The 72,089-nt window shown below is 36.2% G+C and overlaps 3 protein-coding genes across 3 annotated transcripts; all 3 read left to right on the forward strand.

Moving 5' to 3' along the window:
* The first annotated feature begins 15,599 nt into the window (after positions 1-15,599).
* Positions 15,600-16,327, forward strand: LOC127092281 (zinc finger protein ZAT11-like). Its single transcript, XM_051031126.1, has one exon. The coding sequence runs from the start codon at positions 15,687-15,689 to the stop codon at positions 16,215-16,217; it is 531 nt and encodes a 176-aa protein (XP_050887083.1). The 5' UTR covers positions 15,600-15,686; the 3' UTR covers positions 16,218-16,327.
* An 11,717-nt stretch (positions 16,328-28,044) lies between these two features.
* On the forward strand, positions 28,045-31,882 carry LOC127097443 (zinc finger protein ZAT18). The gene is made up of 2 exons (XM_051035937.1): positions 28,045-28,550; positions 31,708-31,882. The coding sequence occupies exons 1-2, from the start codon at positions 28,091-28,093 to the stop codon at positions 31,773-31,775; spliced, it is 528 nt and encodes a 175-aa protein (XP_050891894.1). The 5' UTR covers positions 28,045-28,090; the 3' UTR covers positions 31,776-31,882.
* Positions 31,883-55,196: 23,314 nt separating this feature from the next.
* Positions 55,197-56,057, forward strand: LOC127093226 (zinc finger protein ZAT11). The gene has a single exon (XM_051032131.1). It carries the CDS (start codon positions 55,420-55,422, stop codon positions 55,924-55,926), a length of 507 nt encoding a protein of 168 aa, XP_050888088.1. The 5' UTR covers positions 55,197-55,419; the 3' UTR covers positions 55,927-56,057.
* Positions 56,058-72,089: the final 16,032 nt, after the last annotated feature.

The raw sequence follows: 72,089 nt of genomic DNA on the forward strand, positions 1-72,089 counted from the left end.
AACATCATTGTGCATCTGTTTCAGCTCAACACGGCCAGAAAACCACGATTTCACCACTGCTCTTCAAATCAGGTACCATTAGTTGCTATTAGTTCTTTGAGAACTTGCATTGCTTTGCTTGATAGCATTTGCATTGAGGTAGAATCTCTTGTCTTCATGTAGTCTGGAAGACCTGGCCTGTTACTTGGTCAGGCAACTGTCTGAAGTCCTCCTTAAGAGGCGATGTTTGTGCTTGTTTACTTTTGTCCCAAGCAGGAAAAGTCCTTTGAATAAGGCAATTGGTAGACAAAAGAGATATGTAGCCTATCTCCTACAATTCTGTGTGTCACTCACCTTGCTCACACCACATGTGTTGATGCATAGTGAGTAAAAACCCAAGATCAATCGAGTCAATAATCTGTGGAGAGAGTTCCTACTTTCTAAACTCCCACACCTTCTATCATTTGAAGCTCTCCCTGACCAGGGATAAGAGCATGAGGCACACCCCTCATATCCTTTCATCTGCTTCACCTTGGCTCTCAATGTCAAGGTTAAGAGCATCATTAACACTATTCCAGTTGGCTTCAATGCCTAACCCTTTGTATGAGCCTAATTGTTTGGTTATAGTGTGTGCTGAATGACTTTGGTTGATTGATTACTTAGTTCATTTGTACATGTCTGCTTGCATGCTTTGTGCATTTATCATCATTAATTGCTCATTAGTGCATGATCATTTCATTTGAGTTTGTGACATGTCTTTGTTGTTTGCCCATTGAGGACAATTGTAAGACCATTCATTGGCCTTTGTTCCTATGATATGGAAGTGAGTATAAGACCATTTAATTGGCCACTCATCTTCTCTTTGCTTGATGCATTTGTTTGTTGTATGTGAGGATGCAATTGTAAGTCCATGTAATTTGGCATTTGTTTTCCTATGATCATATGTTGGAGGTTAGAGTAAGCCCAGATAGATTGGCATCTGACATCCAAGTGTTTGCTTTTTGTTGGAGATTGGTATAAGCCCAGATAGATTGGCATCCGGTATCCATCTTTTATTTCTTTGTTGAGGAGATTGGTATAAGTCCATAGAGTGGCCTCTGATATCCAGTTCTGTTTTAGGAGATTGGTATAAGTCCAATGATTGGCATCCGGTATCCGCTTTTGTTGACTTTCTTCTTTTGCTTTGCTTGTTTGTTATTGCTCATTGCCTATTCCAAAGGACACACTTGAGTCATCTTCTATATGATTTCAAGAGGTGAACCTTCTAGGAAGTTTTACACTCCATCTTCATCCATTCATCCCTCTTTGTCCTAAACCTTTTCACACATTACTTTCAAAACTTGAGATAAATATTGTGCAAACATCTTCATGCTTTCAAATTAGAAACCTGGACCCTAAGTCCTTGACTTTTCAAACTCCATTTCATAATACTTCTTTTGAATCAATCTTAATCATACTTTGACCCTCCTTTTGTAAATACTCATAATCAATTAACTTCACCCATTCAATTGTTTTGTGGCTTTGTCCATTCTTGTTAAGTTTTCATACATTAGCCATAGGTTTGATTTATCCTAGTTGGTTGATGTTAATCTCACCTATTTGTCCTTAGTTGATTGAATTGTAAGTCTTCCTTGCTTATTATAGGGTTAACCCCTCACTAGCAAGTTGAAGCTTTTCTCACATGGTGGACTCGTTGTTTGTATAAGGTTGAGTTTTCTCCTGTGGATAACGTAAGACCTTAAGGCTTGTGTTTAAAATTGAATCCACTAACTTTTGGAAATCTTTTAGCCGAACTACGGCGTTTTGATCCTTACCTTTGATGGAAGGTACGTAGGCAACGGGTTCATCCGTTCAAACACAAAAATAAAATTGTATATTCTTTTCTCATCATCCCATTCATGTTTGCACAATAAATATTTCAAAACAAATAACATTTTAGTACAACAAGTGTGAAAAGGGCTCCCTAGGAGTACCTAGGACGTAGTGGGTGCCTAACACCTTCCCATTGCGTAATTTACCCCTTACCCAGACTCTCTGATCTTTTCATTAGTTTTCTATGTGTAAAACTTCTTAGGCTTTTGTTCGCTTTTTAGCCAGTCCTTTGGATAAATAAAAGTGCGGTGGCGACTCGATTCATTGTATGCTTTGCTTTTGATTTAATCAATAAATCATATAGCGACGAATACACTGCTACAACTTGTTATAACAATTAATATAAATATGATTGAACTCCAACCAGTTTATCCCTAAGATAACATCAATATTCTCCAATGGCAAGTAAATAAGATCAATGCTAAAATCTTTATCAAAGATTAACAGAGGACAATTCAAACCAACTGAAGTAGTAGTTGTAACACCCTGAATATTGTTAGATTAATTTAAATATTATTTTAATATGATTATTTGAAGGTAAAATGAATTATTAAATAATATTGGGAATTATTATTATTATTATAGATGTTATTTATTTTAATAATAATTAAATAAATAAAATAAATGGAATATGAAGAGTGGAAGGGTAAAAGTGGAAATGGATAAAAGAGGCCAAGGTGAGAACTCAGAGTGTTTTCACGTATTTTTGCCTCAGAGTCAGAGAAAGGGAGAAACGCTGAAGAGAAAGAGAAGGAAGAGGAAAAGGCCAAAGATTGCTCAGAACTTCCTTCAATCCAAAGAGGTAAGGGGTCTGAACCTTATTAAACGATAATATGCGAGCAAATTCATGATATATGTTGGATTGTTGATGGATTTTGGGGATTTTAGGGAGATTGGGAAAGTTTGGGGTTTTGATGGAAATTCTCCGATCTGTGAGTTTTGTTGAGTTATATGCTTAGAAGCCCGCGCGTCCACTGTTTCCGCACTTAAAATCTTATTTATGCACATAACAGCCAAATGACGTTCGCCATTATGCCTTTGGCGCTCGCCATTTGGGCTTTTTTCCAGAATAAGAGCGTTTAACGCTAATGGCGTTCGCCATTAGTCTAATGGCGTTCGCCATATCAGTTTGACGGACAGTTTTTCCAGAATAAGAGCGTTTAACGCTAATGGCGTTCGCCATTAGCCTAATGGCGTTCGCCATATCAGTTTGACGGACAGCTTTCGCGTTTTAAACTCCCAGATGTGATATCGTTGTAATGTTGTTGTTGTTTTGTTGAATTGTATGTCATGCTATTAATGATGATGATAACATGACTATATGATGCTGTTGTTGCTATGTTGATTATGATGCATGTTTGGTGTGCATGCATTCATGAAAGGCCGATGCCTAGTGATGAACGGACTGAGTTCCAATGATGTTGTTGACTCCGGGCTTGTGGAGAGGCTTGGTTCCTTGCGGGGAACTCGGATTCTATGGTGATGAATCTGGGAGTGGTGATCCTGTAGTTGGTCACAAAATGGGTATACCGAGTCGTGTTGAGTCATGCATGGGTGTGTGCATTGCATTTGATATGTTGTTTTGTTGATGTTCATGAGTATGTTGATTATGATGATTATGATGAGCTGTGTTGGCATATGTGAAATATATTTATGTTTATATTTCTGTCGTTATATTATTATTTAATAATGTAATTCTCACCCCTTCTGCATGTGTTTATGTTCATCTATGATGAGCAATGTGCAGATAAAGAGGAGTAGCTATTGTTGAGGTTTGAAGAATAAGTGTAGAGTTATTCTACAGAGTCGAGTCAAATGCTCTGGTCATGTGACACCGGGGTTATGGGATTCGATAGATAATTGGTTATTATTTACGTTGTTTATGATGACTAATATGTTGAGATGCTTTGTTGAGATAATGTTGAAACATTATTATGAATTGTTATATGATGAATGATAATATTTGTGTTGTTGTCCGCTGCGAAGTTTTAATAAAATAAATAATATGTTTTATGTTGTGATGCGATAAGTGTTATGTTGTAAGAAATGTAAACTCTTCTACATGTTGTACTCTGATAATTTATTTAAATATGTCGTTTGGGTAGAAGGGTGTTACATTAGTGGTATCAGAGCATAGTCAGTCCAGTCGAGTCATAATGTGATGTTTTCCCTGTTGGTCGATTAGTGTAAATGACACTGTCGATATTTAACGGTGGTGGTTGTGTTGTGCAGAGTATGGCTGGAGAAAATGACCGTGCGATTGCTGAGGCTTTGGCTGCTATGGCGCAGGCTATGCAGGCGCAGCAGAATCCGTCGGTCGACGAGTTTAAGAATTTGGGAAGGTTTCTGAAGAATAACCCTCCTACATTCAAAGGGCGCTATGATCCAGATGGTGCTCAGATTTGGCTGAGGGAAATTGAGAAGATTTTCCGGGTGATGACGTGTACTGAAGCACAGAAGGTGCAGTTTGGTACGCATATGTTATCTGAAGAGGCTGAAAACTGGTGGGATAACACTCGCCAGAGAATTGAAGTACCAGGTGCTGAGATGACTTGGGAAAGGTTCAAGACGGTCTTTCTGGAGAAATATTTTCCTGCTGATGTGCGATGTAAGAAGGAGATGGAATTTCTTGAACTGAAGCAGGGTAACATGTCTGTTGCTGATTACGCTTCGAAGTTTGAGGAGCTGGTGCAGTATTGTCCTCATTATAATGATGCTGATGCTGAGGAATCCAAGTGTGTCAAGTTTGAGAACGGGTTGCGTCCCGAGATCAAACAAGGCATTGGTTACCAGGAGATTCGTAGGTTTCCTACACTGGTTAATAAGTGCAGGATATTTGATGAAGATAGCAAGGCTAGGACTGCTCATTACAAGAGTCTTAGTGAGAAGAAGAATAAGGATCGTGGTAGTCCTTATGCATCTCCGAATGGTAAAGGTAAGCAGAAAGTAGTAGATGAGAAGAAGCCAAGTGGGGGAGGATCTCCCATAGCTGGTAAATGTTTCAAGTGTGGCGAGCCAGGCCACCGTGCTGATAGCTGTACCAAGAAAGTGCTGAGATGTTTCCGATGCGGTCAGGCTGGTCATAGAGTTACTGAATGTAAGGATGCTGGTCCGACATGTTTTAATTGTGGCGAGAAAGGCCATATCAGTTCGCAGTGCTCGAAACCGAAGAAGGCGGCTACTGCAGCTCATACTACTGGTAGGGTGTTTGCCCTGAGTGGGGCTGAAGCTCCTAAAGAAGATAATCTGATTAAAGGTACTTGCTTGATTAATAATGTTGAATTGCTTGCTATTGTTGACACTGGTGCTACTCATTCGTTTATTTCGTATGAGTGTGCGACCAGGATTGGTGTGATTATGTCGTCCCTAGGCGGAAGTATGGTGATAGATACTCCTGCTAATGGTTCTGTGAAGACTTCTGTTGTCTGTCGAGGTTGTCATTTGACGATCTTTGAGAGAGAGTTCGTGATTGATTTAGTGTGCTTACCCTTGCACCAAATTGATATTATTCTGGGAATGAATTGGCTAGAATTCTATGGCGTGTTTATCAACTGCTATAGGAAGACGGTGCGGTTTTCTGAAGTTGGTGAGAATGATGAGGCAAGATTTCTATCTGCTAGGCAGGTGGGGGATTTTGTGAAAGATGAAGCTCAGATATTCGCTTTATTTGCGTCTCTGCAAGCGGATAAGAAAGTGGTGAGTGTAGATTTGCCTGTTGTCTGTGAATTTCAGGATGTGTTTCCGGAGGATGTAAGTGATTTACCTCCAGAACGTGAAGTCGAATTTGCCATTGACTTAGTACCAGGTACGAGTCCAGTGTCGATGTCTCCTTATAGAATGTCGGCAACTGAATTAGTTGAATTGAAGAAGCAACTTGAAGAATTGCTTGAGAAGAAGTTTGTGCGTCCAAGTGTTTCTCCTTGGGGTGCACCAGTATTGTTAGTGAAGAAGAAAGAAGGTACGATGAGGTTGTGTGTCGATTATCGGCAGTTGAATAAGGTGACTATCAAGAATCGATATCCATTGCCGAGGATTGATGATTTGATGGACCAGTTGGTTGGAGCTCATGTTTTCAGTAAGATTGATTTGCGGTCGGGTTATCATCAGATCCGAGTGAAGTCAGATGATATTGCGAAAACTGCTTTCCGTACGAGGTATGGTCATTATGAATACACTGTGATGCCGTTCGGTGTGTCTAATGCTCCAGGTGTGTTTATGGAATATATGAATCGTATATTTCATCCGTACCTTGATAATTTTGTTGTGGTGTTCATAGATGATATATTGATATATTCTAAGACGGAAGAAGAGCATGCAGGACATCTGAGAATTGTTTTGCAGGTGTTAAGAGAAAAGAAATTATATGCAAAGTTATCTAAATGTGAGTTCTGGTTGAAGGAAGTGAGTTTCCTTGGCCATGTGATTTCGAGTGGTGGGATTTCTGTTGATCCTGCTAAAGTTGATGCTGTATTACAGTGGGAGACTCCGAAGTCTGCTACTGAGATACGCAGTTTTCTGGGGTTAGCTGGTTATTATCGCAGATTTATTGAGGGCTTCTCTAAGTTGGCATTGCCGTTGACGCAGTTGACTAAGAAGGGTCAAGTGTATGTGTGGGATGCAGCTTGTGAAGCGAGTTTTGTTGAGTTGAAGAGGCGGTTGACCAGTGCTCCAGTGTTGATCTTGCCTAATCCTGGTGAGTCCTTCGTTGTTTATTGTGATGCTTCTTTGATGGGTCTTGGTGGTGTTTTGATGCAGAATGGTAAAGTTGTAGCTTATGCTTCTAGACAGTTGAAAGTTCATGAGAGGAATTATCCTACGCATGATCTAGAACTTGCAGCTGTTGTATTTGTGTTGAAAATGTGGAGGCATTATCTGTATGGTTCCAGATTCGAAGTGTTCAGTGATCACAAGAGTCTGAAGTATCTGTTTGATCAGAAAGAGTTAAATATGAGGCAGAGAAGGTGGTTAGAATTACTGAAGGATTTTGACTTTGAATTGAGTTATCATCCCGGTAAGGCTAATGTAGTTGCAGATGCGCTGAGTAGAAAGTCTCTACATATGTCTATGATGATGGTTCGGGAGCTTGAGTTAATTGAACAGTTCCGTGATATGAGTTTGGGTTGTGAAGTTTCCGCTGATAGTGTAAAGTTGGGTATGCTGAAGTTGACTAGTGAAATTCTGGGAGATATTCGGAATGGTCAGCAAGTTGATGTCGCTCTAGTTGATCATATTACTATGGTTAACCAGGGTAATGGTGGTAAATTTGAGATTGATGAGAATGGCATCCTGCGATTTAAAGGTAGAGTTTGTGTTCCTGAGGTGTCTGAATTGAAAAAGAGTATTCTTGAAGAGGGCCATAGGAGTGGATTGAGTATCCATCCAGGTGCAACTAAAATGTATCAAGATTTGAAGAAGTTGTTTTGGTGGGCTGGTATGAAAAGAGATGTTGCTAAGTTTGTGTATGCCTGTTTGACTTGTCAGAAGTCAAAGATTGAACATCAGAAACCGGCAGGTATGATGCAACCTTTGAAGATTCCTGAATGGAAGTGGGATAGCATTTCCATGGATTTTGTGACGGGATTGCCGAGGACGGTGAAAGGTAATGATTCTATTTGGGTGATTGTGGATCGATTGACTAAGTCGGCGCATTTCTTGTCGATGAAGATTAATCACTCTTTAGAGAAGTTGGCAGAGTTGTATATTGAGGAGATAGTGAGGCTGCATGGTATTCCATCCAGTATTGTGTCTGATAGAGATCCCAGATTTACTTCTAGATTTTGGGAAAGTTTGCAGAAAGCGTTGGGGACTAAGTTGAGGTTGAGTTCAGCTTATCATCCTCAGACTGATGGTCAGACTGAAAGAACTATCCAATCCTTGGAGGATTTGTTGAGAGCTTGTGTGTTGGAGCAGAGTGGTTCTTGGGATAGTTATTTGCCGTTGGTGGAGTTTACTTATAATAATAGTTTTCATGCTAGTATCGGTATGGCTCCATATGAAGCATTGTATGGTAGGAGGTGTAGAACTCCATTGTGTTGGTATGAACCAGGTGAGAGTGTTGTACTCGGACCTGAGATTGTGCAGCAGACGACTGAAAGGGTTAAGATGATTCAGGAGAAAATGAAGATTTCTCAGAGTCGTCAGAAGAGTTATCATGATAAGAGAAGGAAGGCACTTGAGTTCCAAGAGGGAGATCATGTGTTCTTGAGAGTTACTCCGACGACAGGTGTGGGTAGAGCTTTAAAGTCTAAAAAGCTTACTCCGAGGTTTGTGGGTCCGTATCAGGTTTTGAAGAGGGTTGGGGAAGTGGCGTATCGGATAGCTTTACCGCCATCGCTTTCTAATCTGCATGATGTGTTTCATGTATCTCAGTTGAGAAAATATATTGCGGATCCTTCGCATGTTGTTCAGTTGGATGATATCCAGGTGAGGGATAATTTGACCGTTGAGGTGTTGCCAATTCGGATAGATGACCGAGAAGAGAAGACCCTGAGAGGTAAGAAGATTGCTCTAGTGAAAGTTGTTTGGGGAGGTCCAGCTGGTGAGAGCTTGACTTGGGAGCGTGAAGATCAGATGAAGGAGTCGTATCCGGCTCTATTTGCTTGAGGTATGTTTTCGAGGACGAAAACTTCTAAAGTGGGGGAGAGTTGTAACACCCTGAATATTGTTAGATTAATTTAAATATTATTTTAATATGATTATTTGAAGGTAAAATGAATTATTAAATAATATTGGGAATTATTATTATTATTATAGATGTTATTTATTTTAATAATAATTAAATAAATAAAATAAGTGGAATATGAAGAGTGGAAGGGTAAAAGTGGAAATGGATAAAAGAGGCCAAGGTGAGAACTCAGAGTGTTTTCACGTATTTTTGCCTCAGAGTCAGAGAAAGGAAGAAACGCTGAAGAGAAAGAGAAGGAAGAGGAAAAGGCCAAAGATTGCTCAGAACTTCCTTCAATCCAAAGAGGTAAGGGGTCTGAACCTTATTAAACGATAATATGCAAGCAAATTCATGATATATGTTGGATTGTTGATGGATTTTGGGGATTTTAGGGAGATTGGGAAAGTTTGGGGTTTTGATGGAAATTCTCCGATCTGTGAGTTTTGTTGAGTTATATGCTTAGAAGCCCGCGCGTCCACTGTTTCCGCACTTAAAATCTTATTTATGCACATAACAGCCAAATGACGTTCGCCATTATGCCTTTGGCGCTCGCCATTTGGGCTTTTTTCCAGAATAAGAGCGTTTAACGCTAATGGCGTTCGCCATTAGTCTAATGGCGTTCGCCATATCAGTTTGACGGACAGTTTTTCCAGAATAAGAGCGTTTAACGCTAATGGCGTTCGCCATTAGCCTAATGGCGTTCGCCATATCAGTTTGACGGACAGCTTTCGCGTTTTAAACTCCCAGATGTGATATCGTTGTAATGTTGTTGTTGTTTTGTTGAGTTGTATGTCATGCTATTAATGATGATGATAACATGACTATATGATGCTGTTGTTGCTATGTTGATTATGATGCATGTTTGGTGTGCATGCATTCATGAAAGGCCGATGCCTAGTGATGAACGGACTGAGTTCCAATGATGTTGTTGACTCCGGGCTTGTGGAGAGGCTTGGTTCCTTGCGGGGAACTCGGATTCTATGGTGATGAATCTGGGAGTGGTGATCCTGTAGTTGGTCACAAAATGGGTATACCGAGTCGTGTTGAGTCATGCATGGGTGTGTGCATTGCATTTGATATGTTGTTTTGTTGATGTTCATGAGTATGTTGATTATGATGATTATGATGAGCTGTGTTGGCATATGTGAAATATATTTATGTTTATATTTCTGTCGTTATATTATTATTTAATAATGTAATTCTCACCCCTTCTGCATGTGTTTATGTTCATCTATGATGAGCAATGTGCAGATAAAGAGGAGTAACTATTGTTGAGGTTTGAAGAATAAGTGTAGAGTTATTCTACAGAGTCGAGTCAAATGCTCTGGTCATGTGACACCGGGGTTATGGGATTCGATAGATAATTGGTTATTATTTACGTTGTTTATGATGACTAATATGTTGAGATGCTTTGTTGAGATAATGTTGAAACATTATTATGAATTGTTATATGATGAATGATAATATTTGTGTTGTTGTCCGCTGCGAAGTTTTAATAAAATAAATAATATGTTTTATGTTGTGATGCGATAAGTGTTATGTTGTAAGAAATGTAAACTCTTCTACATGTTGTACTATGATAATTTATTTAAATATGTCGTTTGGGTAGAAGGGTGTTACAGTAGTCACCGAACCCTTGGCAGGAGTTTCGATAACCATTTCTCCACTCATAGAAGATAAACAAGGCCTAACCTTTTCACACAGTCAATAACAATAAAAGAATGAGTAGCACCAGTATGATAATAGCAATCAAAGGCGTATTTTTAATATAACATATACCTCTGATCAACCTGTCATCACTGGAAGTCTGAGTCCCCGTCAGAGTGAACACCTTTCCTCCAATTGAAGCTTGCTTAGGCTTTGAGCAACAAGTGCTAATATGTCCTGGTTCACCATAGTTGTAGCAAGTCACCATATTCTCTTTGCAATCAGCAACCAGATGTCCTGACTTCACACACTTGTAACACTTCTTCACATCACTCTTTCATTCATTAACACGATGACCCCACTCACCACACCTATAACACTTAAGAGGAGTAGGATCACCTCCCCCACTTGGCCTCTTACCATCAACAACTTTCTGTTTACCTTTATCAGCTAGAGCACTATATGGCTTCCCACGGTTCAAATTCTGCTTTCCTCTTCTGTCACTCAGTTGGAGCACTATATGAGCCTTACTATCATCCTCATAAATTCGACAATTGTTCACCAACTCTAGAAGCCTCCTGATCTGTTGGTATCCAATCACCTGCTTAATTTTAGGAATCAAACCATTCTTGAGTTTGATACACTGAGAATTCGACAGCCGCCTCTCTATAATGAGGGTAAAACTTAGCAAGTTCCATAAATCTGAAAGCATACTCAGTAACCGACAAGTTACCCTGTTTCAGCTCCAGAAACTCAATCTCCTTCTTCCCACGAACATCCTCAGGAAAGTACTTTCTCAGAAATTCCTTGCGGAACACATCCCATGTTACAACTTCATCTGCAGCATCCAACACCTGACGAGTGTTGATCCACCAATCATCAACTTCCTCAGCTAACATATGCGTACCGAACCGCACCTTCTGTGCTTCAGAGAAATCCATCACTCTGAAAATCCTCTCAATCTCCCTGAGCCAAGTCTGCACTCCATCAGGATCGTACCTACCCTTAAAAGTGGGCGATTGTTCCTCTAGAACTTCCCCAAATGTCGGAACTCGTCGTTCCCACCAACATTAGGTTGATTATGCACAGCCTGAGCAATAGCTTGCAAAGCAGCAACAATGACAACATCGTTTCTTCTAGCCATTTTCTATTTCACACCACCATCAACAATAGTGGTTAAAGAAACAAGACCGACAATATTCAAATGTCACACCACACCAAATCAACAACTTGGCCGGACATACCAACCTGCTCTGATACCACTATGTAACACCCTAAATTTTCCTCCGCGTAAATTTAAAACATTTATCAGAGTAAAACACATCAACATGCAATTTAGGATGTTGCACTACAACATACAATCAACCTGCTCAATCACATAGACATGTAACACTTGACAATTATAAAAATAGTAGTAATAACCACCTATCTGAATGTTAACTTTTATTAAATAGCAGTGGAACAACAATAACAAACATTTAACTCAACATATCCAACATCAACATAACATGTCATAATAAGAAATATTAAAACATAACGAAATACACAACATTCCAAATTCCCCAGTGTTACACATCAGAGCAGACGCCAACACTAAAATAAAATGGAAGACTTCATCTTCCAGTCACATCTGAGCTCCTACTGTGGATTATTCGCATGTTACCCACGTGGAGACAACATTCAAACAGAAAAGGTGATATATCATAATTATATAAGGGAAAACATGATAATAAGTAAGCATCAGATGATCACATGCACACCACCCATTCCATAACACAATTCTATATAATCCATACAATAGCTATCCACACATAATAACAACATAACAATCATCCAACAAGATAACAACGTATACAATCATCCACACAATTACAAATGCAACCACTATATAATACAACTCAACTCAACAACTAGACTCAATGCATGTGGTACGAATACGTGAACACTCAAGTTCACCACTTCGATCCTCACCTCCTAGGATCATAGTCATCAATTTGATACCATCACCTCCGATAATGTCTCACTGATTCCATGACCTTCGAAATCAGCTACCGACCTAATATACACAATGGGATTTGAGGCTCACCAACAACGAACCATTTGTCCAACAATATGAATGCATGCAACATATTATACATGCAACCACAATATCATGCACAATGACCCACCATCATAGTCAATGTACACTACCAATACTGACCATCATGCATCAAACACAAGTTATGTAGCTCAACAACATCAACATACAACATAACAAGCAACAACAATGCATTTAAGGTTATGTCACACCACCACATAAACATTTCAATGCCTATCAACACCATCAAACAGAAAAATATTCATTTTCAGGTACTGAAACCAATTTTTAATGACAATACACGCTCTCAGCTTTCTGACGCTTCGAACAACCCTCGAATCAGACACTCGGAACAAAATTTATGAATTCTTAAAGTTTTTAAGAAATTGCTCCCATTGTAATCGGTTACCCCTAATCCAGTAACCGGTTACACTACATCCAATAGCACAACCTACTGCCAACACATATATGCTAACCGGTTACCCAAAAACAGGTAACTGTTTACACCCCCCTTTCCAGCCCTTGCATGGTCTCTGTTACACGGGGTAATCAGTTACACAAAAACCAATAATCGGTTACACCCCTCAAATTTTGCCTAGAAACATGTTTTTAGGTAGTGTAACCGGTTATTCCAATTCTGGTAACCGATTACACTATCGCAGAAGTACTTTTCTGCAACTTTTTCAAAACGTAAATCACATAAAATTCATCCCGAAACCCCATTTTTCTCATAAATCATTTATACCATATTTTAACCTGAAATTCACTTTTCCAAAGTTCAAAACCCCAACTTATTTACACCAAAAACCTTCATAACTCAGTTTTGACTCTGACCCGAAACCACATCAATTCACATAACATCAACAACAAACAATCAAATCAAATCTCATGATTCTAACAACAATAATTCATCATTCACATAATTCAATAATTAACAATATCACCATGATCATGAACATAGAGAAGAAAAACACAAAACCTACATGGCATAATCTACCTACCATCATCATGTTAACCCTTAGATAATCAGAACCCACCCTTACCTTAGAGTTCTTAGCAATAAATTCTTTAACCTTCAACAATGGTGATTCTCCCCTTGAGCCCCTAGCCTCTTCTTCTCCCTTTCCTAGTTTCTTCTCTTTTCTCCCAAATGTTACGTTCTCTAAGTTTCTATCCCACAATCCCCTTTTCTATTTTTATTATAATTCTTATTATTTTATTAACTTATTATATTATCACCAATTTCTTAATAATAATAATAATAATAATAATAATAATAATAATAATAATCCACTTAATTAACTAATTAAATTAAATAATAACTAAATTAGATAATTGGTTTTACTCACCACACCACCCTTTCTACACTTTTGATCACGCGGCCAATAGCTTAATTTATATGATTCTAAGACAACTGCCCCACACCAAGGGTAACACAACACATCAAAACAACAATCGACACAACACAACCACAACTATCACATAATTAAATTACGAAAAATAATTTAAATAAAATCGGGGCGTTACACATGCATTCTAATTTCCAAAGGATAATAGCATACACCCTAATGTTAATACTAAATCTTTTTCAGAAATGACTCTATAAAAGACACAACGACATAAGTGTTTTTTCACAATCGGTCGTCTACAATATTCACTTCACATAATTCTAGTTATCATCTTTCAAAATGACTTTTTTTTATGGATGGAAGAATCGCATCGTGGAACACCGACAAACATCGAAGCATACATATGATTCTTATATACTCAAGTTAAGTTTTTTTGCTGAACATCATATTAATTTTTTTTTATATTTGTCATAGAAAGACACTAGGTTCAGACTTCATTCTCATAGTAATTCTGAGCCAAATGTGAAAATAATACCATATTTAGAACGAGCCGGTTTTGTAAATGTTGCAAAAATATGTAGTTTAAAAGTTGATTCAAAGCTAGTTGTTACTCTATTAGAAAGATGGAGAGTGAAAACACATAATTTTCATTTACCAACCGGTGAATATACCATAATGTTGGAGGATGTGAGTATGTTGTTAGATTTCCGTATAAATGGTAAAATAGTTAATGGTCCTACTCAAGTAATCAATGATGTATATATTAAGAATTTAGGAACAAAGCTTCCCAATGAAGGAAACAATGGGTTTTTTGTAAAAATTGTTTGACTAAAACCTCTATTAGCAAAAAAAAAAATCTCATCATCTATCGAAGAGGATAACATTCTGCATGCTTAAATATATATTCCACTCCTCATTGCTAAACTCTTAATGCCAGACAAAAGTCGCAATTTGTTGCATTCATATTGGTTACTTTTAATAGAATACCTAGATAAATGCAATACATATAATTGGAGTTCTTGTTGTCTTACTACATTGTATAGACACATCAAAATCAAGATATCTCTTTCGACTCTACTTCATCTCCTCCAATAAAGAGAATCGAAGAGTTGGAAAAAAATACAAAAAAAAAAACCAAATATGGAACTTAAAAATAATGTGTATATCATCTTTTCATCGTGTTAATTAAATTTAATAAATAATTCATATTTAAAAAAATATTATAACTAAATCAAAATATTATTAAAGTTTTTCTTTAAAAAATATATAGAAAAAATTTAAACAAATATTACGTTAGTAAAATATTATATTATTTGTAATATTAAATAAAAAAACTAACATAAATCAATTTTATACAATAAAACAAAAAAATTAAAAATAATAGCCCTGGACCAATGAATGACTGAGGGTCCTCTAAATAAAACGTCATTCACACCCTCAACCAGGTTCATTAACAAGGACAATTTATAAAGAAAAATCAAACTAGAATATATTTCAAATATAGGGCATTGTAGTGAAAAAAGAAAAACTTAGATTTTTTCATTTTCAACATCTACTAGAAAACAAGGAAAAACATTTATTTGGCACCCATTTGATAAGTACCGTTGTCTCTGTTGAATAGAGACTGAAAATTCCTCCACCCAGATGCACATGAATGTACTAACTATTAATCAGAAGTTGCTATGCCTTTTCAACATAAATATTAATTTGTTTTATACTAGAAGAAATTGTAAAAGAATATTCTTACATTAAATGGTGGAAGTTTCATGGATCGTTGTTCTTGTACAACAAGCAGCTTATTGCTCAAGACTCAATCATGGAGTCTGTTTGTGTTCAGCAATTACGCAAGCATAGAGCGTATTCACGTCATTTACAATAAGTCAAAAACTCCAACTTATTAAATGTTATTATTATATATACTAATTCATACACGGTTGAACTAAATAGACTATGCTAAGTTTCTAAGTTGAACAATAAAACCCATTGTCCACGTTTTCATTTTTTGACTTTATTCACAAGTCTATATATACGATACGTTAAGTGTTCATCATTAATACCAAACCATTTCATACAATACTAAACATTCACAATCATAGTTATGATGAAGAGACAGAGAGAAAATGTAGTAGAAAAAGAGAGCATGGATTTAGCAACAAATCTAATGTTACTCTCATCTCATCGTACCCATCAACAAGAAAACAACAAGACATATTCTCAAATGGAGTTTGAGTGCAAAACATGTAACCGCAAATTCTCATCTTTTCAAGCACTTGGTGGTCACAGGACAAGTCACAAGAAACTCAAACTTGAAGGAGATGAAACACTCAAAGGGAATATTCATATGACTAAGGAACCAAAAGTGCACAAGTGTTCAATTTGTGGACAAGAGTTCAAATTGGGTCAAGCTTTGGGTGGACATATGAGAAGACATAGAATTAATAATGAAGAGGTTTCTTCATCTTCTATGAATTATCATCAAGTGATAGCAAAATCTTCTCCTGTTTTGAAAAGATCGAATAGTAAAAGGGTTATGTGTTTGGAGCTGGACTTGAATTTGACACCTTTAGAAAATGATTTGAAGTTCTTGTTTGGAAGTAAAGCACCACAAGTAGATCTCTCTTTGTTTTGATTTTAGTATCTCATCAGATTTTTGGACATATTATGATCATCATCTTTGTATTTTTCAATTTTTGTATGTAACAACATTTATAGATTAATTTATTGAGTTTCATTGGTTAATCCTTAGTTGTAGTAGAAGATTAAGGGTCTGTTTGAAATGCATCTTAAAAATTCTTTTTTAGTTTTTGAAAATTCAAAATTTAAAAACTTGTTTGAATATAATGTTTTGCAAAAGTGTTTTTAAAAACTCTTTTTTATTTTTTAGTTTTTAAAAGCAAAAAAGTGAAACAGTTTAGTTGTGTTTTGCTTTTTACTTTTTAATTTTTAGTATTATAAAACTTGAAGAAAAAAAATAAAAATTTATAATTTTCATCAATAACATTAATGTAATTTTAATAATTTTTATATTTTAAAAATAAAATAGAAAAACGTATTTGAAAGAGTATATTATTTCTTTTATTTATGCTCTTTTTATGTATAAGTAACCTTTTCAAATATGTTTATTTATTTAACTTAATTTTTTTTGTGTTTCTTAATTATTTTCACTATATAATTTTTCTTCTTCTATTAAACGTGGAATCCCATTTTTTACTTGTTTTTTTCTTATTATTATTACAAACAAGTGTTATGTGATTTGTAAAATTAAAAATTGATTTAATCCAATTATTTGTATTCGACCAAATATCAATTAATTTTCTTAAGTTTGTAATATTTTATACAATAAAATAGATTTTAAAAATAAATGACAAAATATTCATTTTTATTCTCTTTTTAAAATACTATTAAAAAATTAGATTATCAAACAAGTTTTTTCATTTTCATATTTTCAAAACAGTTTTTAAAAATTAGTTTATCAAACAAATTTTTTTGTTAATTTTTTTCTTAAAAATAATTTTTTAAAATAAATTTGAAAAATAAATTTTAAGAACTAAAATTAAAAAGTATTTCAAACAGGCCCTAACACTTTGCATTTTCATTGTGAATTTCTCAATCTATTGAGAAAACTTTGGTAATAACTTTATAAAGAAGCATTCTATTTCTTGTTTATTATGATAGCGGTGAACGGTCTTTAGACTTGTAATACACCATTTCCTCTATGCATGGGTAGTGGGTACGTTGAGCATGAAGTATTATGTTGGAGTTAGTAAAGTTAAAAGAGAGCTTAGTAACTTTTAATCTAACCATAAAGTTAACATTAGGGATGAGTGGCAATGGCAGTAGATAACCTCAAGAACCATGGGGAAAATGGTAATTTCCCCAAGTTTGTATATATACCAAAATCTTAGTGGAAAACTATTACAAACCTAATTAGTTTATATATATATATATATATATATATATATATATATATATATATATATATATATATATATATATATATATATATATATATATATATATATATATATATATATATATATATATATATATATTATTGAGTTTGATATTCTAGATTTTAGCCCAGTGTTAAATTAAGTCCAAATGTCTCTACGTATCCTATAAATTTCTATCGCATTTGCGAATTTTTAAAAATGGTCTCTGTTTTCGGAGGTGTATCCTCGGAAGCACCCCAACACACACTCAAGTAAGACTATTGAGAGTGACGCCATATTGTTTGGTTCATTTTATTTAGGAGATGCATCTCCGAAAACTTTCTGTATTTACATTTCTGTAAGCCAGACACATCAGTATCAGACCCAAAAACAAATGATTTTTCCAAATTGAAATTAAGATTCATAAAATAAAATTATTATTACATAGATGAGTTCAACATAAAATGCAACATTACACTTCAATATCCAGGTGGACACTTCAACATCTTCAGAATATCTTCGACGAATCTTGAAATCTCGCTTCCAATTCGAACGAAAATTTTGTTTCGAAACGGAAAAGCGTATTCCACATAGCCCTTACATCCGCTTGCGTATTGAGCTCAAATTCGTTAAACTCAATCTTCCCTCTGTTGTCCATCGACGGTGAACGATACTCGAGCTTTTTAATCTTTCGATTATCTCCGTAAGATAAGAGATAATGGATTTCATATTTGATATCATCGAGAGAGGTGAAGTCGTTGAGCTTTAACGTGTGCCCGGAAGCTTCGTTGAAGAAAGAGACATTTGCGACATACCGGTCAATGTTTAGTGGTGACATTTGAGACATTTTCAGTTTGTGTGAAATATAACATAAGAGCACTTTAATTTATAGAAACCATAAATCAATTTGAACTACTCAATGATTGACATGTTGATTATGGAGATATATCTCCGAAACCGCATCCTATTATCTTGTTTCCGAGATGCATATCCGAAACTTCTACTGAATCAGTTTCAAGACAGAACCTAGAATATAACATATCGATCCTCATCATAAAATCACCTCTGAAATACATGAGGTATTTCTTAAAATATTATGGAGATGCATCTTCGGAATAAAAATAACCAAACTTATAGGACACCTCTCAGAACGGCCTTTGTTGAATATGTAAGAGGTGTATCGGGAGATGCATCTCCGAAAATAGGGAGCATTTTTGGAAATTCGTGTGGTGCGGTAGAAACATATAGGGCGCGCGTAAAGAAGTCCCCTTTAACACATTGTATACACTAATCTAGAATGTTTAACCTGTCACTTTCCAATTAAGTCTGCCACCTCTATATATCTTCATAATTTTTAAACTGTTCACGGACAAATTTGAGTAAAAACTACGAACGAAATTTTCGATAGTTCATTCAAAATTTTCGATAAGATACCAAATTTCCGGTAGTTCATTTTTAAATTGTTAATATGAATTTTTTATAGGTTTTTTTGGAAAAAAAATTAACATACCTGATTTTTTAATAAATCTGATATCTACATTTTTTTCTCAAATTTTTTAAATTTTCGATAGTTCATATCCAATAAGTAAACTTTTTTAACACTACTGTCGAAAACTGTGGTAGTTTACCAAAAATTTCGAAATATCCAGTAGTGTAATTTTTTTTTTTGGAATTTTTTTCCAGAAATTCTGGTATTTTATCAAATTATTGATTTTTTATCGAAAATTTTGGAAAATTTTGGTATTTTTTGAAAAATTCCAATAAACGCAATAGAAAATCTATAAAAAAAAATAGTAAGAGCATAAAGGTAATAGCAGCCACTATGTAGAGATGCCAAGTTTAATTGGGGGATGGCAGGTTAAATCCTCAGTAATCTATCTGAGACATTTTGGCCCAAAAGGGTCTCATTCATATCACATTGTAATATGAGATCAGAGACACAAACCTTGTCTAAGTCTCTTTCTTCCCCGTTCCACTTCTAGGGTTTCACTGCCGGCCCCTTTTGTTTCTTCCGATTTCATGGCTTCCGATGCAAAATCTGAGAATCATGATATCTAGAATAATGATTCCACCACCAATCATTCAAAAACCAACAAACCTAAAGATCCTACCCAAAACCTTAGAAGTCTCGATTACCTTTATCCTGGTGAAAATCCCAGCTCCATTATCACTGCACCTCTGCTTGGTGATAACTATCATGATTGGAGCAAATAGATGCGCCATGCTCTCACCTCCAAGAACATCAATGGTTCTCTTTGCAAACCTAATTTCTCTGATGAAAATTTTGAGCTATGGGATCAAGCTAATAATATTGTTCTTTCATGGATTAACAGAACCCTATCTCCTCACATCGCTCAGAGCATTATTTGCTTCGACTCAACCTTCGAACTTTGGGAAGACCTCCGAGAAAGATTCACAAAGGGCATTCATTTATGTTTTCCTAATTTGTTATATGATTCCATTCAATCAAATAAGGTGATCTCTCTCTTTCTCTCTCAATACTTTACCGATCTCAAGATTCTTTGGGATGAACTCAAAGATCTTCGTCCTATATCTTCTTGTTCATGCCACACATCATGTACATGTGATCTTTTAAAGGCAGATCGAAATTACAAACACCTGGAGTATGTAACCTACTTTCTAAAGGGATAAAACGATAGCTACCATACTATCCGCACCCAAAATTTTCTTCTTAATCCATTATCTAACATCAATAGGGTTTACTCTTTCATTGTACAACAAGAAGTTTCCATGCCCTCTACTCCTTTATCTACTATCCTCTTTGCCAACAATAACAACCATACTGGGCGTGATATGGGACGTGGCCAACCTAAAACCATCATGCTCTACACTAATTTCCATAAAACCAACCATACGATCGATCCTTGCTACTTCAAGCACAGATACCCTCACGGATATCGCAACAAAAATACAAAACCTAGTTACAAGACCAACGGGCAACTCAGACAACCAAGGTGTTCTCTCGTAACAAGATTATCAATATTTACTCCTACTTCTTCAACAATCAAATAAAGATGCTCAGATTCCCCTATCTGATAAGCTTTCATCTGCCGACACTCCTCACATTATTTCAGGTATCTTTAATACAGGTAATGACCTAAACCATTATACTATGTGAATTCTTGATTCAAGGGAATCTGATCATGTTTGCCCATATATCAAGTTCTTTTCTGCTATTAAAATGATTCAACCCATCCAAATTAACTTTCCCGACGGTAATACCCTAATTGCCATCTTTTCCGGCACCACCATCCAGAACAATCATCTACATTTGCGTAATGTCTTTTTTATTCCTGCATTTCATTTTAGTCTTATTTCAATTTCTAGACTATGTAAAAATCTGCAATATAAAATTCATTTCTCACACAATTCCCGTCACGTTCAGGATGTGTCTACCAAGAGGATGATTGGAAACCTGGTTATGCATAACACCATTTATATATAGCACACAAGTCCTTTACACACTCACCACTTTTGTAATTCCACATGCCCTGTTCAATCTCTTTGTAATTATGATGTAAACTCTCTTAAAGACAATGATATTTGGCACAATAGATTAGGACACCCCTCAAATAAGGTATTACAGAGTATGTATGGTTCTTTTTCTATTATCAAATATCATAAGAATTTGATTTGTGATGCTTGCCATTTTGGAAAAAATATCATTTATCTTTCCAACTAGAACCTCTAACACTTCTCATCATTTTGAATTAGTTCTCATGTACATATGGGGTGTCATTAATGTGCATTCCATAAATGGTTTCAATATTTTCTTACTATTGTTGATGATTTTTCTCGTTATACATGGACCTTCTTGACGCATTATAAATTTGAAACTAGAAATCATTTTTAAAATTTCATTGCATACTGTTAAACTCAGTTGTCATGTAAAATCTAAACCATACACAATGACAACGGAACTGAATTTATCATGCCCCATACTATGCATCTTTAGGGGATTTTCATCAAGGAATTTGTATTACGACATCTCAACAAAATACTACAGTAGAAAGGAAGCATAGACACTTGTTAAATGTTACCTGATCCCTTCTTTTTCATGCTAAATCATCTAAATCCATTTGGTCTTTTGCTTTTGATAAATAGATTGTGTAGTCCCACCATTAAGAACAAAACACATAAGGAGCTGCTCTTTAATGAAGCCACCTGCTTTGATCACCTTAGAACCTTTGGCTGCCTCACTTATGATACAACCATATATAGACATAGGGACAAACTTGACCCTAGAGCTAGTAAATTTATTTTCTTAGGTTACACCAATGGAACTAAGGGATATCTCCTCTATTAGATCCACCTTTATCTCTAGAAATCAATCCTTTTATGAAATTTAATTTCCCCACACTTCTCTTAATCCACCCATCCCCAATCTTGGACATCCTACACCAACCACTCCTTCCAACATTCCCTTTCTTTTTTACTACCCTTCTGACCATACAGAAGTTATTATATAACCCAATCCACCACCTGATACACATACTACCTTACCCATTGAGGACACCAACAATAATCCTTCTCCTACTGAACCTGTTCTTATTCAAGACACCAACAATCATCCTACTCCACCTTTCAACCCTCATATTTAAACTCCCCTTAGAAATCCACTAGAACCAAAATAACACTTGCATACTTAAATGATTTTATTTGCAATACTTATCATTCTTCTATTCTCTATGACATCTCAAAATTCATTTCATACAATAATAGTTCACCTGCATTTTACTCTTTCATTTATGGACTTACTATTTATTGTGACCCAATTACTTACAAACAATCCATCTCTCATCCACATTGGATCAAAGCCATGAATAATGAAATTCAGGCTCTCATAGACAACAAAACTTGGGTTTATACCCTACTTCCACTAGGCAAAAAGGCCACTGGATGCAAGTGGGTATATAAAACCATGTTCCATGTTAATGGCTCTATAGAATGTCATAAATCAAGGTTAGTTACACAAGGTTTCACTAAAGTTGAAGGTATATACTTCTTTGGCACTTTCTCTCTGGTTGATAAACTCACCACTATAAGACTCATACTTTCTCTAGCTTCTTCTTTAAATTTACATCTTCATCAACTTGATGTTCATAACGCTTTCTTCCACAATGATTTGGATGAGGAGGTTTACACGGAGAACCCAAAGGCATGCAACCCTCTTATCCAATTCAAGTTTGAAAATTATTGAAATCAATTTATGGCTTAAAACAATCAAGTAGGCAATGGTTTGAAAAGCTTTCTATTGTCCAGCTTTCAAATAATTTTACACAATGTGCTACTGATCATTCTCTATTTATTCATAAGTCTAACACTTCCTTTACTACATTACTTATATACATTGATGATCTCATCATTTCAGGTACGAATTTAGATATCATTCAACACATCAAAAACACATTACAACATCATTTTCACATCAAAGACCTTGGCACATTGAAGTATTTCCTTGGACTCGAGGTAGCCAGAAGCAAGTCAGGAATCAACATTAGTCAAAGAAAATAAGTCTTGGATATTCTGTCAACCGCTGGACTCCTAGGTTGCAAACCCGTTATTACTCTAATCAACAGACACCAACCTACAATCTAACAAAGAAGAACCTATGACAGACCCAACTTCATACAGACGTTTGGTTGGCCAATTAATCTACCTACTCAACACCTGTTCAGACATTACTTTTGTTATCCATTAATTGAGTGAACACATGACCAATCCTACCACAACTCATCATAATGCAACTATGTGTGTCCTTCGTTATTTGAATAATTTTGCTGCTCAAGGTTTGTTCTTCCCCTCATCTTCTACTCTATAACTCAACGCATTTTTAGATTCGGACTGGGCCACATGCCCAAATACCAGAAGATCTATTAGTGGATACTGTATATTTTTAGGCAACTCTGTTATATCCGGGAAATCCAAGAAACAAATAATTGTTTCTCGCAGTTTTATAGAGGAAAAATACCGTGCAATATGTTCTAAAATAAGCACACATTGTGCATTATAACATGTTCCAAAAGAAGCACACATTTGTAGCATAACATTGTAGACATTAGCGAAGTTCTGAAAGAAGTACATATTGTGCATTGCATTGCAAAAATGAATGATGTTCCAAAATAAGTATTACATTACAAAATAGTCAACTAGAAAAGGAAACTACATATCACCGTGACATTTGCCTTCATGTCTCATCCCATGACTCTATTTTGCAATTACAAGACCCTAACTTTGGGTCTTCTTGGTTAGGAACATAAGAACCATCATTAGTATTATCAATCTCCAATGGTGCATATGCACTTGATCCTGAGCCATCGTAGTTTTAAACATCCAGACTTTCTTCAACTTGTTACTAGTCCTCTTAGGTGCTTGATAACACCAAATTACACCGTTGTTTTGACTCGTTTTGTACATGTTTTGTTATTGTTTTACTTCCATTTCTAGTGTTATGTGGGTATTTTGTCTGCATTTCAGGTATTTGACCATATAGGAGCCATGTGCGAAGAAACGAAGTGATTCAGAAGCAAAACGAAGAAAAAATGGGAAATTACACTCAAGGCGACCTATGTGGCGTTCTCCATGGAGAATTCCATAAGAATAATGATGTGTCCCACTCACCAACGGTCAATTGACCAACTCTTCCACACTTTGGGAAGGTGGAGTTCACCATCTTGGCATGGCGTTCTCTATCCTTTGTGAGGGCCAAACGGTTGGAAAGTGGGCTTTCTTGGTCTCCCACTCACTCCATGCACTCCTACATTCTCTCCCATGAATGAAGAAACCTCTCACTTGATATTTTGGACCATGGAACACTATAAATAGGTGAAAAGCTTCATTTTCCAAGGCATCCAAGCTTAGCACAATCTTAAGCACTAGAATTACCGATTAAAGTTATAACTCATCACATCGAGGAGTTATAGCACCAGAGAGCATTGAGTTTGTACGATGTTTGGAGCATTTTATTTTGTCGCAGTTTAATCTTTCTGCCATTTATATTTCTTTACAAGTCTTCAACAATTTATTATGTACCAGATTCAAGCCTCCGTTTAGAGCAGGTTTTTAATATATTACGCATTTTTATTATATCGCTTTGTTTATTTACTCGCACGTTACTTTCCTCGTCTCACAATTCTTCTTTTATTTTCAAGTCTTATTTCTTGCATCGTATTGCTTTACTTTTGTTAATTGCATGTTCTTGTCGTTATCTCGTTTTCAAAACTAATTTCTAAACCACTCTTTTCAATTCAATTACCTTTCCGAAATGTTTACTTCTAAGTTACAAGTGTAAGACCCCAATTTTGACCCTAAGATCCCTCATGCTATCTCATCATATGCATTGGCATTGGGACCACACTTTGGCATTCTCCTTATCCTTCATTCATTGGGTTTGCATTGGGAGAGGTCACCAAGCACTTTAGATTATATCATACTTTGTTTTTCTTTATTTACTAACCAAAATACCAAAAATATATCAATGTATAGTTTGTTGCTTTTGTAGGTAGTGTGTATGCTCACCTATGTTCTATCCAGCTCATATCTAGGGTTTAAGACCCTCAATACAAGGAGCTCAATCAAGAAATGATTCACATTGGCTCTAAGTATCATATATGGATCCCCATGTTCTTCACATGATATTTTGATCAAGAAATCATCAAGAGTTTGGAGTTTGTTTGCCTTGGAAACCCTAATTCATCTGGGTATCTTGTATGACTTCTTCAACAAGTTTCTTTAACAATGGGTCAAATTCATTAAAGATGAATCTACCAAAGCTAACACGCATCTGGTCATGGTGTTTGACCGTACTAAAGGTTGGTACAATGTTGTTGAGTCCATGAATCACAATGAAGGCATACCAAGGGGACATTATCGAGTGGAACTGGATAGAGGTTGGTGTGACTGCGGAAAGTTCCAAGCCTTACGTATGCCCTGCTCCCATGTCATAGAGGAATGTTCAAAGGTTCGACAAGATTCATCCTACTTACTATCCGACGTTTACAAATCCATAAACCTTTGCAATGTTTACAAAATTAGCTTTTCAATGGTAGCAAAAGAGGATTATTGACCTGCATATCAAAGGGACATTCTCTGGCATAATGAAATAATGCGAAGAAAGAAAAAGGACCGCCCAAACAGCACCCGTATTTGAACCGAAATGGATACGGCGAACAAAATGGTTAGATTATGAGTTCATGTCGCCAACCCGATCATAATCATACTAACTGTCCCAGTGTTGGAACAAGCACAATAAGATAATTTTAATTGTAACTCTTTTACTTTATATTAAAAACAACATTCATTTCATATGATAACTTTGTGAGGAAATACCAGCACAAATAAATACAACACATACAACACATAAGCAACACTTAAACAATAACACAACAAACTACAACCAATAAAATACCATCACTAACAAATACAACACATAAACAACATAAATATGCGATTACAGCAACATAACTATGTGATTACAACCATCAAAGCAATTTTGTAATTAGTATACATCATCGAACGTTTCTATATTCCAAAGTCGGATCTTTATCGGAGGTTGCACTACTGAAAAAATTAAATCGACATTTCTCTTGTGAATATATGAATATTCATACATTTTAAAGAAAAGAAAATTCAAGGAGATTGAAGGAAAATGGAAGAAGGGTAAGAAGTTGTGTGAAAAGTTATGGGAGATATGTTATGTATTTATAGAGCACACACACATGCATACGTCATTGCCTTAGGCGCACATACACACACACACACATGATACATGCATGCGCCAATGCATGTGACGCACACTCACATGCCTACATGCTTGCGCCAATGCATGCATGCCCAAGGGCATTGACGCCTCTGTTCATTTGCAATGCATGCATGCGCCAATGGGTTGAGCGCCTCAGTGCATTGCCAATTAGATGTGCTAGTTCAACTGACGCATAATAATCAAATGTGGTTATTTCGATAATTAATTTAAAAAATAAGTTATTTAAGTTTAATAAGTGACCAAAATAAAAGAATATTTAAAAATCTAAAAGTCTGTGCGTTTTTTTTACGGGAGTTTTCAAAACTCATCCAAATAATCAGAGAGAAAATAACTTATTAACTTTTTATATATATATATATATATATATATATATATATATATATATATATATATATATATATATATATATATATATATATATATATATATATATAATGAACACTAATTAATGTTGTATAGCTACTTATAATTTATAATTAGTGTGGAAAATTTATTTTCTAGAATTCTTAACCGTCAATACATTTTTCATTTTTTTTAGTATGTGCGACTGTTCATAACTTGTGAGCTGTGTAGTATTTGTACTTAAATGTGGCCTAGCTATCGTTTTTATTTTATTTTAGTAATTTTAGACTTCAGAAAGTACAATGCAACACGTTAGATTTTTCCATTTTCAATATATGCTGTTTTTTTTTATTTGACTTCTTAAAGACATGTGAAGGAGTATAGCACTCATTTTTAGATGTGAAAGTGTTCTACCAACCAATCAGAACCCAAAGAAAAACATGTTTTTGCAACTTATTTGATCAATTCATTTTTGTAGACAACTAATTGGTGCAACACTTTCCAGTTGTCTGTGTTGAATGCAGACCAAAAATACCCTCACCCATACGCCATGCATAAAAATGTATTTTATTATCTTTAGAGTTTTGTTGTATGTTTACTCATTATCTATGTATGGAATGTCATGTAATTTTTTATAATAATTTATTTTAGATTGAGTTAAAATTTTTAATAAATTTTGCATAAAAAATTCTTGAGACTTATTTGGATGTTTCTTAATTTAAGAAATATTCACATTCACTACAAAATACTGGTACTCATGGATGGATACGTAAGAATTTATATTCTTTTTATTCATTGAATAATTTGGAGTAAATGTGAATTCTGCTATACGCTGAAAAAAACAATATTATTAAAAACTCTACCTAAAAAATATTCGTTACTTTACACTAAGCAATACGCAAGCATTCACGTCAATTATAATAAGTCAAAAAGACAACTTATTATTGTTCTTTCATTCACAGGTTGAACTAAAAAGACTTTGCTTGCTTTTTTTTTTTTTTGTCTAGGACTTAGCTTAGACAATCATTTGAAATTTCCATATTTTCATTATTCTATTTTCTAGAATCCTCAACTAGTCAATACAAATTCTAGATAAGTTCCTTTTTTTATTTTTTTTTATTTTTATATCAGCTTCTTTTATTTGAACTGTCTATGCATCAGCACTTAAACTTTTTATAATTTTTCAGCTGTATGGATATAGATTAAAATACCCTCTCCCATACGACATGCACTATTCTACACAAACAAATGTGTACAAGAATAGTATAAAATAGTGGAAGTCTCGCGGAAAATCGTACTTGTACAACAAGTAGCTTAGTGTTTAAGGTTCGTTCACTCGGTTTCTCAATAATGCAAAACACCTATTTGGATCCCCACGTTTTCCTTTTTGACTTTACCTCTCTTATAAATACAAGCTATTTAGTGTTCTTCATTAAACAAACTGTCATGATGAAGAGACAGAGAGAAAATGTAGTAGAAAAAGAGAGCATGGATTTAGCAACAAGTCTGATGCTACTCTCGTCTCATCGTACTCATCAACAACAAAACATCAAAACATATACTCAAGTTGAGTTTGAGTGCAAAACATGCAACCGCAAATTCTCATCTTTTCAAGCACTTGGTGGTCACAGGACAAGTCACAAGAAACCCAAACTTGAAGGAGATGAAACACTCAAAGGAAATAATCATACAAATAAGGAACCAAAAGAGCACAAGTGTTCAATTTGTGGACAAGAATTCAAATTGGGTCAAGCTTTGGGTGGACATATGAGAAGACATAGAACTAATAATGAAGGGGTTTCTTCATCTTCTATGAACTATCAAGTGATATCAAAATCTTCTCCAGTTTTGAAACGATCAAATAGCAAAAGGGTTATGTGTTTGGTATTGGACTTAAATTTAACACCTTTAGAAAATGACTTGAAGTTGTTGTTTGGAAATAAGGCACCTAAAGTAGATCTTTCTATATTTTGATTTTACTATCTCGTCAAAATTTTGGACATCTAGTCATCATCATCTTTGTACTTTTTCAATTTTTTAAAATTTATTTTATAGTAAAATATTACACGGGATATTCAAACCCAATACATGTACATCACAAAGTTTATAAAATTTCAATTACTAACACACCAAACATAATAGTCAAACTTCACCCTATAATCATTTTCAAAAGCTAACAAAAATCAAGACAAGAATTTGATATTAGAGACAACATCATTAATAGAGATAATTACATTATTGAACATTATTGCATTCCTTATTAACCATAGAAAGACTCCAAATTATTGTCATCCAAATCAAACTTGCATTCGCCGTCTTCATCATATTTATCCTCCTTAACCACAACATTCAGCTTTGAGTAACATCACTTGACAGAGAAAACACCATAAATATTATTTCTCCATCTAAGAACATCAATAGTGTCAAGGGATAGCGATATTCCTTTCAAAATTTCTGTCAATTTCTGCACTTTGATTCACCAGTTCTACAATGTCAGAACTAGACACAACGAAAACATGCCACTGCCAGCTTCCGTCGACCTAGACTCTGACATCTGCTATCATTGTGTCTTTGTCCGTGCACGCCTGAAACAACTCCAGAAAGAAAAACCTTAAAGGCAAACACCCTAACCACTTATAATATCAAAGAAGAATCGTATTTCCATCCCCAACTTCCATCGAAATATTCTCCGCGAACCAGTTCTTTCTCAACAAAAAGTTCCTTCTCAACAAATGAATATTTTTCCTCCAATTTATGAAGTTTTTAGAACCTCTCGGGACCGCCCCTTCCATGACTTGCTGCTATAAATTACCGTACCTTATTGTCAAAAGTTCTTTCCAAATGGCATCGTCTTCCGGAAAGAACCTCCACTTCCATTTAAAAAGGAGAGCTTCATTGAAGATCTCAAAGTTTCTAACGTCCAAACCTCCTTCTTCTTTTGATTTGAAAATTTTACTCTACTTTATAAAATGAATTCCTTTATTGTCTTCGAAACGATGCCATAAGAATCTACTTTGAATTTGATTTATCTCTTTAATTATCTTCTTAGGTGCTTTGTAAAACGACATGAGAAACATCAGAAGACTAGAGAGCACTGAATTTAAAATAACAACTCTATTTCTGATTGAGAGACTTCTACACTTCCAAACTGTCAGCTTCCTCTTAAGGGTATTGATTAATGACTTCCATATTTCACATCTTCTAGAATTACAACCGATGAGAATGCCCAATTTCTTTTTGTATGTACTAACTGTCATACCCTAAGTTTTTTGCCTACATCAGCATAGCATAATAGTTTCATTTTTATCACGTATTCTTTCAGTTAAAAACATTCATCAGGATTTAGATAAAAAGTCAGGAGTTCTGACATTGGTCTTGATGACATTCATTCAGCCATCTATTGATTTTGAAGTCAAAGGTCTTAATTTCTCAATCTCAGTGCATCATCAATTCTATTTCATTGTGTTTCAGAGGTTCAGAAGGTGACAATCAGGAGTATTATCGTCATCTAAATTTTTGTAGGAGTTTAATTGTAATTGAGAATTAGAAATAGATGGTACAAGAGCGATTTTATTGTGTCTGATTGTCTATTCACAATTATTTGCTCAGTAGTTCAATGCATTCATAAGACGTCTGCATTTTCTACTCATCACAACATGTATTTCATTCCGCATAACGCTTAAAATATCAACTAGAATAATTTTTTTGATCTACAGACAGACCGATCTATCGTTTCTCAATTGTACGTTGAATTAGTTGGCGGAAAATTCCAAAATCGAGCTTGCAGATGTCAGTCTTATTAATTTACGGTTCGTGTAATTTAATCTATTATGCTCGTTTTGTTTTTTCGACTACTTTTTCGATCGCATTCCAATTAGCCTGAGTCTTTCAACAGATCGATTTTTATTTTAAAATTTGGTTAAAACATGTATGTTTCCGAGAAGTTTATTCTGTACTGATCATTTTAAAATTAATTAAAATTATGACCATTAGAAAAATGGCATTTGGCCTGTTTTTTCCTCCTCTTCTTCACCTTGGTTAAAACTCATAAACTTTTCCTTCTTTCCCTTGCCTCCTTCTTCTTCTTTCCATTTTGTTTTCATTATTTTTCTTTCTTCTTTCCCCATTCTCTCTTCCTCTCTTGACGCACGCGCATCACCCAACAACAACATAACATCACATGAATATACTAGCTATTAATCAGAAGTTGTTATGCCCTTTCATCATAATTTTTTTTTTACGAATGAATATTTATTTGTTATACTAATAGAAACTGTAGAAGAATGTTCTGACATAAAATGGAGGTTGTTTATGTTCAACAATTACGTAAGCATTGAGGGTATTCACGTCATTTACAATAAGTCAAAAACTCCAACTTATTATTTTTATGACTAGTATATTCTTTCATTCACAAGTTGAGCTAAAAAGACTTTGCTTAGTTTCTTTTATCTTTAATTTTTACTTTGCTTGGTATCTAAGTCGAACAATAAAACCCATTGGTCACGTTTTCCTTTTTGACTATATATACGACGTGTTTTATTTCAAGTGTTCCTCATTAATACTAAACCATTTCATGCAATATTAAACACTCATAATCATACTCATGATGAAGAGACAGAGAGAAAATGAAGTAGAAAAAGAGAGCATAGATTTAGCAAAAACTCTAAAGTTACTCTCTTCTCATCGTACCCATCAACAAGAAAACAACAAAACATATTCTTAAATGGAGTTTGAGTGCAAAACTTGCAATCGCAAATTCTCATCTTTTCAAGCACTTGGTGGTCATAGGACAAGTCACAAGAAAGTCAAACTTGAAAGAGAAGAAACACTCGAAGGAAATAATCATACTAATAAGCAACCAAAAATGCACGAGTGTTCAATTTGTGGACAAGAATTTAAATTGGGTCAAGCTTTGGGTGGACATATGAGAAGACATAGAATTAATAATGAAGGGTTTTCTTCATCTTCTATGAATTATCAAGTGATAGCAAAATCTTCTTCAGTTTTGAAACGATCAAATAGCAAAAGGGTTATGTGTTTGGAATTGGACTTAAATTTGACACCTTTAGAAAATGACTTGAAGTTGTTGTTTGGAAATAAGGCACCTAAAGTAGATCTTTCTATGTTTTGATTTTTCTATCTCGTCAAAATTTTGGACATCTAGTCATCATCATCTTTGTATTTTTTCAATTTATTTTTATAATAAAATATTAGAGTACACGGGATACTCAAACCCAATATATGTACATCACAAGTTTATAAATTTTCAATTACTAACACACCAAACATAATAGTCAAACTTCACCCTATAATTATTTTCAAAAGCTAACAAAAATCAAGACAAGAATTTGATATTAGAGACAATATCATTAATAGAGGTAATAACATTGTTGAACATTATTGCATTTCCCATCAACCATAGATGGGCTTCAAACCGTTGTCATCCAAATCAAACTTGCATTCGCCCTCTTCACCTTCCTTCTCCTAACCACACGAAAATCAAAGATATTACGAACGCAATTATCGGAGTCCGCTACCTCCGTGCCCAACCAAATGAAAACTCTCTCTCAGGCCTTCTTGCTAACTCTAGAGCCAAAATATAAGTGAAAAAGAGTTTTGTTTTGTCGAAATAAGACACACAAACTTTTTCATGACTAATATGAATCATTCCTCTCTTTGCAAGTTGCTCTTTAGTTAGTATTCTATCCAATAAAACTTTCCTAACAATTTTTTTATTTATTTTGGAAGGGACACTAGTTTGCCAAACTTGTTTCAAAGCTAATAACACCTCTTCATCATATTTATCCTCCTCAACCACAACATTCAGCTTTGAGTAACAACACTTGATAAAGAAAACATTATCAATATTATTTCTTCATCTAAGAACATCAATAGTCCCAAGAGATAGCAATATACCTTTCAAAATTTCCGTAAATTCTGCACTTTGATTTACCAGTTCTGCACTGTCAGCACTAGACACAACGAAAACATACCACCATCAGCTTCTGTCGACCCAGGCCCCGACATCTGCTATCATTGTGTCTTTGTCTGTGCACGCCTGAAACAACTCAAGAAAGGAAAACCTTAAAGGCAAACATCCTAACCACCTATAATATCAAAGCATAATCGTATTTCCATCTCTAACTTTGATCGAAATATTCTCCACGAACCAATTCTTTCTCAACAGAAAATTCCCTATCAACAAATGAATATCTTTCTGCCAATTTGAGAAGTTTTTAGAACCTCTTGGGGCTGCCCTTTCCATGACTTGCCGTTGTAAATTACTGTACCTTGGTGTCAAAAGTTCCCTCCAAATGGCATTGTCTTCTGGCAAGAACCTCCAATTCCATTTAAAAAGGAGAGCTTCATTGAAGACCTCAAAGTGTCTAACACCCAAACCTTTTTCTTCTTTTGATTTACAAACGCTACTATACTTTATCCAATGAATTTAATTCTTGTCGTAGGAACCATGCCACAAGAATCTACTTTTAATTTTATTTATCTCTTTAATAATCTTTTTAGGTGCTTTGTAAAACGACATGAGAAACATCGGAAGACTAGAGAGCACCAAATTCAAAAGAAAAACTCTACCTCTGATTGAGAGACTTCAACACTTCCAAATCGTTAGCTTCCTCTTAAGGGTATTGATTAACGACTTTCACATTTCACATCTTCTAGGATTACAACCGAAGGGAATGCCCAAGAATTTGTTTATGTACTAATTGTCATATCCTAAATTTTACCATAAGTTTTTCACCTGCATCATCATAACATAATAATTTCATTTTTATCACACATTCTTTCAGTTAAAAGAATTCATCAGGGTTTAGATGAAAAGTCAGGAGTTCTAGCATTTTATCTGGTCTTGATGACATTCATTCAGTCATCTGTTGATTAAGAAGTCAAAAGTCTTGATTTCTCAATCCCAATGTATCGCCAATTCTATTTCATCATGTTTTAGAGATTCAGAAGGTGACAATCAGGAGTATTATCGTCATCTGAATCTTTGTAGGGGTTTAATTGTAATTGAGAATCATAAATAAATGGTCCAAGAGCGATTCCATTATGTCTGATTGTCTATTCATAATTATTCGATCAATAGTTTAAGGCATTCACAAGACATCTTCATTTTCTACCCATCACAACATGTATTTCATTTCGTATAACGGTTAGAATATTAACCAGAATAAATTTTCGGATCTATAGACAAACCGGCCGAATCGTTTCTCAACTGTACGTTTAGTTAGCGGGTGAAACATTTCTAAATCGAGCTTGCAAATGTTAGTCTTATTAATTTATGGTTCGCGTAATTTAACCTGACATACTCATTTTATTTTTTCGACTACTTTTTCGATCGCATTCTAATAAGCTTAAGCCTTTTAACCGATCAATTTTTATTTTAAAATTTGATCAAAACTTGTATGTTTCCGAGAAGTTTATTTCGTGCTGATCATTTTAATGCGTTCAATTTATATTTTCGTGGATTTTTGGGCCTAATTTTTATTTAATTATTTTTGTTTTGTAGTCAAAATAATCGGTGGAATTATTTCAAATTAACTGTGTTACTAAGCTTCGGAAGAATGGTAAGCTTCTGAAGTTGTCTTACTAAGCTGAAGATTCTGAAGATCTCAAGCCAGATGTTGAGGTTATCAAGGTTCTAACTAAAGATCTGAAGATTCTAAAAATTCATAAGATCTCAAGCTAGACTGTTGACGCTATCAAGGTTCTGACCAACGATTTTGAAGTTTCTAAATCCAACTTTATGTTTCTTCATTTCATGCTTCATCAACTTTCATTAGAAGCCAATGAACTTGAAGATAAGATCAAATGAGTACATGATCAAATAGTACATAGTAAAAATCAAATATTATTTCCACTACCTGATATCATGGGCAAAGACTATACTATACATCACACATGTCACTTAATTTATGGGCGAAGGAAAGTACGCAGTATCACTCTTTTTACCATCCAACAGTGGACAACCGCTCTATTTGGTTTTCCCATTTTTCCCTCCAACAGTCTTCTTATACTATATAAGTAGGACTTGGAGACTTAAAGAAAAAAGCTGAAGTGCTACAATAATTTGACAAGTCTATTTTCTTTGTGAAAAGCTATCAATTTTGTATACAATTTTTCTTTAAGTGTTTGTAATTCATTTGTGTAAAATATGCTTGTACATAAGAAACTTGTAACACACAAACTCTTTCAAACTATTTGTTTGATTTCTTAAGAAGACTAGGGTATAGTGGGATCCTTGTGAAGACAAAGAATGACATTCTTTGTGATTCCTTAAGGAGAATAGGGTATAATTGGATCCTTGAGAAGAAAAATAAGGTTATTCTTTGTGATTATTGTAAACAGTTAATTATAGTGGATCAAGTCCTTGTGTATAAGGCGAAATCACCTTGACGAGTGGACTGGAGTAGCTTTGAGTTTCAAGCGAACCATGATAAAAATACTTATGTTTTTATCTCTTTGCTATTAACATTTAAGTAGTGTTTTTGAATTGGTAAAAAGCATTTGTTTTTAAAGCCCCAATTCAAACCCCAATTTTCTTGTGTTTTTCACACCTTCATATAGAACCAAGCACTGGAGTGCAAAGCTTTTAAGCTTTGGAGGTGGATTTTGTAAGACCCCAATTTTGGCCCTAAGATCCCTCATGGCCCATATCATATCATATCATGGCCTCAAGGATCATTGCATACCCTAGCTGTCCTCCTAGTGGATGGGTTACCTTGTGAGTGTGGTTCTTGATCACCAAGCATGTATTGCATTGTATATCATTGCTTTTCATATGTCTACTAACCAAAAGTACAAAAATATTGTCATCTAACCTTGTTTCTTGCAGCTGAAACAATCATCAGTCAATCAGTCAAAATCAGCCATTGAGCAATAGATGGTGGCCATTCTTGAGAATTTGGACACCATGATCATTCATAAAGAGTTCATATAACTTGTGATACCATTTGGAATTAAGATCTCAATTGAAAGAGGCTTGGAATTCATCAGAACATGGCCCAGTCATCCAAAACCCTAGAAAAGTCAACTGCAAAGTCAATTGTGGATTTGGAGGTGTTATCGAGGAACTGTTGCAGGAGAAATCTTGAAGAACTTGGCTAAACCGCAACTGTCATCACCTTGTTCATCCATGGCATCTTGAAGTTTCTACATCATCAAGCTGTGTCGAGCTAAACTTCTACTTGCATTCATCTTCCACAACACCATAGGACATCTGTTTTGACAATTGGAGGTTCGAAAAGCTCAAGAACACGAACTGCACATTCATAAGGTGAGATTTCGAATCCTTCGATTCTTGAAATCAGCATGTGGTTTAGGTAGATCGTGGAACATAGATTACACTGCAACTTAGATCATGAATTTTCGTTAGGTATTGATGAAGTTATGTGGATTTGAATGTTCGACTGTGAAACTTTCTTGGCTCGATCCGTGAAGCATGATTAGATTTAGGTCAAATCATTGTTAGATCCATGATCTAGGTGGAATGAGGATTCGATCCATATATGGCATGATGATTTTTGTGATGATTTGCTGTTTACCGGTATGAACATGAAGAACACGTTGATGTTCTTGGAGTTTTCTGGAAAATTCGTGTTTTGATCTTCAGTTCCCTGGCCGCGCATTTGAATCTTGTTTCCCTCCGGAATGGACCAATAGCGTGCTGACATGCAGTTTAATGAAACTGCGTCGTTTTGGCTATGGCGCAAGTAATTACAAGTTTGCCATGCTGAATTAATTTAATTTCATTTAAACTTAGATAATTATTTCAATATTTAACCAATCTTCAAAAAATCCTAATTAACTCATTCTTAATCCAAATTAGGTGGAATTTTTTTTGTTGGATTCAGAATTTCCTCTAGAATTTTTTAGGCATAGTAGTGTAAGTTGTGCCTGGTAGAATTTTGAATGGTATATTGATTTTTGACATGTGTGCAATATTCATGTGTTTTACCATTTTAATCACCAAATATTCATGCTAGCTCCAAATTAATTGAAAATTCATATGATGATTCTTGACACATTCCTGGAGATTTTGATATATGATTTGTAAATTTTAGACCTCTGGTCTATTAGATATGATTTATTCTTTTTGAGTGTGACAATATGTGTCACACTATGCTATGCTGAGTTCATGATTTACTTTTCCATGCTTCCCCTAGGCCTATGGCCCTGATTTTTTGCATGAGATACAATGTTGATGTTAGGTTTCACCCTGAATTTTTGTGGATTTAATTGATCAGTTTTCTAATTGATTTGGATTTTTGATTGCTGTTTAGCAATTTTGGTTTGTTTTATGAGTGACAAATGTACATGTGTCATTAAATACTCATCCCTTATCCTATGAACATGAAAATTTATGGAGTGCTTCCTAACATATTAAGCTTTAATTTGGCTTTGGTCCCACTCATTTCTAATTTGATTTCACTGTTTTACCAATGGATTGAGGTTGATACTCATTTTGGTGACTTAATTTGGTTGTGTTTTTGCATGCTTTAACATGTTGATTTAATTCCCATAGTTCCTTTTGTCCAAATGGCATGAAAATTGATGTGTAGCTCATTGAATGCCCTCTGTTTAGGATATAATTTTTGTGGAATTTACTGTATTGTTTTGATATTTTTTTGGATTGAAATCATTCTGGTTGTCCATATGTGATGCAACATTGCTTACTTTGCCTTAATATGTGCATAAAATGAAATTAGTGCATAGTTTGGATATGAGACCAATTGGAGGCTCTTATTAATTGAATTATCTTGACTTTGAATCATGATTCACTTGCTGTTTTAAGTTTTTTCCCTCCTTTGGACCCTAGGCTTGTCCTAGTGGTCTTGTTACTTATGTTTGAGCTTGACTTTGACTTTTCAGGTTAAAAAGCTAATGCCTTAAGGAGGTTGATTCATGATTGAGTTATTTCTTTTGACTATTGTGAACTAATTGGTTTGTGTTGTAGGGTGCTTGGGCTACTTGAGCTTGGTGCTATGCACATTATTGTTTGACTGTACATTGTTGATTGATCATTATGTTTATTGTTGTCTGTCTGAGTACTGATGATACTTGATTGATTGCAGGTACCCTTAGTTGCTCAGTTCTCTTAAGAACTTGCATTGCTTTGCTTAAATAGCAATTTGCATTGAGGTAGACTCTCTATTCTTCATGTAGTCTGGAGACCCGGCCTGTTATTTGGCCGGGCAAACTGTCTGAAGTCCTCCTTAAGAGGCAATGTTTGTGATTGTTTATGTTTGTCCCAAGCAGGAAAAGTCCTCATTTGAGGCAATTGGTGGATATAAGAGATATGTAGCCTATCTCCCACTATTCTGTGAGTCTTCTCCTTGCTCCCATTACATGGTTGTAGCATTGAGATCCAAACCCAAGATCTATCGAGTCTAATATGTGGAGAGAGTTCCATCTTTCTGAACTCCCACACCTTCTGATATTCAATACTCTCTCTGACCAGAGATAAGAGTGATGAGGCACACCCCTCATATCCTTTCATCTGCTTCACCTTAGCCCCTCAATGGCAAGGTTAAGAGCAACTTTAACCCTATTCCAGCTGGCTTTAATGCCTCACCCTTTTGTTTGAGCCTAATTGAATGGTTATAGTGTGTGCTACTTGAATTTATGTGATTGATTACTTGATTCATTTATACATGATTACTTGAGTTTGCCATTGTGCATTCATCATCATTGTTTGCCATTAGTGCATGATCATTTCATTTGTCTTTGTGACGCATTGTTGTTTTCCCATTGAGGACAATTGTAAGTCCATGTAGATTGGCTTTTGCTCCTAGGATATGGAAGAGATAGAGTGTAAGACCTCATTGGTCACTCATATCTTCTTTGCTCTTTGTTTGAGCATTGCTGTTGTATGTGAGGATTCATTGTAAGTCCATGTGATGTGGCATTTGTATTCCTAGGATCATACTGTGGAGGTTAACATAAGTCCAGATGGATTGGCAGTTGATTTCCCTGTTTTGTTTTTTGTTTTATTCTGATGGAGATTAGTGTAAGTCCATAGAGTGGCTTCTGATATCCTTACTTGTTTTAGGAGACAGGTATAAGACCATTGAGTGGCATCCAGTATCCGCTTTTATTTACTTTCATCTGTTACCATGTTCATATTATTGCTCATTTGTAGCCTATTCCTAAGGACCCACTTGAATCATCTTCTATATGATTTCAAGAGGTGGACCCTCCTAAGAAGTTTTACATTCACTCTTCTATTCCATTCATCCCATTGTGTCCTAAACCTTTCCACACATGTTTTAAAACTTTGAAATAAATGTTGTGCAAACATTCTCACCCTTTTTCAAATTAGAAACTTGGACCTTAAGTCCATGATTTTCCAAACTCCATTTTGTAAATGCTTCTTTGAATTGACTTTAATCATACTTTGACCCCACTTTGTAAATAATTCCAAATCAATTAACTTCACTCATTCAAATGATTTTGTGGCTTTGTCCATGCTTATTAAGTTTTCATACATTAGCCATAGGCTTGATTTATCCTAGTTGGTTGATATTAATCTCACCTATTTGTCCTTAGTTGATTGAATTGTAAGTCTTCCTTGCTTATTATAGGGTTAACCCCTCACTAGCAAGTTGAAGTTTTTCTCACATGGTGGACTTGTTGTTTCATAAGGTTGAGTTTTCTCCCGTGGATAACGTAAAACCTTAGTGCTTTTGTTTTAAAATGAACTCACAAATGTTTGGAAATCTTTTAGCCGAACTACGGCGTTTTGATCCTTACCTTTGATGGAAGGTACGTAGGCAACGGGTTCATCCGTTCAAACACAAAAATAATTAATTTGTACATTCTTTCCTCATCATCCCAATCATGTTTGCACAATACTTATGTCATGACAAATAATAAATTTCAAACAACAATTGTGAAAAGGGCTCCCTAGGAGTACCTAGGACGCATTGGGTGCCTAACACCTTCCCTCTGCGTAATTTACCCCTTACCCGATCTCTGATCTTTTTCATTAGTTTTCTACGTGTAAAACTTCTTAGGTTTTTGTTCGCTTTTTAACCAGTCCTTAGGATAAATAAAAGTGCGGTGGCGACTCTAATTCATTGTATACATTGCTTGTGATTTAATCAATAGATCATATAGTAACGAATACACCGCTACAGAAAAGTGGCGACTCTGCTGGGGAGCAGACCTTGGTGGTATTGCCAACTTTTCACCATTGTTGTGTGATATATTATTATTTGTTATTTGACATATTTTTGTACAATTTGGGATAACTGTATTGATTGTAATGTTTGAATTGCTTGATATACAATTGCTGTTTGCTTTGGTGATCTCTGTGAGATGAGTTCTATACCCGAACTCGAGTGCACTCTAGGATAGGAGAATGGCATAGTCTTGTTGACTGGTGTGGAGTATTCCTTAGCCAGTTGACTTGCGAGTCCATTCACTTGGTGGAGGTCATGTTGGATTAATAATGTCACACAAGTTATTTGTGGTTAGGCATTATTCCTTCAATCATGTGCCTTAGAAGCCAAGGACCTTAGTTTACCAAACCCATCTTGGCCTATTTTTAGGACGTAGTGCGGAGGTCGTTCAGATGTCAGATCTGATGCGATTGTTACGCGATACTACACTCATAAGAGTCTCTCTTGAGAATATTTTTGGAATACGAGTATTCGTTCCTCCGATAATATTCGAAAGATGGGACGATGATTATGGGAACCTCTGGTAGAACATGTCTGGCAGGTTTAAACCCTAGTACACTCCCTTTGGGTGGTTCCTAACCAAGACTCCATGCTCGTGACTATCAACAAACCCGTGATTCATGGTTGAGTCGTTCAGACACCGTTAATATCAATGGAACCTGGGTGTTGATAAGGTGTAAAACCTAAATCCACCAAGAAGGATGGTTGATATTAGGGATGTCAGAGCCGGTTCATGTACCGTTAATATCAATGGAACTTGGGTGTTGATAAGGTGAAAACCTAAATCCACCAAAATGGATGATTGATATTAGGGATACGTTGAGCTTTCCCATGACCTTTGTTTGGAGTGCTTTGCTTGATCCTTGAGTGTGATTGTTGCATTCATACATTCATGCATTCATCCACATTTCATGTCACCGAAAAAAAAGAGAAAATTTTCAAGGAACTTAAAAGGGCTTATTTGCAAAATTTTCAGACATGGAAAGACCAAAAAGGCATACAAAGAAGTACAGTTTCAGACAACCAGATGTAAAAGAGTTAAGGAATCTGACATCTTATGTACTAGATCCCTTGGGTTTCAAAGCTCGGTATGGGAAGCTTCTGCCTCTGCTGACTACTCAAGTTGATGAGGGCTTGATGAGCACTCTTGCCCAGTTCTATGATCCGCTGTATCGCTGCTTCTTATTCCCGGACTTCCAGCTGTTGCCAACCTTGGAAGAGTACTCTCATATTATTGGAATCCCGATTCTGGATCAAGTGCCGTTCAGTGGCCTAGAGAGTATTCCATCTGCTCGTGAGATTGCTAGTCTGTTGCATATAGATGAAGACCTGATCAAAGCTAATCTGATTACCAAAGGTGGAATTCAGGGTTTTTCTTCCGAGTTCCTTGTCGCTCAAGCTACCTTTTATGGAGAAGCCAGGAGTGAGGATGCCTTTGAGGCTTTGTTTGTATTACTCATCTATGGATTAGTGCTATTTCCCAACTTCGACAAGTTCGTGGACATGAATGCTATTAGGATCTTCTCAGTTCTTAATCCAGTCCCGACTTTGTTGGGCGATGCCTATTTCTCTCTGCACCTGAGGAATATGAAGGGTAGTGGAGTTATTGTCTACTGTCTACCTTTGCTGTACAAGTGGTTTATTTCGCACTTGCCGCAGACCATTGCTTTTAAGGAGAACAAGGGATGTCTACGGTGGTCCCAGAGGCTCATGTCTCTCACTAATGATGATATCTCTTGGTACGATCGCGCGTATGATACCGTTCAGATTATCGACTATTGTGGTGAGTTCCCGAATGTGCCTCTTCTTGGTACATGTGGTGGGATCAGCTACAATCCTATACTCGCACGTCGTCAGCTCGGGTTCCCCCTAAAGGATAAACCTCATAACATTCTGTTAGAAGGTGTATTCTTTCAGGAGGGTAAAGATCCCCAAGGCCTGAAAGCCAGATTTGTCCGCGCTTGGCGCAGTATCCATAAGAAGAGTAGGAACGAGTTGGGTCCGAAGAATTGCATTGCTTTGGAGCCATATACTTCTTGGGTCAGACAGAGAGCTGCCACCTACCTGATGCCATACGACTATCCGAGACCTACACCTTTGGATGTGGCTGGGCCTTCAACCCTCCCTATCCAACGTGTAGAGGAGTTGAGAGAAGAAGACCTTTCACGTGCCTGGATCCGTGAAAGAGAGGAATTGCTGCAACAGATTAAGGAGAAGGATGCTCTGATCGAGTTTCTTGAGCATCAGGTGATCGATGATCCGAACGACACTTGGACTTCTTTGCTTCCTCAGTCTTCCAAGTTTTGGAAGAGGAAGTACGATCAGCTTGCTAAGGCAAAGGCAGATATGGAAGCAGCTTATGAGAGAGAGATCAAGAAGCTGTGCACTTCTCGTCTTCCAGCATCCAGAGCTCCTAGGGATCCATAGGATGTTGTTTTCCTTTTCTCCTTGTAATTGAATCAAATTGATGTACTTCTTTGTCCAATATATTGAATGAGATATTTTCCATGTGAAATTCCAAATGCTTAAATACTCAAAATATTGCAAATAATACCCTAAGGGTTCCTTGAAAATAAAACAGAGCATCCGCACAAGCATTTCATGCATCATGTTGCATAAGCAGGTACCCTTGTTTCTGGTCTCCCTGTCCTAACTCTGTGTTCTTCATTTATTTTGAAGACAAGCTGACTCACCGGTATTACACCCGAGCCAATTCTGCAAGAGTAATGGATCAGCTAGAACAAGAGAACCGTGAACTGAGGGATGAAGTCGCCAGACTTGGCGCCCTGATGGAGCAACTTCTCGCTGCCCAGCATCAGCAATATCAACCTCAGCAACAGTATCAGCAACCACAGTATCAGCAACAGCAACGCCCACAGCAACAGGCCTACTAGCCTCGTGGAAGCACAACAAATCAAGCCAATTTGAGTTATGACCGGAAAAAGATCAGCTTCGATCCTATCCCCATGTCATACGCAGAGCTTTATCCCTCCTTGTTGGAGAGAAAATTGGTTACTCCCAGGGATCCTCCTGCTATTCCTGCTAATCCACAGTGGTGGTACAAACCGGATCAACACTGCGTTTATCATTCCGGTGCCCCTGGCCATAACGTCGAGAACTGCTATCCACTCAAGACTAAGGTCCAGGACCTTATGAGATGTGGAATTTTGAGCTTCGAAGATTCGGGCCCAAATGTTACCAAGAACCCATTGCCTTCGCATGGGAAGTCTGTGAATATGGTCCAGGGATGCCCTGGGAAATATAAAGTCAAATATGTGAGCCATATTCGACAATCGTTGGTGGAGCTGCACCGTTTGTTGTGTCAATACAGTTATATGGAACATGACCACGATAAGTGCCGTATCTGTTCAGTGAACCGCTTGGGTTGCAATCAGGTGCGAAGAGAATTGCAAGAATTGTTAGACGAAGGGACCATTGAGATTCTCCAGAATCGCAATGTCGATGAGGACGAACCTGAGGTTAATGTTATATCTCCAGTGTTCAAGTTACCAGAGCCTGTTGTTATTCTCTACGATAGCAGCAAGCCGAAGACTTCTTCTTCCCTTGTGATTAAACCTGCCGGCCCTGTGCCGTATTCATCTGATAAAGCTGTGCCGTTCAGATACAACCCAGTTGCTGTGCAAGATGGGGTCGAAGCGCCTTTGCCATCAACTGCTGTTACCAATATTGCCGATGTAAGCGGCCTGACCCGGAGTGGTCGAGTATTCTCTGCGCCTGCTAAGGCTCCTGTTGCTTCTGAGCCTTCTGAGCGTCCAGTTGGGACTGCCGTCAATAGTCAGAATCCGACACTTGATGTCGCCAGACCCTCCTCAACACAAAAAACTCCTACTTCTTCAGCTGGCCCGAGTGGCATTTCGAATGAAGAATCTGATGAGATGCTGAGGCTCATCAAGAAGAGCGAGTATAACGTGGTAGACCAGCTTCTACACACGCCTTCCAAAATCTCCATATTATCCTTACTGTTGCATTCTGAACCCCATAGAGAGGCTCTGCAGAAGGTATTGGATCTGGCATACGTTGATCACGACGTCACTATTGAACAGTTTGACAGTATAGTTGCAAACATCACCGCTTGCAATACTCTGAGTTTCAGTGACGCTGATCTCCCTGAGGAGGGAAGAGACCACAACATGGCCTTACACATATCTCTGAACTGTAAATCTGATGCTATGTCCAACGTGTTGGTGCACACTGGATCATCTCTTAATGTGTTGCCTAAATCCACACTCTCCAGATTGTCATATCAAGGTCCTCCTATGAGACAGAGTGGGGTTGTTGTGAAAGCTTTCGATGGGTCGCGCAAGACCGTCATTGGGGAAGTTGATCTCCCTATCAAGATAGGCCCAAGTGATTTCCAAGTTACCTTCCAGGTAATGGACATCCACCCATCATATAGCTGTCTCCTTGGCAGACCATGGATTCACGAGGCTGGCGCCGTGACGTCCACCCTACACCAGAAGCTGAAGTTTGTGAAAAACAAAAAACTGGTTGTGGTAGGGGGAGAAAAGGCTCTCCTGGTTAGCCACCTGTCTTCTTTCTCGTATATTGATGCAGAGGATGAAGTTGGAACTCCGTTCCAAGCTTTATCTATTGATGAACCTATAGAGAAGAAGTCTCCTTCATTCGCTTCCTACCGTGATGCAAAACTGGCCATTGAACGTGGTGCAGTTGCTGGTTTAGGGAAAGTAATTGAGCTAGAAGACAACAAGTCCCGGGCTGGCATTGGCTATTGTTCTGGGGCATATAATGAGCACGGTCTGTTCACAAGTGGAGGATTCATCCATGATGATCAGTCCGTTGAAGAGGAAGCTGCTGCTATCATTGAAGAAGATGCAGAGGATATGAGCAATTTTGTTATTCCTGGTGGTGTCTGCCACAATTGGGTCGCTGTGGATGTTCCAACAGTTATCCATAGATCAGAGTAATTGTTCACTTTGTTCGAAACCCTTCTCCCATGCCAAAAGGAGAAGTGATGACATTGTTGGCAACATTTAATACAATGACGTTTTCATTCAATTAATGCATTGTTAAACATTTGTTTTTCCATTTGTTTTCACTTTTTGCTTTTTGCATGAAATCAGTGATCACAAAAAACCATGAAAAACAAAAACAGCTTTTTCATCTGCATAAATGATTTGCTTGTTTAAAATTCAAAAGCTTTTCATTATCCAGAATCATTATGCAGGGATTTCTAAACCCATTGAACATAATGATCCAACGCCATCTCCCAATCTTGAATTCCTTGTATTCGGAGCAGAGGAAGATGATGTTGAAGGGGATTCCTGATGAGATTACCCGAACACTTGAGCAATAAAAAGCAGATCATTCAGCTGCGTCTCAAGAACCCAGCATCAGTCAAACTGGGGCATTACAAATGTAATGTAAAAAAAAAACAAAAGAAGAGGGTGAAAAAATCAAAGTAAAAGCAAAAATCAGGAAAAAAATTTCAAATAGAAAAAAAAAGGAATAAAAGAAGCCTGATACCCTCAAAGTCCCTAGTTGACTGATGCTGAATGGATTCAGAGGCGTTATGACCAACTGAATTTGGTTGAAGAGAAGCGATTAACCGCCATGTGTCATGGGCAGTTATATCAGCAGAGAATGAAGAAAACATTCGATAAGAAGGTCAAGCCTCGTGTGTTCCGAGAAGGTGACCTTGTGCTCAAGAAAGTCTTGTCTTTCGTGCCCGATTCCAGGGGCAAGTGGACTCCAAACCATGAGGGTCCATATGTTGTTAAGAGAGCCTTTTCAGGCGGAGCTTTGATGCTTACAACAATGGATGGGGAGGATTTCACTCGTCCTGTGAATTCAGATGCAGTTAAGAGATACTTTGCCTAGAAAAAAAGTAAATGCAAATGAAAAACAGAATAGCTTGCTAAGTTGAAAACCCGAAAGGGCGGCTTAGGCAAAAATGAGCGTCTCGATGGAGAACCCGCATGGGTGATCTAGGCAAAAGTTAGAGACTTGATAAAAAAGCATATTTGTATCCCGCTAGATTGAGTACCTCACTCTGGGGCAATCTAGGCAAGAATTAGGGATTCGGCAAGTAACTGCATCCTGACAAGACTTTCTGTTTCACCAGCTGTCTTTTCGTCAGAGGATTCTCGATTCGTCGTCAACTGAAGCTTCGAATACATCGAGATTCAAATTGGTAGAGAAAGGATCATTATGTTCAATGTAGCCCTCTTCCAATATATATCACTGATTTCAAATTTGTACAGATCTATGGAGTCTTGCCATTTGCAGACTACCATTCCATCAAATAAATTTGAGCTTTTTATCCAATTATTTGCACTCTTATTTGTTTCAATTCAACAAATGTTTTGCATGTTTTAATTGATAAAATATCATTGTTTTAAAAACAAAATTTTTCAAAGATTATTGTTTTAAACAAAGTGAACATTCACAATGATAAAAGGATACTCAAAGAATTTCTCAGTGCTCTCCCAAGGGTGGCATGGTTTCCAACAGGTAAGACATTTGTTCATACTCCTGGTTTGGTTTGTATCCTTCTTCTCCAGATTTGATTGTTGGGGTTGTCCCCCAAGCAGAGATTTGGTTGTTGAGGTTGTTCCCTAAGCAGAGCTTCTGTGGATTTTGACTCCCCCAAGCAGGAGTGTTGTTGAAGACTCAGTGTTCTCCAGCCGCAGTTTTCCCTCAGCATGGATGATTTCCTTGTGGAAGATTCGGCAGTTGATGGTTTGTCACCTTGGCGCCTCGCCACTTTCTCTAGTGGGTCGCTATGCCCAGACTTTATTTGTCTCCTTGGAACAGTAGAGCTGTTATTGATATCCCCATCGAAGTCGCGAGCAGAGTTGTTGTCATTCCTTCCCAGCGCAGTCGCGAGCGGAGTTGTTTACTTTCTCTCTATCAGAATGGTTGTTATTCTCGTCAGAGCAGGATTTATTTTCCTACTCCGTGGTTGATTGGGTTGATATCCCAGTATTTTCATCCATCTCTCCCCAGCATTTGTCTGCAGAGCGGTTGTTGTGGCAGTATTGCCTGTTGAACCTCCTTCAATCCCCGGTATGGTCGGTTGATGGCTCCGTTATCCAGAGATTGTATTGATTTCCTGATTACTCTTCGATCCTCAGTAGAGCGGATTTTGTTGCAGAATTTGCCGATACGATCCATCAGATGTGTGTTCGCCCCGAGTAGAGTGGTTTGTTGCAGAATCTACTTGTTTGGTGCTTTCCTTCCTCGGTGGGTTGTTCCCCAAGAGAGTAGTTGATGATATCCCCAGTAGAGTTGCTTGTGCAGCCAAACTCTATCCGATTGGCCTTTGCTCCCTCAATGGGTTGTTCCCCAATGGAGTTATGTTAGGTCAAATCATTGTTAGATCCATGATCTAGGTGGAATGAGGATTCGATCCATATATGGCATGATGATTTTTGTGATGATTTGCTGTTTACCGGTATGAACATGAAGAACACGTTGATGTTCTTGGAGTTTTCTGGAAAATTCGTGTTTTGATCTTCAGTTCCCTGGCCGCGCATTTGAATCTTGTTTCCCTCCGGAATGGACCAATAGCGTGCTGACATGCAGTTTAATGAAACTGCGTCGTTTTGGCTATGGCGCAAGTAATTACAAGTTTGCCATGCTGAATTAATTTAATTTCATTTAAACTTAGATAATTATTTCAATATTTAACCAATCTTCAAAAAATCCTAATTAACTCATTCTTAATCCAAATTAGGTGGAATTTTTTTTGTTGGATTCAGAATTTCCTCTAGAATTTTTTAGGCATAGTAGTGTAAGTTGTGCCTGGTAGAATTTTGAATGGTATATTGATTTTTGACATGTGTGCAATATTCATGTGTTTTACCATTTTAATCACCAAATATTCATGCTAGCTCCAAATTAATTGAAAATTCATATGATGATTCTTGACACATTCCTGGAGATTTTGATATATGATTTGTAAATTTTAGACCTCTGGTCTATTAGATATGATTTATTCTTTTTGAGTGTGACAATATGTGTCACACTATGCTATGCTGAGTTCATGATTTATTTTTCCATGCTTCCCCTAGGCCTATGGCCCTGATTTTTTGCATGAGATACAATGTTGATGTTAGGTTTCACCCTGAATTTTTGTGGATTTAATTGATCCGTTTTCTAATTGATTTGGATTTTTGATTGCTGTTTAGCAATTTTGGTTTGTTTTATGAGTGACAAATGTACATGTGTCATTAAATACTCATCCCTTATCCTATGAACATGAAAATTTATGGAGTGCTTCCTAACATATTAAGCTTTAATTTGGCTTTGGTCCCACTCATTTCTAATTTGATTTCACTGTTTTACCAATGGATTGAGGTTGATACTCATTTTGGTGACTTAATTTGGTTGTGTTTTTGCATGCTTTAACATGTTGATTTAATTCCCATAGTTCCTTTTGTCCAAATGGCATGAAAATTGATGTGTAGCTCATTGAATGCCCTCTGTTTAGGATATAATTTTTGTGGAATTTACTGTATTGTTTTGATATTTTTTTGGATTGAAATCATTCTGGTTGTCCATATGTGATGCAACATTGCTTACTTTGCCTTAATATGTGCATAAAATGAAATTAGTGCATAGTTTGGATATGAGACCAATTGGAGGCTCTTATTAATTGAATTATCTTGACTTTGAATCATGATTCACTTGCTGTTTTAAGTTTTTTCCCTCCTTTGGACCCTAGGCTTGTCCTAGTGGTCTTGTTACTTATGTTTGAGCTTGACTTTGACTTTTCAGGTTAAAAAGCTAATGCCTTAAGGAGGTTGATTCATGATTGAGTTATTTCTTTTGACTATTGTGAACTAATTGGTTTGTGTTGTAGGGTGCTTGGGCTACTTGAGCTTGGTGCTATGCACATTATTGTTTGACTGTACATTGTTGATTGATCATTATGTTTATTGTTGTCTGTCTGAGTACTGATGATACTTGATTGATTGCAGGTACCCTTAGTTGCTCAGTTCTCTTAAGAACTTGCATTGCTTTGCTTAAATAGCAATTTGCATTGAGGTAGACTCTCTATTCTTCATGTAGTCTGGAGACCCGGCCTGTTATTTGGCCGGGCAAACTGTCTGAAGTCCTCCTTAAGAGGCAATGTTTGTGATTGTTTATGTTTGTCCCAAGCAGGAAAAGTCCTCATTTGAGGCAATTGGTGGATATAAGAGATATGTAGCCTATCTCCCACTATTCTGTGAGTCTTCTCCTTGCTCCCATTACATGGTTGTAGCATTGAGATCCAAACCCAAGATCTATCGAGTCTAATATGTGGAGAGAGTTCCATCTTTCTGAACTCCCACACCTTCTGATATTCAATACTCTCTCTGACCAGAGATAAGAGTGATGAGGCACACCCCTCATATCCTTTCATCTGCTTCACCTTAGCCCCTCAATGGCAAGGTTAAGAGCAACTTTAACCCTATTCCAGCTGGCTTTAATGCCTCACCCTTTTGTTTGAGCCTAATTGAATGGTTATAGTGTGTGCTACTTGAATTTATGTGATTGATTACTTGATTCATTTATACATGATTACTTGAGTTTGCCATTGTGCATTCATCATCATTGTTTGCCATTAGTGCATGATCATTTCATTTGTCTTTGTGACGCATTGTTGTTTTCCCATTGAGGACAATTGTAAGTCCATGTAGATTGGCTTTTGCTCCTAGGATATGGAAGAGATAGAGTGTAAGACCTCATTGGTCACTCATATCTTCTTTGCTCTTTGTTTGAGCATTGCTGTTGTATGTGAGGATTCATTGTAAGTCCATGTGATGTGGCATTTGTATTCCTAGGATCATACTGTGGAGGTTAACATAAGTCCAGATGGATTGGCAGTTGATTTCCCTGTTTTGTTTTTTGTTTTATTCTGATGGAGATTAGTGTAAGTCCATAGAGTGGCTTCTGATATCCTTACTTGTTTTAGGAGACAGGTATAAGACCATTGAGTGGCATCCAGTATCCGCTTTTATTTACTTTCATCTGTTACCATGTTCATATTATTGCTCATTTGTAGCCTATTCCTAAGGACCCACTTGAATCATCTTCTATATGATTTCAAGAGGTGGACCCTCCTAAGAAGTTTTACATTCACTCTTCTATTCCATTCATCCCATTGTGTCCTAAACCTTTCCACACATGTTTTAAAACTTTGAAATAAATGTTGTGCAAACATTCTCACCCTTTTTCAAATTAGAAACTTGGACCTTAAGTCCATGATTTTCCAAACTCCATTTTGTAAATGCTTCTTTGAATTGACTTTAATCATACTTTGACCCCACTTTGTAAATAATTCCAAATCAATTAACTTCACTCATTCAAATGATTTTGTGGCTTTGTCCATGCTTATTAAGTTTTCATACATTAGCCATAGGCTTGATTTATCCTAGTCGGTTGATATTAATCTCACCTATTTGTCCTTAGTTGATTGAATTGTAAGTCTTCCTTGCTTATTATAGGGTTAACCCCTCACTAGCAAGTTGAAGCTTTTCTCACATGGTGGACTTGTTGTTTCATAAGGTTGAGTTTTCTCCCGTGGATAACGTAAAACCTTAGTGCTATTGTTTTAAAATGAACTCACAAATGTTTGGAAATCTTTTAGCCGAACTACGGCGTTTTGATCCTTACCTTTGATGGAAGGTACGTAGGCAACGGGTTCATCCGTTCAAACACAAAAATAATTAATTTGTACATTCTTTCCTCATCATCCCAATCATGTTTGGACAATACTTATGTCATGACAAATAATAAATTTCAAACAACAATTGTGAAAAGGGCTCCCTAGGAGTACCTAGGACGCATTGGGTGCCTAACACCTTCCCTCTGCGTAATTTACCCCTTACCCGATCTCTGATCTTTTTCATTAGTTTTCTACGTGTAAAACTTCTTAGGTTTTTGTTCGCTTTTTAACCAGTCCTTAGGATAAATAAAAGTGCGGTGGCGACTCTAATTCATTGTATACATTGCTTGTGATTTAATCAATAGATCATATAGTAACGAATACACCGCTACAGATTTAGCTTATAAAAAGTGTGTTATTTACCATTGAAAATTTCTGGATGCATTGCTTGCCCATCCCTAAGCAAGTGATAAAGAAAGTTGAAGATATTTACAGGTCCTTTTTATGGTCTAGTTCTTAGGTCATCACCAGAAAATCTCCAATTGTTTGGAGGAAAATCTGCAGGACAAAGAACTAAGGTGGTCGTAGTATTATCTCCCTGCAAGAGTGGAACAAAGCCAGTTTAGGTACGATGGCACTATGAAAAATAAAAAAATTATGATGAAGCTTTCACCATAAACAATATAAAATCGAAGGTTTGTGTAACGGGAGCACATTGTTTTATTTTAAAAAAAATCAATTTGTTACCACGGTTTTATGAAAAACCAACATAAATATATGCTCATGGTTTGAGATTCGATTTCCAGCTCATGCAGTTTTATGTTTTATATGGAACCAAAAAGGCGCTTTTAATTTTTATAGATTTTACGTCGGAGATGTTACTTTGGTTTTCATTAAAACCGAGATAAATACTCTCTAATTTTTTTATTCTTTTTGGAACCAAAAATGCGCCTTTATTTTTTATAGATTTTAGGTCGGATATGTTACCTCGGTTTTCTGTTTAACCACGATAAATACTCTTTATATTTTTTTATTCACTCGGTGTCTACCTCATTCATTTCTCGAGCCCTAACGAAAGAACACTTCTTCTCCATCCAAGGAAAGAACACTTATTCTCCAAGGAGCCCTAGCGAACGAAAAAACTCTCCCACCATTATTCTTCGGTATGTTATTATTGTTGTTGTTGTTGTTGCTTTGGTTCATTATTGTTGTTCTTATTATTCTCCATTATTGTTGTTCTTGTTATTCTCTTTATATTTTTTACTCCCTTAATGTCTACCTCATTCACTTCTCGAGCCCTAGCGAAAGAACACTTCTTCTCCAGCTATAAAAAGAACACTTATTCTTCAAGGAGTATGAGAATGGAGTGAAGCTTCATTTGTCTAAACGACACAAATAGAACCCTAACAAAGAACGCTAAACAACGAGATCCATAAACACATACCATATTCAATACGGAGATGTTATGTGTTTAGGAATCTCTTTTATTTTTCAGAGATCCAAATTATTTTCTTTTACTTCTTCTTGAGAGGTCTGGTACGTCAAACATCATTACTAATATTTTTGTCATATTGTTGTTGTCGTTATTGTTGTTGTTGTTATTGTTGTTGTTGCTGTTCTTATTGAGATCCGAAATCCTAGAGTTTTTGTTGTTGTTTTTGTTGTTGTTGTTATTGATGTGGTTTTTGTCGATGTTGTTATTCTTGTTCCTAAATCATAGAGGTTGTTTATTGACGTTGTTGTTATTTATATTGTTGTTGTTTATTGACGTTGTTGTTCTTGATGTTGTGTTTGATGTTGATGTTGTTGTTTTCTTGTTTTTGTTGTTGTTGATATTGAGATTATATTTTTTGTGATTCTTTATGCAACAATCATCTTGTTCAGTCTAGTTGAGTTTATTATATCCAATGTCGATTATTTGTTTCACTAACCCCTCTTTGAACATATAACCTAGTAAATTGATTTTGGTAATAATCATATGCAAAATTATGCTGTATCTAAAACTTATCATACAATGATTAATGATTTTCTAGCATTATGTAACTCATCATTCATCTCACATTGTTTTATTGTTAAAATCTCTCCAATACTTCTAGTTTTTGTTCAACTTTCTTTCATATTTGTTCATTTTTCAAATGATCAAATTTTATGCTTTCAAGAATGAATTAGTAGAGAAGGAAGTGTTCAATAAAGAAATTGAAATATTGGAGAGATTTTTAACCATAAAACAATGTGAGAAGATTAATGAGTTACAACATACTTCAAAATCATAATCAATGTAAGTTGTTCTTCAAATATAATACAATTGTTCATATAACTATTTTCCTGACCAATTTTTAGAAGTTATATGTTCAGTACAGGGTTTAGTGAAATGAGCAATCCACATTAGATTTATAAACTCAAATTGTTTTACCCCTCAATTTTATGAGATAACCAATGTGAAAGTATGGTATATCCGTCGGTGAAATTACAAAACCGAGGGGACATGTGTTTTCGCCATTTCAAAATTCCAAAAAGGTCTCCCTAGGTATTGAATCCATGACCTTTTCACACACCTGTCGGTTTTTTAAAACCGAGAGGTAAAGTTTTCACTTTTTATGACGCCCTTTGTTACCTCACCTCTGTAGTCGAGGTTAAATGCATTTCGCGTCCGAGTGTTTAATGTGCTTTTCTAGTAGTGTGCTATAGAATCCGAATGGTAAGTCTGATAGCTTATGGATTCACTAGATTCATTGTAACTATATGAAAGGGGAAAACCCCATGACTTTCCCAATTAGACAATCTTGTTTTTGGATTCTAAAAGTCATCTTCAAGATGAGACATGATGTGAACCAGTTCTAGGCCTAGATTATGATGATGCAATAACCTAAGTACCAGACCAGGACTATGTACACAACTTTCAAAGAGGAGCAGCCTAAGGTTATTTGGAGGAAACTAATGTTTGACAATGGAGCTAGACCAAGAGCTAAGCATGATCTTTGGATGGATCGTCGTAAGAGACTAGCCACTAAAGATAGGTTGAATCGTTTTGGTTTGCTTGATAACACAACTTGTTGACTTTGCAGGAAAAAAGAATTTATTCACCATCTTCTCTTTTCCTGCACTACTATGAGAGAGATTTGAGATCATGCCCTTAGTTGGTTAAAGATCAAGCATGCTTCTAAGGGCTGGTGTGAGGAATTGAATTGGATTGTCACCAACTTCCAGGGAAAAGGGTGGAAAGCAACTATTCTTAAATGTGCTTTCACATAGATAGTCTATGAAATATTTGTTGCTTTGGGAATAAGATTAGCAACAAAACTATAGGTCCCAAAATTATTGACAACATCGTGTATCGTAGTTGGATTAACCCAATACTTAGAAATCATATAAGAACTCTACTAATGCCTTAATTGAGCTTTGGGTTTTGATGTCCTTGTGCTTTTATTTGGACGGGATCTTTGGATCGCCATTGCTTGTATCGTTTTTGAATCTGTTTAATAAAGTATTTTATTGATTACAAAAATAATTTAAATAATAAAATTTGTTTTAAATTTGTTAAATTTAAATTAACTATTATTATTTTTTCTTTAATTTATCTTACTAAAAATATTTTAAATTAAACATAAAAGAACATGTTAAGATTCGTGAAAAAATATAATCATAAAACTACATTTTCAAAATAATCATATAAATTTTCTTATACTAGAATTTTTTTACAAACTAAAAACAAAAATAAATTATCATACTTCTTAATATTATATTATTTTAATATAAAAATTAATTTTAATCATAGTGATATTATCATACATACAAATATTTCAATCATTAAATCGATTTTTACCTAATAATTTAAAATTAATCTAATTTACCTAATAAAAATAATTTAAACATTTATTTTAATCAAACTCGTCCAACTCACGAGTAATTTACCTAATAATTAATCCATTTTAGTGATCTAACAGGTGGCCCAAATAATGTAAGAAACGAGAATTTTTGTATTTATAAATTGGATTTAATGCTGATGCACTGACCATGTAAAATAGTTTTACACTGTCATCCAATAAGAATATATCATTTCGTTATGTCATATCAGTATTTTAAAATTTTCAGTCTGATTTGACGGAATGCATGGTCGTTATTGATTGACAGTATAAAATAAATTTACACTGTCAATGGATCACCCATTTTCTCTTATAAACTATTTAAGACTTATGAATTTAACTTTGTAAAATTAATTTTCATTAAAAATAAAATTTGTTTGAAACTCAACATAAATTTGTGTAGTTATATAACTTATTCTTAAATGTCAACTTTGATCCTAGTCATAACCTATTCTTAAATGTCAACTTTAATCCTAGTCATAATTTAACTTATCCTTCTCTAAAAGTTTCTCATAATATAATATTATATAAAACAAAATTACTTGTATAAATGGAGGTTGTTCCGTCGAAAATGAGAAGTAATTAGTCGCATATAGTTCCTAAAGTTGCTTCAATTTTTCCTCGTTATTTTATAATAACATCTATTGCATTTGATTATAAAACTCTTAGATATCTACTTTAATTTATAGGTGTAGCTCGCCGCAAAAGACTTGTTCACTGTTTATTTATATATAAAAAGACTTCAAAATCATGTTACAATATCATAAGAATATGTTTATCTATATCCTACAAATTTAGAGACCAAAATTGTTTTTTACACACTTATGCCAACATGCAATCTCCAAAGTCGGCTAGCACGTAATTTCACCGTACATAACCCTTACTTTCCAAGATTCCACATATTTGAAACATTCATCAATGAAACAATGAAAAGCCTCCAACAATTGGTTTATTTAAATAATTAAAGTCAAATTCCTTGAGTTCATCCCAAAGTGCCTATAAATACCTAACATCATAACATCTTAATCACAATATTTTGAGTATTTCACTTCCTTATTTACGTAGCATAATATCGTATCCATGAAACGGCAAAGAGACGAAAGAGTAGAGAACATAGATTTAGCAAATTGTCTAATTCTACTCTCTCATCCCAAACAAACCAAACCAAAGAAACATTTTGGTTGTGTTGAATTTGAATGCACCACATGCAACCGTAAGTTCTCTTCATTTCAAGCCCTAGGTGGCCATAGGGCTAGTCACAATAAACCCAAAATAGATGCCACAAAACTCAAACTACAGGTACAAAATTTGAGTTTATTGAATAAGTCCAAAATGCATGCTTGCTATATTTGCGGTAAAGAATTCTCTTTAGGCCAGGCTTTGGGAGGACATATGAGAAGGCACAGAGTTGGTGTCAATGAAGAGTTTTCTTTGATGAAGGAAAATAAGATTGTTGGAGAAGTTCCTATACTGAAAAGATCGAATAGTAAGAGGGTTATGTGTTTGGACTTGAATTTAACGCCTTTGCAGAATGACTTGAAGTTATTGTTTGGAAATATGGCACCTAAAGTTGATTCTTTTGTCTGATTAACTTTTTGTCTTGATACTTTGTTTTGTAGTTTGAATATATGTAATTTTTTCAATTCTTTGTTGTAAAATTTATTTTCTTTTCTTTTTTAAAAGTGTTTATAAATAGGAAAATGATATTTTTCTGCGTATGAATATTTGAACAATTAAGTTAAAATAATAATAATAATAATAATAATAATAATAATAATAATAATAATAATAATGGTGCAATTATAATAATAGGAATAGAATAGTGGGAAGGCGATTTCCAGTGAACTATTAGGCGATTTCCGATGAACGCAAAAGCGATGACGATCGTTTCTGCAACCACCAATAGAGATCCCAAGTTGCTGAAAATTGAGCAATTGTGGTTTAAACTCCTAATCTTCGGATTAGAGACCTGATCGGAGATTCAAGCGGTCTTTCGGTTTCTTGTGATGGGTCGAGGGAGATGAATGCCAAAGAAAAAGGTGACCTCTCCTAAAGGTCCAACCATTGGTTCAAAAGGTCATACCAGAAAAAACAACCTAGATGATGACAAAGGGACAGAGAGAGATGGTCTTTCTGAGGATAGCGTCGAAGAGGAATTGATTTCCAAAATCCTAGTCGAAAACCCCACCCTCGAAATGAAGGTCATATCTACTGAAGCGGAGGTTCTGTTGGTGTAAGCCCTAGAGGTCAATACTTTTGGTACTTGTATCGAATTATTTATTAATTATAAAAGGTTTTTTCTTTATTATGTTTGTTTAATAAAGTCCCTAGAATAGCTAGTCCGTTTAATGTATCAAGTGTGACTTAATCATGAGATCACATTAAACATAAAGACACCATTCTTAAAGTATATGTAGTCGAGCTTTATTGTGAAGTGGGATAACATTAAAGCATAAAGACTATTATGTATATAGACTGATGATCACATCTCATGGATCATGGATAAGGAGTTATCAAGTCTTAAACATAGGTATGAATATTAACAGTAATATTTATACTGGATTGACCCGCTATTAGAATACTATATAGAATGTTATGCAAAGTGTCATAAGTTATTCTCATGGTGATAATGGTGCATACCACCCTTCGACCTGAAACCACTATGGACCCTAGATGTAGAGTCGAGTGCCTTATTGATGATCAAACGTTGTCCGTAATTGGATGACCATAAAGACAGTTGATGGGTACTCCACGAAGCATGCTAAGGGACATGAGTGACCTAGATGGAATTTGCCCATCCTGCGTAACAGGATAAATGTCTATGGGCCCAATATTGAACTGGACAAGGATGACACGGTCTATGCCTTGTGTTCAATATAGACATAAGGGAAAAGGGTAATTATACACATAAGTATTATCAAAGAAGGATTTGTCAGATCACGTGGCATTTTCGTGTCTTGGGTAGCGGTGATGCGTTGCTAGATATGCTCACTATTTATTATGTTAAATGTGTGATTTAATATAATTGTCAATGCCGCGAAAACCTACAAGGTCACACACAAAAGGACGGATTGATGAGAGATAAAGTAACTAAGGAACACCGTAAGGTACGGTGCACTTAAGTGAATTGTAGAACATAGTAAGGTACGGTGTACTTAAGTAGAATACGAAATATGGTAAGGTACCACGCGCTTAAGTGATTTTGACATATTATAAAATATGGGCCACATACACTTAAGTGGGCTTTTTAGCTTGCAGCCCACACAAATGGTTCTATAAATAGAACCATTATGCAAAAGGATTTTGTGCAGTTGAAATTTTGTTCTCTCTCTCTCTCTCTCTCTCTCTCTCTCTCTCTCTCTCTCTCTCACTCAAAGCCTTCATTCGTAGCAGCTAGCACTGAGATTGAAGGAATCCATTTGTGTGGACTGAGTAGAGGCGTTGTCATCGTTCAACGTTCGTGATCGCTCCGTAGATATGCATCAAAGGTTTCAATCGTCACAAGAGGTAACGATTCTATCACTGATCATGCCCATTCGTAAGGATCACTAAAGGAGAAAATTTTGAATTTCGCTGCGTTTTGGATCACTATTCTCCTTTAGTGGTATCAGAGCCAGTTACGAAACCATGCATCTGATAGCTGTTTATTTTCTGTATTAATATGATTAAAAGACAGAATGAATCAAAGAATAAATGGGTAATTAAATTTGGCATCATGTGTGTACGATTTGGATGATTGATGTTGACTATGCTTCGGAATCCGACATTAGTATGGTGAAGCAGCGATACATCGATCGTCCATAGGTTATGCAATTGAGATCGATCAAGTTATATATATGATATAAGTAATCCTAATGCAAAATATGGTATATATGATATACTGTTTCTGTTTCGTTCATTCAAACACTTAATGGTTGTTTTCCTTTGAGCGATCAATGGTCATTTGCTTCGAAATTAGACATTAGTATGGTGAAGCAATGACCTGTTAATCAATCATACTGAATCAACAATCGAGGTGTGTTTGACGGTCTGAAATTGAAGCAATGACCTGTTAATCAATCATACTGAATCAACAATCGAGGATTAGTGACGGCACAATCGAGGTGTGTTGACTGTTTCAAAGCGTTGATTTTGGCCACGTGACGTTCGTCATGGGCCTGTGACAATCGTAACAAGCTGGACGTGACAGTCGTAATATGCTTTGTGACGGTCATCACATTCACAGAGTCAGAATTCTCGGCGTTTCTGTTTTGTGACCGGGCAGCGGACCCCGACTAACTCTGCATAGTGTGATCGATCACCGAAATTTAATTTGGTTTTAATTAATTAAAGGAATTAAAATTAATAATAATAATGTGTTTATTATTATTGTCTTGTGGTGATCGGTTATGGCCTTAATTTTCCTTTATTTTGTTTTGGGTTTTTAAAAACACGACCTGCGTGTCGTGCCTCTCTTTTAATCTCTTAATGTAACTTCTTTTCTCATCTCACTCCCTCGTATGAAAAACGAGTTTATTTTATGTAATGTAATGTTATGAAGAAAGAGAAGAACTCAATATCAAAGGAGGACAACCCTGAAGATCTTCCTTGGAGAAGCTTAGATCGTTATTAGGTTAGCTTAGGTTCTCTCATTGGCGTGGGAGAACAATTGCGCTAGGGGCCATAACTGTTTCATTATGAATGTATGTTTATGCATGTGAATGTATGTTGATGCATGTGAGAGATGATTTATATGATAAATAAGCCGGTGAGATTAGAACAATTGCAATTCCCTCAAATTAAATATTAAGTTTATGCTTTCCAAGTTTTAGCACTCATCAAGACTAGTATAGGATAATGTAGGCTTCGCCTACGCGAGGTGCATGTTCTATATTAGTAAGGTGCGATGGGATAATTGTAATATCTAATTGCTAAAACAATGGGTCAAACTTAACTAAACAAATTATAATAAGATTATATGTGTTTAGAAGCAAGAGTTGGAAATGATCCATGTATGGATTGGAATAAGGAGTTATTCACCCAACTAAGATATTAGAGAGTTGTATTAGATACAATTGGAAGGAGTTCCTACCTAAATAATCTAGTTTTGTGTAATCCGCCTACGCGGACTTAAAACAAAGTGAAATGTGGATCTCGACCCACTAGAAAATCTTCCAACGGGATTTTCCGAATCAAATGATTAGGGTCATTTGTTTTGAGTAAAATAGTGGGAATATATTTAATTAAAGGCCTAATTAAATATGTTATTGATACCTATATTTTCATTAATTTCATGTAGATTACCATGACAACAAACACCTCTAACAACATTTTGCGATTGTCATACCCCAATTTTGACCCTGAATCGCTGATTCAATACATTCATCATAGCTATTGCATGTCTACATAACATACCATGCATTCCGTACCACATAGCGCCTAAAATATCAGTCGAAATAATTTTTTCGGATCTACAGGCAATCTAGTTGAATCAATTATCAAATGTGTGTCAAAATAGCGGGCGAAAAAGTTTCAAAATCAAGCTTGCAAACACCATTTTTATTAATCTACGTTTTGCGTAGTTTAATCTGGTATGCTCGAATTATTTTTCGGCTATTTTTTCGGTCACGTTTTGGTCCGTCTGAGCATTTTTAACCGGGCGTTTTCCATTTCAAAATTTGATCAAAACGTATATGTTTCCGAAAAGTTTATTTCACGCTGATCATTTTGGTACATTCAATTTATTTTTTTGAGCATTTTTACGCTCGATTTTTATTCATTTTTGCCTCTTTTATTTTTGTGTTTTTGTCAAAGCATTTAGAAAAATAAATAGAATTGTGTTTTTATTTTAATTTTATTTTAATTATTTTAAAGTGTTTAATTTTATTTAGTTTTAAATAGTTTTAATTGAATTTGTTGAATTTGTCTCTAAAATAAACATTAAGGGTACTATTGGCATTTTTGAAACTTAGTAACCCTAATAAAACACTATATATATATTAAAGGATGTTGCAAGAAATAAAGGGAGGACCATTACACAGTAAAAACCAACGCCGCCTAAACCCATCTCTCTTCTCTCTCACTTCTCTGAGAAAGAGAAGAAAGAAAGAAATCGTTCCTCTTCTCTTCTCACCAAAACCTCCGCCGCCACACCCTTCAAAACCCACCTTCAACCTCTTCAACCGCATATCCGCCTTCCATTTCCGCCTCCGTCCATCATCAACCCAAAACCATCTTCTTCATCATCACTTCTTCCTTTGACAACACCTCTTTCCCACGATCTCCATCTCCTTCCTCCGCCGCGAAAATCACCAACAACACCGTTCCTCTTCTCTCACCTACGCCATTAAATCACCCTGGACAATCTTCCTCGCGACTCACCTTCGTGAACCTCGACCCACATCACACACCAAAATCACCGCATTACCCTTAATAGCCACCGTCTCCGCTCTACCTCACTCCGTACAACCCTCACACAACATCAACGCTCGCCTTACCTCATCACCGTCTCCTATCTTCTGCCTTTTCCACCGACAGTAACCTCGTCGCACCTCCACTTCCATCTGTGACACCAAACCATCCCTCAACCTTCATCGTCAACATCACACCCTTCCTCAACAACACGACGTCGCCGCCGTTACACCACCATCAAAACTCACTACACGCACAAACCCCTTTCGGCAACCTACCTTCGAACCTCTCCATCCGCCGCAGCCATCATCCTCCTTTAACACACATTGAAACCTCTATGATGCCGCCACCATCGCATTCGTCGGGAACGCCTTGGAGAAGCCCCGTCGCGGCTGAGCCTCTGTTTACCGTCGTATTTGTCCGTCATTGAATCCGTTCAAAAGCCAAGCTAAACACCTGCGGTCAACAGTGTATCAGGAGGAAACGAGAAGAACACTGATTGCAAATCAAATCGAAAAAAGCAGAAGCCGATCTAAAAGATTAGCATGAAGTTTTTGAACAAGCAGCTAACCGTCAACAACAACATAACCTGCTCGGATGTAAACAATGGTAACCTCGACATTTTTTAAACTTATATTCAATCTGATCCATTTTCGGTTCAAATTTCGTCACACCTCAAAAGCAGTGGTTATCGTCATTTATGTTGGGTGTTTGTAAATGGTTTTTTCATAGCTTTTTTTGAGCAGGGTTCTGTGGAGTTGTTGTTGCAGGTTCATAGGATTGCATCAGTTCGGCAACCAGTTCCTTGCTGCAGGTTCTGGTTTAGTAAGTTGACTTGGTGTTGATTTGTGGTGATGTCGTTAATTTGTACTTCTATCATTGTTAATTCTATGTTAAGTTGTTGTACCAAGCATTGGTTAGTGACTGTTGGTTAATTAAATGATGCAGATGTTAATTGGGAAATTAGAATTGTTAGATTTATTAGTAACAATTAGTTGAATAAGACTGTTAGATTAACATGCTGATCGATATGCCTAATAGTGATTTTCCTGAAAAAATCCAACCTTTTAAACCATTCCAATTTATAAAAAATTTCAATTAGGTTATTTAATTCATATAACTAATTATTATTCGCCAAGATGAGTAATTAAGGTCATTGTTTCATTTTGATCATTGTTAATACCTTAGGATTGGCATTAATTTTGTAAAACAAATAATGTAATCACCTATGTTGTTTTAATATGTTGGGTTGAAGAAGTTCAACATCTGGACCAACATGTGATGTACGATGTCACAACATCGTGACTGTGACATCACACATGTGTAGAAAACTGAATTAGTTAATTCAGGCATATATTCTGGGATTAGTGAGGATATTTGGTGAATATCCTAACTTCCCTGTGGAGGTCTTAAAGACTCAATCAGAATATACAGTTTCTAAATATGGAGATATATATATGGAGATATTTTAGGAACTAAAAGATTGAAGACCTTGATTGTAGCAGAAGTTTTCTGCTGACTTTGTAACAGCAAAGGAGAAGCTTGCTGCGATTTCCAAGGCCCAAATCCAGTTGGGTATTTAGGTTATAAATAGCAGATTGTAACCTAGGTGAAGTAAGCCTCAAACAATGTAAAAATTAGGGGTGTGTGTGAGGTAAACCTCCCAACCTGTCGGAAGGTTACCATGTGTTTCTCAGTGCTCAAAGCTGAGATTATTTGTAACTCAAAGCCTGTAGGTAAGAGTTGTTATGGTCTTGAACGAAGCTGTGAAGCAAGTTCAATTTGTTTAGCATTACTTTGAAATTATAGTGATAGGAATGGAAACTGGTGGTTTCTATCTAGGAGTTCCTAGGTATAGATTGCATTGGGTAGGGATTAAGTGAAGAGTTGTAAACGGGGGAGTTTAACTCTGAATTAATACTACTGATAGTGGATCTTCTTCCTGGCTTGGTATGCCTCCAGAGTAGGTGATGTTGCACCGAACTGGGTTAACAATTTCCTGTGTTTGTTTTTCCTTCTGCACGTTATAATCCTGTCTGTTATAACTCAGCATGTATTTCAGTCTGTTTATCAAGAGAATAACAGACCTGGTACATAACATACTGTTTGAATGTCAATCAGAATGTTTTGACATTCATCATTGCCAGCATATATTGAATAATAGGCAGGTTGGTTTTTCTGCTTCAGTTCAGTATTTATTTTAGTCTGTTCTTCAGGAGGATAACAGACCTGGCATAAGGCTCATTGTGAAAATGTTAAACTGGATGTCTTGACATTTATTACTATAAGCTGATACTGAAGTATAGACTGGTTGGTCTTTTACAGTACAACATTTAACACAGTCTGCTTTCAGGAACATAATAGACTTAGCATGTGGTATATGTTCTGGTCGTCAAACTGAATGTTGTGACATTTATTCCTGACAGCATATGCTAAATTGTAGGATGGTTAGTTTTTCTGTTTCAGTATTTTTCTCAGGCTATTCTTCAGGAATCCAACAGCTAAGCTAAAATCCAGGAAACTAACAACTGAGCTACAATTAAAGAACCTAACAGATAGCCTATTTGTTAGCACCCTATTATGTGGAAATTAGGTTAACGTGTTTAACCTTTATTTTAGGAAATACAAGTACAAGGCCAACAAACTGTAATACTGTAACAGGTGATGTTCAAATCACTATTGAGACATCATGCTGATAACTGTGCAGGCTCAACAGAAGTTAGTGCTATGTTTGATCTCTGCTGAGTCTTTGTACCAGATGGACAGAACTGGGTGTTCTTCCATTCTATGGTAATATAGTAGCAGATGTCGTGACATCTATGAATGTGTGTACATTAGTACTGGGTGTTAATTGTATAGCTATCTTGCTGTATTAGTAAATTTGTTGGATCAGATGTCATGACTTGGAGTAGAACATCTGAACTCTGACTACACCAGAATTTTAATTGGTATCAGAGCAGGCATCCTGTTCTGTTTCTGGATGAGATCCATGGGTGATACTTTCTGGTATCTTGCAAGGAGTTATGTTATTACGGATGTTGGAACCTATGGAAGGTTCTGTGATTTCCCTGAATGGTCCCTTGAAGTAGGTGGATGGGTTATTCATGACAGGAATTGTGTGCACCTGTCTCTGGAGATTGGCAATTGGCTTTTGTGTGAGACAACTGTGCTATTATTGAATCATATTCAAACTTGGTATGTTCTTGGAGGCTGATCTGGTGAAGTGTGTGTTCATAGGTTGAGTTGTATTATGATTTCCGCTGCATAATACCTGGCAAAACTCAAACTCTGATGTAGGTTCCCCTCATGTGGATGAAAGGCTGCTGTATTCAAGAGTTCATCATAATCTACTGAAGAAGTCAAAGATACCTGAGTCTCCTCAAGTCCACTCATCATGGTAAGAATCACCTGATCACTGATTCTTTTACTCTCTTGGGTAGTGCATATGAAGACCTTGAAGACTTTCAAGGAGGGTTTGTTCCAAGGAGGTGGAACTAATGTTCTATGGGATGTTAGAACTTGTTGTTCAACAAGTATGCACCTACTAGTTGAAGAGCAGATGTTTTTAGGTGTCAAACAAAGGGATACTTTTGTTTGGAACCTACTCCTGACCTGGAAGAGGAGACATTTGTGTGTGCTAAGTTGACAAGGGTAGGGTCAACTATGTGTATGCTCAAGAAGGTCACTTTTAGAAGTGTGATCTCTAGAAGTGGAGCTGGTTGAGATGTGACATTGTGCAATTCCTGCTGTTTGTCTTATTCCTGTAGATTGATCAGGGTTGGATAGTTGTTCCCTGAAGTACTATGTTGTGTTGGAAGACAAGTCCCCTGGATGTTAGAAGTCAATAATGGGGTAACCTGACTGTTATTTCATTTAAGAGGATTGGGACCATGAATCTTGTTATTCAAACACCACGCTCAGAAGTGGCAGTTCTTTCAAGGAGTGAGAATATGAAGATTTAGAGGTTGGTTGAGGTAGTATGCTCTAGCAATGCATATCTACTATTGACTGGTGTTGTTTTGTTTTCACTAGTACTTATGGTCAGCTGGAGTCTGATTGGTGTGAGTGGAGTATGTATAGGTATAACTCATAGAGTTAGTTGCCACTGGTAGGGATGGTGTATGTCATGTTGAGACAGTTGTGTACAATACATGGAGATTGGTGTGGAGTTTCCATGATTGTTAATTTGAGGGGGAGTTTTGGTTAACCGCCTCACGTTTGGTCAGCCTAGGGTCTGGTTGGAGGTTGAACTGTGTCACATGGATTCTGGTTGTTGTGTGACACATTTGCAAGGAAAGATTCATCTCTCTCATTCCTAAGGGTGAATCTAATCTGGAAAGATTCTCAAAACGATTGAGGTGCTTGCAAGCAGAAGATGTTGACACATGAAGAGTATTTTCAAAGTATTCTTATGGTGGAAGTATTTGAAAGGATAATTGGGAAAGGATTAAAGATCAATGCCTACTTGTGCCAAATACAAGTATTTAATTGATTATCCTTGGAGCTCCAGATAACTGATGTTCTTAAAGATGTTGGAACATCTCTTCTTCAAGACCCTGTGCAGAATCACAGGAAGGATAGTACATTGGTGGCAGCAAAAGCATATGATCTCTGAAAAGGTTTTCTGGCAAGAAACATGTTCAGCCTTGGTGTGTACAAAAAGAAGAAGACATCATAGTCTTGATGGTGGTTACTTGGATCAGTTTATTTCTGATCTAGGTAAGGAAGTGCATTGACTAATGCACACTGTGGAGTTAAGAACAAGTGGCAGCATTCTTGACATCATGGAAACAGCCTTGCTTTAGGAAGTGGAATCCTTGGTATAGCTGAAGGGTTAGTCTCTAACTGGTCCTTCTGAAGACTCATGCATCAGAGTATCTGATGTCTTTGGAGAAGAAGCAGGGATTCATCAAGGTGTGAGCTTGGATGACTTAACTACAAACCTGTAGGATGGAGATTGTTTACTCAAACTTGGTTCCACAATCAAGTCTATGAGAGCGTTGAACTCTTGTTCTGTGTAGGGAGGAAGTTCTTTCAAGTGGCAGAAGAAGGAGCTAAATTCAACAGCTAGATGTTAAAACACAATGTTGTGACATTTGGTTCAACCTCAGAATCTTAGTTGGTGAAGTGGCACATCAACTTAAGATAGAAGGGTCTACAGAGTTGTAGATTGGGTACTTCAAAAAGATTGTTCTCATTGCAGTTCTTTGGAGTTGCTGGATGGAGAAGATGTTACATGTTCATGTCTTAGAGAATCTAAGTTTTGTTTAACATGTAGCTTGAAGTTCAAGTCTCACTTGGAAGGTCAGAATATTTTTGGGAGAAGTCTGATAAACGTGGAGAGGTCAAAAAGTGGCATTTGACTTTTTCATATGAGGATTCATGGAGGAGATAATCAACCAGTGGCATTTGGTCCATCTCAGAAGTGAGTTCGAAGAATCAAGATAATCAACATATGGCAGCTGATTATTCTTGAGGAAAGTCTGAGACAAATTACTGTTGAGCAGAAAAGTAGTAAGTTGAAGACAAAGGGAGGTGTTGTCTATTCATCTCTTGAAGCTTGTGGTAGAAGTTCTGAGCTATCTATGGAAGATTATCTCTTGTAATGGGATGAGAATGTATATGTCCAAATTAATGTCTGGTTTATTTTGGATCAAGCGGGTGACTCAGTGATATTTGAAGATTATCAGATGGTGTCCTTTGTGAAGGATGTCCTAACTAATGTTAGAACATTTTGTGAAGTGACTTTCTGTTCTGGTTAGAAGAGAGATTGACACAGAGTGTGGATGTGTTCAGCCAAGAAGGTTGAACAGAGGGAGTGCTCTTGAAGACATGAAGATGCGTCTTATGTTCTCCATTCATCAGGTAGTCTGAGTTCTCTTTGAATCAGGAAGTATGTGAAGGTCCAACTTTGGGGTGTTGGATATGTTCATGTGTAATCTCCAAGTTTCAAGAGGGGAGTTGGTTGTTCATGACAGGGGGAGTTCTGTCTTTGCACTGCAAGTAATCATCAAGCTTGTGGTCTATGTGTTCTCAGATAACAAAGTATGGACCCTTGTTGGTAATTGGGATGATGTGGTGTGTGTCAAGGCTGAGTGAGCATAAGAATGTATGACCGGATGTCATGACATTGCCTTGGACAATATTGTTAGTTCCTTCTGAAACTCACAGTCATTAGGAAATATGGGTGTGGTGTAGTAGAATAAGCCCGAGTGTTACAGTTGTGTGGTACAGGGGGAGTAACCACCTACTGGTGTTTGTGAGTTTGGTTGTGGTGGTGCCAGATGTCAAGCTACCACTGGAGGCACGAAAGTGGTCTTAGGAAATGATGATAGGATGAATACATGAAGAATGTAGGCAAAAGCCGCGTTGAATGTTAAGACATCGCGTGCAACGTGTCTGACTGCATATATGGAATAGTCTCCATGCATTGGAACTGTTGTTTCGGAAAAGAAATAGTCAAGAGCTATAAAAGGTATTCAAAGATAGTCTGAGATTTTGTTGGTGATTCTCTGACTGTTTCTCAGCAAATATTAATGAATCTTGACCAAGCATTTATTCCTACCGTTAATTCCTAAGCACGGTCTGGTCTATTTAAAGGATGCATCAGCACTCCTCCTCTCAATAGAGCGACATTCCATTCTCTCTAAACCATGGGGTTTGTTAAGATTTTGGCATACTGCGCCTGGATCTGGTTTTGCGAAGGTTTCATTTATAAATGTTTAGCTAAAAAGGGGGAGAGAAACACTGTATTGAGGATGTACCAGAAGCAAGCAAAATATGGTAGCGAGCAGAAGTTGGTTTCAGGCACAAAAGTCACTAACTGGGTATACCACTTGTAACTTGTGATCTGAGTTAAGAGGACAGTTGTGTCTTGTGATCTGAGTTACATTATCCATGTACTCAGCATTACATATTCTTCAGGAAGCTCTACTGTTGAGGGGAAGGGTTTTGATGCAACTGATTCTTGTACATCTACTTCCTCATGTACACCAACTTTGGTGTTCGTGGTGGTGCAGATAATGACAGAGAGGAAGTGCATACCCATATTGGGATGTAGTGTCTAGTGTAATGTTTATTTGTTTTAGCTAAAATTTTCCAAAGGGGGAGATTGTTAATACCTTAGGATTGACATTAATTTTGTAAAACAAATAATGTAATCACCTCTGTTGTTTTAATATGTTGGGTTGAAGAAGTTCAACATCTGGACCAACATGTGATGTACAATGTCACGACATCGTGACTGTGACATCACACATGTATAGAAAACTGAATTAGTTAATTCAGGCATATATTCTGGGATTAGTGAGGATATTTGGTGAATATCCTAACTTCCCTGTGGAGGTCTTAAAGACTCAATCAGAATATACAGTTTCTAAATATGGAGATATATATATGGAGATATTTTAGGAACTAAAAGATTGAAGACCTTGATTGTAGCAGAAGTTTTCTGCTGACTTCGTAACAGCAAAGGAGAAGCTTGCTGCGATTTCCAAGGCCCAAATCCAGTTGGGTATTTAGGTTATAAATAGCAGATTGTAACCTAGGTGAAGTAAGCCTCAAACAATGTAAAAATTAGGGGTGTGTGTGAGGTAAACCTCCCAACCTGTGGGAAGGTTACCATGTGTTTCTCAGTGCTTAAAGCTGAGATTATTTGTAACTCAAAGCCTGTAGGTAAGAGTTGTTATGGTCTTGAACGAAGCTGTGAAGCAAGTTCAATTTGTTTAGCATTACTTTGAAATTATAGTGATAGGAATGGAAACTGGTGGTTTCTATCTAGGAGTTCCTAGGTATAGATTGCATTGGGTAGGGATTAAGTGAATAGTTGTAAACGGGGGAGTTTAACTCTGAATTAATACTACTGATAGTGGATCTTCTTCCTGGCTTGGTATGCCCCCAGAGTAGGTGATGTTGCACCGAACTGGGTTAACAATTTCCTGTGTTTGTTTTTCCTTCTGCACGTTATAATCCTGTCTGTTATAACTCAGCATGTATTTCAGTCTGTTTATCAAGAGAATAACAGACCTGGTACATAGCATAATGTTTGAATGTCAATCAGAATGTTTTGACATTCATCATTGACAACATATACTGAATAATAGGCAGGTTGGTTTTTCTGCTTCAGTTCAGTATTTATTTCAGTCTATTCTTCAGGAGGATAACAGACCTGGCATAAAGCTCATTGTGAAAATGTCAAACTGGATGTCTTGACATTTATTACTGTAAGCTGATACTGAAGTATAGACTGGTTGGTCTTTTACAGTACAACATTTAGCATAGTCTGCTTTCAGGAACATAACAGACTTAGCATGTGGTATATGTTCTGGTCGTCAAACTGAATGTTGTGACATTCATTCCTGACAGCATATGCTAAATTGTAGGATGGTTAGTTTTTCTGTTTCAGTATTTTTCTCAGGCTATTCTTCAGGAATCCAACAGCTGAGCTAAAATCCAGGAAACTAACAACTGAGCTACAATTAAAGAACCTAACAAATAGCCTATTTGTTAGCACCCTAATATGTGGAAATTAGGTTAACGTGTTTAACCTTTATTTTAGGAAATACAAGTACAAGGCCAGCAAACTGTAATACTGTAACAGGTGATGTTCAAATCACTATTGAGACATCATGCTGATAACTGTGCAGGCTCAACAGAAGTTAGTGCTATGTTTGATCTCTGCTGAGTCTTTGTACCAGATGGACAGAACTGGGTGTTCTTCCATTCTATGGTAATATAGTAGCAGATGTCGTGACATCTGTGAATGTGTGCACATTAGTATTAGGTGTTAATTGTATAACTATCTTGTTGTATTAGTAACAATGTTGGATCAGATGTCATGACTTGGAGTAGAACATCTGAACTCTGACTACACCAGAATTTCAATCATAAATTAAATTATTTTTTCAATTTTAATTTATTTTAAAATTCAATTCATTTTAAAACCATTTCAATTTCAATTTAAATCATGTCTAAATTCAACTCATTTTAAACCATTCTAATTTCAATTTAAATCTTGTCTCAATTTATTTGAATTAAACCTGGACCAGGTACCAATTGACCTCTCTTAAACCAAATGCAATATTCAATTATCTTTTCTCTATTTGTTTTATTTTTTTATACTTGCTGTTCTATTTATATCTTTTATAATTTCTTACTATAACTTACAAAAATCTTTTCTTAAACAAACTCGAAAGAAAAGGACTGTTGGAATCTAGCATTCCAGTGTAACCCTTGAACAATTGAGTCCAAAAGCACATGTCTCGTTCTTATTGAGTTTTCATTTTCTATTAAGCCATTTCAATTTCGACTTCAAATAATTTTCGTAACCAAGCCAAACTGTCTCAAATCATTTATGTGAATCCATCCTCGATCACATATTGAAAGATATTTCTTAAATCAAACACAATATCCAAACTTTTTTCTAAATTAACTTGGATAAAATAAGGGCCGTTGGGATCAAGCATTCTGGCGTAATTCTTTGAACAATTGATTCTTATCAAGTGTTCGTTGTCCATTAAATAATTTTCTTAAATAATTCGAATGAATAAGGACCATTGGAATCTTGCATTTCGGTGGAACCCTGAATTATTGATCTTAGGGCTTATGTATCGTCCTTAAATATCCGTCTTTCAAAACTCAAAAAATACTTGATTCCTACCTTAAACACTTTTTCAATAAAGGTGGAAATGGAACATGGTGTATATCGTGCACTCCTGAGATTAAGATTCAAGGTGGATGCCTTGCCTATCTTAGCTCTCGCCATCTTCTTAAAATTGTCAATACGGTTTCTTCAAACCCCTTTCTCAATCAAACCTAAAAATACTTAATCTTTATTAGACATTTTTGCCAATAAAGATGGAAATGGAACATGGTGTATACCGTGGACTCCTGAGACTAGGATTCGAGATGGATATCTCGCTCATCCAAGTTCTCGCCATTACTCAAAATAAATCCAACCAATCAAACTCTTTCTCGCCGCCGTGCGACTAATCAAAAACCTTTTTCATAAACGAAAGGTATATTGTCTTAAGGTGATGCAAAACAATGTTTCGGCCACGATTGTTGAGTCGAGATAAGTGACGCTTTTCCGAATGTAGAATTGTAAATCCATTTGATGTGTGGTATACGTCTACTCCTCATCTGTTTTGGGTAAAACAATGTTTTCGTTGATTAATACAATATAGCTTTCGCTAAAATAGACCAACAAACAAACATTTTCTATCCAGAACTACGTAAGCCTTGATTTCTCTGTTGAGATACGTAGGAGCAGGATTTGTAAATCTTGTCAGGCCCACTAATAAAAACACTTAGGTTTAATCCTTCGTTAAAAATCCAAAAACATCTTCTCTTTTCTTTTGATCCTATTATTCTCTCCCTCATTATAACTTGAGAAGACTAACATAAGCTAACATTCAAAACGAAACTAACTAAATGGTTCCCGTTGAATACAACGGACGTGAGGGGTGTTAATACCTTCCCCTTGCGTAACCGACTCCCGAACCCTGATATTGGTTACGACGACCATAATCATTGTTGTTTTGTCTTGGGTTTTATCGATATTTCCCCTTTCCATTTTAGGAATAAATAAAGTTCGGTGGCGACTCTGTTCAGTCCATCATTGTGAGCGTGCAATCGCGCTTCGCTTAAAGTCGTATCCCCATTTTTTCGAGGTGCGACAGATGGCGACTCTGCTGGGGAGTAGGAACACCCCTAAGTGAGTCAACCCTAGTTCAGTTAAATTTTCGTATGTGTGTTAGCTTTGTTCGTTTATTTTTCTTCCTTTGTTATGTGATTGCTTTATCCTTACTTTAACACATTTTTATATCTATATATATATATATATATATATATATATATATATATATATATATATATATATATATATATATATATATATATATATATATATATATATATATATATATATATATATATATATATATATATATATATATATATATATATATATATATATATATATATATATATATATATATATATATATATATATATATATATATATATATATATATATATATATATATATATATATATATATATATATATATATATATATATATATATATATATTTATATATATCTATGTGTGGGTGTTGGGATTTTGATATCATGAATAAAGCTCTACACCCGAGCTTTGAAAAAAGAAGAGAGAACATATAAGTTTAGAATTGGAAGTTGTGTAGTGTTAGTCCCCAAGGGCCACTCCTTGTGTGCCTAGCATGAAGACTCCCCTAGAGTAGACCTGTTTGTAGATCTCGTTATAAGACAACTAGCCTGTTGCATGACGTTGATTCATGAAGGGTCCGTGACTCTAGGACCCCCTCTTAGAACCAGTTCCT

Source organism: Lathyrus oleraceus, chromosome 6, assembly GCF_024323335.1.
Source record: "Lathyrus oleraceus cultivar Zhongwan6 chromosome 6, CAAS_Psat_ZW6_1.0, whole genome shotgun sequence".
Classification (NCBI taxonomy): Eukaryota; Viridiplantae; Streptophyta; class Magnoliopsida; order Fabales; family Fabaceae; genus Lathyrus; species Lathyrus oleraceus.

Excerpts from the sequence above, each read along its gene's own strand:
- LOC127093226 (XM_051032131.1), top strand. The coding sequence starts at position 55,420 with ATGAAACGGCAAAGAGACGAAAGAGTAGAGAACATAGATTTAGCAAAT.
- LOC127097443 (XM_051035937.1), top strand. The coding sequence starts at position 28,091 with ATGATGAAGAGACAGAGAGAAAATGTAGTAGAAAAAGAGAGCATGGAT. Across the intron at positions 28,551-31,707 it reads ATTGGACTTAAATTTAACAC|CTTTAGAAAATGACTTGAAG; the intron begins CTTTAGAAAATG and ends TAAATTTGACAC.
- LOC127092281 (XM_051031126.1), top strand. The coding sequence starts at position 15,687 with ATGATGAAGAGACAGAGAGAAAATGTAGTAGAAAAAGAGAGCATGGAT.